At 38.4% G+C, this 72,089-nt stretch overlaps 1 protein-coding gene and 1 pseudogene across 1 annotated transcript; both read left to right on the top strand.

The window, feature by feature from the left end:
* The first annotated feature begins 3,129 nt into the window (after window positions 1–3,129).
* Window positions 3,130–5,886, top strand: LOC122890943 (annotated as a pseudogene).
* A 28,283-nt stretch (window positions 5,887–34,169) lies between these two features.
* Window positions 34,170–66,966, top strand: DBX2 (developing brain homeobox 2). The gene is made up of 4 exons (XM_044226921.1): window positions 34,170–34,587; window positions 48,624–48,719; window positions 58,647–58,834; window positions 64,633–66,966. The coding sequence occupies exons 1-4, from the start codon at window positions 34,170–34,172 to the stop codon at window positions 64,960–64,962; spliced, it is 1,032 nt and encodes a 343-aa protein (XP_044082856.1). The 3' UTR covers window positions 64,963–66,966.
* Window positions 66,967–72,089: the final 5,123 nt, after the last annotated feature.

Genomic DNA, 72,089 nt, shown 5'->3' with positions numbered 1-72,089 from the left:
TAAGTTGGGAAGAAAGTTAACAGCATTAATTAATAACAGTATTCCAAGGTCTTTTCATTGCCTTAGAAGAGAGTAAAAGCATCAACTAAGATTACTTTGATAAATAAAGTATACATATGGAAATCTCACTAAAGAATAATAAAAGAGCATATAACAAATTCCCAACATGTAAGTTGGGAAGAGAGTTAACAGCATTAATTAATAACAGTATTCCAAGGTTTTTTCATTGCCTTAGAAGAGAGTAAAAAAGCATCAACTAAGATTACTTTGATAAATAAAGTATACATATGGAAATCTCACTAAAGAATAATAAAAGAACATATAACTAATTTCCAAGCTGACTGAGGAAAAATATGAAATAGAAAAATAATTGATCTAAAAGAAGGGAAGAGGGGTACCTGGGTGGCTCAGTGGGTTAAAGCCTCTGCCTTCAGCTCAGGTCATGATCCCAGAGTCCTGGGATCGAGCCCCACATGGGGCTCTCTGCTTGGCAGGGAGCCTGCTTCCTCCTCTCTGTCTGCCTCTCCTATCTCCTGTCAAAGAAATTTAAAAATAAATTTTTTTTGAAATTGCATTTTTATAAACCATGAAGATACTAAAAAAGGTGATAAAATAAGGTTATAAGTGATTTTACACCAATATATTAAAAACTTTATTGAAACACATTCTTGGAAAAAGATATTTGGTCCAATATTGACATAAAAAGAAACAGAAAATCTCAATATTCTTACAGTTATTTTAAAAAATTTGTAATTAAATATTTTCCTACAAAGAAATCTCCAGGCTCACATGGTTTAACTATCAAGTTCTAAAATATATTTAAAGAAGAAATAATCCTCCTTTTACCAACACATCTCTCCAGAAAATTGAAAAAGACGTTTGCAAAATCGTTTTATCAATCCCACATATCTTCAATCCAAAATCTGACAAGGGCATCTGAGAAAGGAAAATTAAAGGTCAATCTTATTTAAAACATGAGGGAACATAGCAAGCCAAGTTCAACAATATCCAAAATGGTAACAGACTAATTACATCACAAACAAGTTGGGGTCCTAGGAATTCTAGGTTAGATACAATTTGCAAATAAATTATGTTACATTAACAAAATAAAGGAGAAAAATCATATGATCATTTCAATAAATGCAGACAAACTCAATCTCCATGATAATTTAAACAACACTAGTAATAAACTAGAAATTGTTTACTGATAAAAAGTTTCTAAAAATCTTATAAATATCATGCATAGTGGTACAGTGCTGAAAACTTTCTCCTGAAATAAAAAACAAGAGCAGGTTATCTGCTTTCATTGTATCTATCCCACATTGAATTGGAGAGTATATTTAGATAATTTTACGAGCAAGTAACAGAATATACAATTAGATATGGATTAAATAATGAAAATTTCCTGTCTAACATAACAGGAACTCTGATAAAAACGTCCTGGATTTTCCCAGTGGCTTAGGGATGTCATCAAGGACCCAAGTTCTTTCTGCTTTGTCCCTCTCACGTTGGCTCTTGGGCTTGTCTTTTCATAGTTCACAGATTGGCTGCCACAGAGAAACAGAACAATATTTGCCAAAAAAGAATTGCATTGCCTCCCATTCTCTATTTAAAAGGAAGGAAAACCTGTCCTAGAATATTTCTGGCAGACTTTCTTCACATCCTATTGGACAGGATTGGATCACAGGCCAATACCTAACTTCAAGGGTAGCCAGGAGAATAGTTGGTATTCTAGGCTTCTGCAGGGGTGTGAAGGCCCTGTCAAGAGAAAAAGGCAGAGGAGAATAGGTAGAGAATGTTTTTGTTTAAGGAACAATAGTTTCTGCCATAGAGAGCTTAAATAACTCACTCAAGGTCACATTTCTTTCTTTTTTTTTTTTTTTTAAGATTTTTTATTTATTTGACAGAGAGAGATCACAAGTGGGCAAAGAGGCAGGCAGAGAGAGAGAGAGGAGGAAGCAGGCTTCCTGTGGAGCAGAGAGCCCAATGTGGGACTCGATCCCAGGACCCTGAGATCATGACCCGAGCCGAAGGCAAAGGCTTAACCCACTGAGCCACCCAGGTGCCCCAAGGTCATGTTTCTTTTAAATGGTAAAGCTAGGATTTGAACCCAGGCAGCCTGACTCCAGAGACCACACTGAATGGCCATACAGTCTCGACTTGTGTATGACTTTAAAAGCAATGAATTTTAACTGTAACTTAATTCTTACCCCAGAACCTATAAAATAACCTGGGTACACTGACTCTTAGTGCCACCCTCAAAGTCTTTGTTCTACTCTATTACAGTATTCACAGGAATTAGTTGACAAGTTTTGAGAACCTTAAGTAAGCTCAAATTCATCTGTTTTCCAGAGAAAAACCTTAATTTCACATAGAATTCTTTAGAAATAATTATTTATAACATTTGGGAATTTGAAAATCAATCTATTATGTGTGTTTGAAAGAATGTGAGAACAGCTCATCAACTTTGAAAAGAAGTAATATGCATACAAATCACATAAAAGGTTTATAATAAGAAGATTAAGTATCACTAAGCAGAAAAAGAAACATGAAATACAAGGGCACATTTAAAAATAAAATGGGTACATCTTAAAATAAATCTTTTCAGCAAAGTTAAAACAGTAAAATATGCTTATGTAGGGAAAAAGTTGTAAAACTGAAATCATATTTTCACTTCACAGTACATTTAATATTATATGCATACTATTACATTATAACAGAATAATTATACCTATTTATCACCTATTGTAATAAAAGGAGATATAATTGATTTAAAATGTCCTTAAGTAGTTTTAATTATATAAACAAAAATTAGCTTTTATAAGCATGTGTGTGTGGGTGTGTGTGTTTAGAATTGGTAAACAAAGTAACTTTGTGAAATTAACCTACCCTTGGCTCTAATCATTACTATCAGATCAGAGTCTTGTGAGTTCAATATTCTATGGTTGTATTTTTATATATAAAAAAAGAGAGCATGTAATGCTATTTTTTTTCCAGCTTCCAGCCCAAACTGGACCATATTTTATTTTCACTTTTTATGTGGGTACATTTATGGTTCACAAGTCAAAAATGACCATTCACAGTCCTATGCTGTCTATCCCCAAAAGGCATTGGCCAGGCTTGTCTAGGATGAGGGAAATTGAGGTCAAGGCAGCAGGACCACCTGTATTTGGATCTTTTGTGGGTAATCTACTACCATCATGGGTATTGTGCTGGAGTCTGGAGGCCTCATAGTGAATAAAGGGGAGAATTCAATCAATTACATTTCTATTACCTTTTGACAACAGTTCTAGGTACTCTAGAAATTACGAGCCACCTCATATTTGCAGTTCAACAGCTCATAATCTATGGGGGAGAAGTAATTATACATAAATGAATAGATAACTGGCAGATTATACTAGGCAATTATAGAAGCATCTGGAGAGAAGAATCCTCACTGGGTAAGAATATGGGCAAGTTTCAGAGCACCTGGAAGACTCAGTTGGTTAAGCTTCTACCTTCAGCTCAAGTCATGATCCCAGGATCCTGGGATGGAGCCCCACGTCAGGATCCCTGCTCATCTTCCCGGTTTGTAGACATTCTCTCATTACACATGGCTGAGAGAAAAACCATCTCTCTTGAGTCTCTTTTCAGTTACACTTATGCCATTCATGAGGACAGCACTTTTAAGACCTGATTACCTCTCAAAGGCCCCTTCACCTGACACCGCCCCACATGAATTTGGGGGGAGGACACATTCAGTCCATAACACCCCTAATAGCAAGCGTGCAACTCTCTATAGAGTATCACACCTCCTATATTTTAACTGAGTTCCTCAAACACTCTGAATTTAATAATTCTTTGATTCCATGGGGGTTTTGAATTCATTGACCCATAAGTGGAGGCCTGTATCTTCCTCTCCCCTTCATCCATTTTACCTAACATCCCACACCCTCCCTTCTGGCAACATTGAGTTTATTTTCTATACTTAGAGTTCAGGTTCTGCTTTTTGTTTGTTCATTCTTAGATTCAATTTATATGTGGAGTCATATGGTATTTTTCTTTCTCAGTCTGACCTATCTCCCTTAGCAAAATATATGGGTCCATCCATATTGTCTCTAATGGCACAATCTCATCCTTTCTTATGGCTGTATACTATTCCATTGTGTATACATACATATATGTACATTTTCCTTATCTATTCATTTGCTGATGGACACTTAGGTTGCTAACATATCCTGGTTATCGTAAATAATACTGCAATAAACACAGGGGTGCATGTATCTTTTCAAATTAGTGTTGTTTTTTTCTTCTTCTTTTCTTTTTTTTTTTTTTTTTTGGTAAATACTCAGTAGTGGTCCCATTTCATCTTTTACATGTAGCTTTCCAGTTTTCCCAGCATCATTCGTGGAAAACACTGTTTTTTTTTTTCTCTATTGTATATTTTTGCTTCTTTTGTCATTAATTAACCATGTAATCATGGGTTTATTTCTAGGGTTTCTATTCTGTTTTATTAATGGTCTGTGCCCATTTTTGTGCCAATACCATACTGTTTTTATTACTAAAGCTCTGTAGTATATCTTGAAATCTGGTATTGTGATACCTCCAGCTTTGTTCTTTTTTCTCAAAATTGCTTTGCCTATGCAGGGTCTTCTGTGGTTCAATATAAATTTTAGTATTTTTTGTTCTAGTTTTGCAAAAGATGCTGTTTGTGTTTTGATAAGAATTGCAGTGACTGTAGAATGCTTTGGTTAATAAGGACATTTTGACAATAATAACTTTAATAATCCAAAAGCATGAACTATATCTCCATTTGTTTGTATCATCTTCAATTTTTTTCGTCAGTGTTTTATAGTTTTTGAAGTACAGGTCTTTTACCTCTTTGATTAACTTTACTCCTAGGTGTCTTAGCCTTTTTGGCGCAATTGTAAATGGAGCTCTCTTTTTGTCACTTGGCGTAGTGTACTGAAACGCTACTGGGGCCCGCGTATCTGCGACCCTAGCTGAGAGTTGGAGGATCTCAGTCTGGCGACTTGGAGGATCTCAGTCTGGCGACTTGGTGCGACCCCCTGAGCTCAGGCATGAGATGTCCTTCCACACAGGACTTTGATGAGAAAAGTTTTGATGGCCAAGGCTGCAGAGAAAAGTGAAGAAAGGTAAAGAGTGAGGGTCGCCCCCAGGAAACGTCATCAGAATGCACCGGAAGTGGCCCAATACTGAAGCATGTGATCCACCATGCATTTTCTCAGAAGATGGCCGGAGTTTGATGCTCCTCTTCCAGGAGCCCAACAGGCGGAGGCATCTGTGAGGGCCTTCCTGAAGCGCAGCATGCCCCTTCCTGAAGCGCAGCAAACCTGCGAGGACTAACTGCAATGCAAGACTGTGGTCTTGGAGTACTCCACTCACCAGAAGAGAAAAGAGAAGGGAAAAAAAATCCAAACACCTTTCTGCCAGGCAGAGGAGGGAGCTGCACCTTTTTGACACTGAGCCAGAGCAGCAGAGCTACGGTCTTCTCTCCCTCTAAGAGAACTCTGAAAACAGTACCACCAGGACCTGTGCAGTGGTCTCAACCCAGGCACGCAGCCACAGATGATTCAGGCCAAGCTCTTAAAGGCAGATCTTCATGGGGCTCTTGTTTCAGTCACAAAATCCAAATGCACCTCCTATGTGGGTGTTACAGGAATCCTTCTACAGGAAACAAAGCACGTTTTCAAAATCCTCACCAAAGACCGCCTGAAGGTTATCCCCAAGCTAAACTGTGCGTACACAATAAACATTGATAGCTTCATTTCCAACATTTATGAAAGCAAATTCCAGCTTCTGTCAAGTTAGTGATCTGCCAAGAAATTCAAAGCAAAGGGAATAGTTGATCTGTTAGCTCTTTGCTGTGGAGACGATTGTTTGTGACCCCAAGGACTGGGCGCAACTTAGTGCCTGTCTCTCAGCCAAGAGATGGCCAGGCTGGTTCTGGTTCTAGACCACCCCTGACCCATTAACAACAGAGTTAAGAACAATTCATCATCCAGGATGAAATGTGTGGTACTGAGCAAATAAATCAGGGAATGGAGGGATGTATATGTTTCTAGGTTATGATGGGTGTGTATTGCTCCCATGAGAGAAAAGCATTGTAGAATCAGCACAGGTGGACCTGACTGGTGACATTATTAGGTTCTTATCTCTTTTTCATCCTTTTCTGTGTCTCCTGAGTGTTCTGTTAATGAATCCGTTGTTTATGTGATAAAAAAAAAAAAACACACATGTAGGCACACACATACACACAAAAAACCCCTTCTAATTTCTGGATGTCAATTTTGTATGCTGCTACTTAATTTATTATTTCTAGAAGTTTTTTGGTGAAGTTTCAGGATTTTTTAATGTATAGTATCATGCTATCTGTAAAGAGTACCAGTTTAACTTTTTATCAGTATGTACACATGTTACTTCTTTTTCTTGTCTAACTGCTATAGCTAGAACTTCCAGTATTTTGTTGAATACAAGTGGTGGGAGTGGACATCATTGTCTTGTCCTTGACCTTAGGGGAAAAGCTCTCAGTTTTTCACTACCACAGTTAGCTGTGGACTTTTCGTGTATGACTTTATTATGTCAAAGAATGTTCCCTCTAACCCCACTTTGTTGAGAGTTTTTATCATGACTGGATGTTGAATGTTGTTAAATGGGTTTTCTGCATCTATAATGATCATATGATTCTTACAGTTTGTTTTTTTGATGTAACACATGACATTGATTTGCAAATATTGAACCATTCTTGCATCCCTGGAATAAATCCCACCTGGTTGTGGTGAATGATCTTTTTAATATTTTGTTGTATGTACTTTGCTAATATTTGAGGATTTTTGTATCTATGTTCATGAGATATTGGCCCATAGTTCTCTTTTTTGTTGTTGTGTATTTGCAGGAGGTGTTACTTTAGGTAACTACCTTTTGACCCCACCACAATGTCCCTCACTCTAGGAAAGCGGAGGATTAAGGTCCAGACTGTGGAGAATAGCTGCAGAGTGACATGGACTGTCATCCATCCAACCCCCATCAGTGAGTTACCCTGAATAAAACTCTATTTCAATGGTATGAGTGGCTTGCCTTAAAGTACCTTTTCAGTCTGGCGGATACTTTATTGTCCCTTATCCTCCTAACATTTTCCCGCTGAAAAATCTGCTAACCAGTTTATGTCTGTTCTCATAGTCTTTGCCATTCTGCCTGTTGAAAGATTAATTGTCCATTTCCCTATATAAAGCCAACTGAACTGGTTGTACATGGACCCAAGTAACCCAACTGGGCAGATGAAGATTTTCTCACCTACTCTGGGACTTACCTCCTAACAATTATCCCTTCTTTCTCCTGAAATATCACATTTTCCTTTACAATAGATTATTTTTCAGTCTATGAGCATGTTATAATAGCTTCTTTAGAAAATAAAAACCCTCACACAACCCTGTTCAGATACTATTCTATTACTCTGCTCCCCTTTATAGTAAAACTCCTCAAGAGATTTCCTTAAATGTACTGTTGCTCTCTTTTCACCTTCTATATTCTTTTGAACCCATTCAAATAAGGCTTTCATTTTCATGACTGGACTAAAATAATAATTGTTAATATTCCCATGAATCTCAATTTTGCCCAATCTAATAATCCATTTTATTTAAAAAATGTATTTACTATTTAAAAATTAAAGAAAAAAATTAAGCAGGAGAGTTTGGTCTGGAAGAGCAGTATGGTACTGGCACAAAACCAGACACATAGATCAAAGGAATAGAAACAGAGAACCCAGAAATGGACTCTCAACTCTATGGTCAACTAATATTGCATAAAGCAGGAAAGACAATCCAAAGGAAAAAAGACAGTCTCTTCAACAAATGGTGTTGGGAAAATTGGACAGCCACATGTAGAAGAAAGAAACTGGGCCATTTCCTTATACCATATATGAAAATAGACTCAAAATGGATGAAAGACCTAAATGTGAGACAAGAATCCATCAAAATCCTAGAGAACACAAGCAACAACCTCTTTCTTCTTGGCTGTAGCAACATCTGATAAAGGCAAGGGGGACAAAGACAAAAATGAACTATTGTGACTTCATCAAGATAGAAACCTTTTGCACAGCAAACAGTTAACAAAACCAAAAGACAACTGACAGAGTAGAAGATATTTGCAAATGACATAGCAGATAAAGGGCTACTATCCAAAATCTATAAAGAATTGATAAAAGTCAACAACCAAAGAACAAATAATCCTTTCAAGAAATGGGCAGAAGACATGAACACACATTTCTCCAAAGAAGACATAGAAATGAACAACAGGCACATGAAAAAATGCTCAACCTCATTTGGCATCAGGGAAAGAGAAATCAAAACATCAATGACATACCACCTCATACCAGTCAGAACGGCTAAAATTAACAAGTCAGGAAACAACACATTTGGCAAGGATGTGGAAAAAGGGGAACCCTCCTACACTACTGGTAGGAATACAAGGTGGTGTAGCCACTCTGGAAAACAGTATGGAGGTTCCTCAAAAAGTTGAAAATAGAGCTACTGTATGCCCCAGGAACTGCACTACTGGGATACAAAATAAAGTGACCCAAAGATACAAATGTAGTGACCCAAAAGGGCACCTGAACCCCAGTGTTTATAGCAGCAATGTCCACAAGAGCCAAACTATGGAAAGAGCCCAGAGGTACATTGACAGATGAATGGATAAAGAAGATGTTGTGTATACACACACACACACACACACACACACACACAAAGGATTACTACTCAGCCATCAAAAAAAAAAAAAAAAAAAGGAAATCTTGCAGTTTGCAATGATATGGATGGGACTAAATGGTATTATGTTAAGCAAGATAAACCAATCAGAAAAAGACAACTATCATATGATCTCACTTATATGTGGAATTTAAGAAACAAAACAGAACCATAGGAAAGAGAGGGAAAAAAATGAAACAAAATGAAATCAGAGGGAGATAAACCATATCTTAATCATAGGAAACAAGCAGGGTTGCTGGAGGGGAGGCGGGTAGGGGATGGGGTAACTGGGTGACAGACATTAAGGAGGGTATGTGACATAATGAGCACTGGGCATTATATAAGACTGATGAATCACTGACCTCTACCTCAGAAACCAATAATATATACTAATTAATTGAATTAAATTTAAAAAATGAAAAGAATATTTATATGAAAAAAAACAGAAGAGCCTTGATACTCAATGAGATCAATGAACAATCAGCATCTGCGTTTCCTGGAATCATATTTAAAATGTAGACTCTCGGGCCCATGCCTGACCTTGAGAAAACTCTCTGAGCCTTAGTTCATTTATCTATAAAACAGGTAATAGTCAATTCTTGATCCTCATCTTATTCAACCTTACTGCAGCAGCTGACTAGTTGATTCTCCTTCCTTGTTGAATCACTTTCTTTTCTTGGCTCTGGGATGCCACCTGCTCCTGGTTTTTCCACCATCAAGTTTTTCTTAGTCTCTTGCTAAATCCTCTCCTACTTTGTGATCTCTAAAAATGTTTGAGAGGGGGCGCCTGGGTGGCTCAGTGTGTTAAGCCGCTGCCTTTGGCTCAGGTCATGATCCCAGGGTCCTGGGATCAAGCCCCACATCGGGCTCTCTGCTCAGCGGGGAGCCTGCTTTCTCCCCTCTCTCTCTCTGCCTGCCTTTCTGTCTGCTTGTGATCTCTGTCTGTCAAATAAATAAATAAAATCTTTTAAAAAAATAAAAATAAAAATGTTTGAGTGACCATAGCATCCTTTTTGATTATTGTTCTAGCCAGTGTGAACACACAGGTTATAAATGTTTCCAAGATGTGATCCCTGGAGGTTCTTACTCATTACCTCTAGCTTCAGGCAGCTTTGTCTGCCTTTTCAAGTGTACAGATATTATATTTTGGGGGGGGTGAGCAATGACATGAGAAAAGGTTGGAAAACCCTATCCTGAAATATCTCACTTAATTGTATGCTTTTCAATACTACTTATGTTGCTGATTTCCAAATTTATATATTGAGCTTTAACTCTCCCTTGAACTCCAAACACCTGTACTGAATGCCCTAAGTAATATCCCTACCTGAATGCCTAATAGGCATCCCAAACTAATAATACCTCGAAGTGATTTCATAGCACCTCAGAGCACCTCACGGCACTCAGATAAAATTAAAAGTAGTAATCCTGCACTCCTAGTCCATCAGTAGATGTAGAAGCTAAATTCAAGGTAGTCTTCAAATATGACCATTTCTTATTGCCACTATTATCTCGATCCTAGTCCATGCCACTATTATCCCTCATTTGGATAGCTTCAGTTCTCTTTCAACTCCCTTACTTAGAGGCTAGAATTTTTATCATATAAACCAAATCATGTAATTTTCCTGTTTTGACCTTCCATTGGCTGCATTTCACACTTAGAATAAAACTGGGAGTCCTCTGATGACCTATTAAGCTATAAATGACCAGGTTCTAGGCTATTTCCCCAACATCATTTCCAATATCTCCAAACTCTTCATGTTCCATCCACACTGGCCTCTTTACTATTCTTAAAAACCAAGTGTGCACTCACCTCTAGCCTTGTACTTGCTGATCCTCAGCTTCGAACCCTCTTTTGTAGATATTTTCATGCCTCATGCCCTCGCCTCATTTAAATTTTTGCCGAAATATCACTACCTCCTTAGAAAGGTCTTTTTGAAAATCCCAGCCAAAATAAAATTACACTCTGTTCTCTCACTCTCCTTTGTTATCTTCATAGTGGTTTATCTAACTACCAATAGAACTTGTGTTTATTGTTCATTTGTTTTCTCTCTACCCTGGGGAAAGAAAGTTCTACGAGAAAAGGCAAGCACTAGTTTTGTTTACTCCTGAGTCCTTAAAACCTAGAGCAATATCAGGCATACAGATGCTCAGTAAATACTCAATTAATTCTGAATAAAGAAATGTTGGAAAGGTATATGATACATTGACATGGTGGTGCGGTTGAAGAAAAGAGAGATAAGTAAGAAATATGGCTGGGATGCTCTCACAATAATTCAGGTCAGAGATACAAATCAGTGCTAAAAAATGCCTTGGGAATTTTTTTTTGTAAGAATAATATATACACACACACATACAGAGAGAGAAGCAATGTATATATAGGTACATTGTGTATATATATGTAGACTTATATATGTATACACACACAAACACACACACAAATATGTGTGTGTGTATATATACATATATATATATATATATATATACATCTTACTTCTATCCATATATTATATATAAATATATATAATTTTTTTTTGCTGGAAGGAAAATCCAAGAAGAATCATTTTAATGGTCTCTTATGAGTATAAAATATATCTTTAAAAAGTTTAAAGTTCAATGACTCTCCTAGATCACTAATTCATTCTTCTACCTCATTTACCCTGGCTGTTAGAGTATCCAGTTTAGACTGCATCTCATTCATAGCATTTTTAAGTTCATCCTGATTAGATCTCATTTTTGTCCTTATTCTATACTGTCACTAATGCTTTTCTTAAGCCTAGCTATTGACTTCATAATTGCTACCCTGAAGTCTGTCTCTGACATCTTGCTTCTATCCATATCCAAGTCCTGGGTGTTATATGCAAGTAATTATTCATTGAACACTATGTCAAAAACTAATGATATATTATATGTTGGCCAACTGAATAGAATAAAAAAAATAAAGTCAATAGTTCACATTAAAAAAAGAAAGTTCAATAAATCATTATTAAATGGCATTCAGGGTGTTAACTGATCATTTTACTCAGCATATATTTATTGCTACCTATAATGTGGCACATGCAGAGAGTGATATAAGCTCCTTCTTTGTGAAAGAAAAAAATACAAAAGCAGAAATATTCATCTTCCTCTAAGAACCAAATCAACTTTGGGCGCCTGGGTGGCTCAGTGGGTTAAGCCACTGCCTTCGGCTCAGGTCATGATCTCAGGGTCCTGGGATCGAGTCCCGCATCGGGCGCTCTGCTCAGCAGGGAGCCTGCTTCCTCCTCTCTCTCTGCCCACCTCTCCGCCTGCTTGTGATCTCTGTCTGTCAAATAAATTAAAAAAAAAAAAAGAACCAAATCAACTTTAAGTAAAGTAAGACAATGAGAAAAAAAAGTAAGACAATGAAAATAATTACTTGAACTAAACAGTATTTGTTTAATTCAGATACCTTTTTACAAAACGTCTCTGTGTTAAGGAGGTTAAATTCGGTTAGCTAACGAAATTTGACTGGTCTGAGCTTGCTTTTTTTTTTTTTCTTTTTTTAAAGATTTTATTTATTTATTTGACAGACAGAGATCACAAGTAGGCAGAGAGAGAGGAGGAAGCAGACTGCCTACTGAGCAGACATCCCCATTAGGGGCTCGATCCCACGACCCCGGGATCACAACCTGAGCAGAAGACAGAGGCCCTAACCCACTGAGCCACCCAGGCGCCCCTGGTCTGTGCTTTTGTATAAGCAACATACTTCTTTAAGTTTCCTGCCACTGAAAATAAAGAAAAGGGGACTTATTTTATTAGATGGTATTATCATTATTACAACTTGTCTTTGACGAAATGTGTTTCTTATTTCTTTATGGATATCAAGATTTGAGAAACATGAACAGTAATAAAAAGTAGTAACAATAGCTACTGTAACAGTAATAGTTTGTTATGTTTATGACTTACTGATTCAGAAACAATAAAATTTAACATACATTACTTAAAAAATTTAAACAGTTATTTTCCTGCCTACAATTAAACTTTTTATTTTCCACATGCTGAAAGTTTTGCAATTCAATATATTTGGGACATCAATTTGATTTCCTGATACAGCTCTTTGTAGAAAATTTATATTAAATAAAAAATGTGGTTATGAGTTTCAAAACATAAAACACCACGATAAGCTTTGTTTATTTTCTTCTGAAACACAGGCAATGTACTAACTTTTAGGAATGAACAGAACAATTGACTGACTCAATCTCATGTACACAAAGCTTATTCAGGTAGAGAGGACAGCCATTAAATTAAAAAGAAATTATTTAATTATACTTAAAGAAAATTCTCAGAGTACTCTGAAAGTAAGTAATGGGAGTATAACCTTGACTGGCTATGAGACTAGGGCATTCAGAGAAAGTTTTCTGAGAAAGAGACATTCAAGCTGAGACCAAAAAGACAAGTGGACATTTTCTAAATGAGGCTTAGACAGAGAAGAGGTTTTCTGGCAGAAGGAACAATATGTGCAAAGGCTCAGAGTTGGGAAGGAACATGATACTCTTGAGGAACAGACAAAGAGCAGTAAGTTGGAGAAAGCGACTGAGATAAGACTGGCAAAATTGTCATGGGTCAGATTAACTTGGGCCTTGAAGAACACGTTAATGATCTTAGATCTTATTCTATTCTTAGAAAAGAAAAATAAAACCACTGAAGAGTTTTAAGCTTGGGATTTCTAGGACTAGACTTATATTCCATGAAAAGATTAATTTGACTCTTGGTAGAAAATAAAGTATTTCCACTTTTGGTGATATGGGAAAACCAAATACAGGCACACCTCACTTTGTTATGTTTCATTTTACTGTACTTAATAGATATTCCTTTTTTTTTTTTTTTTTTTTTACAAGTTGAAAGTTCAAGACTTCAGTGGAGGAATAACTGCAGAGGTGGTAGAAATGGCAAAGATTCTGGAATTAGAAGTGGAGCCTGAAGATGTCCCTGAAATTCCTGTAATCATGATAAAACTTTAGTGGATGAGTAATTCCTTTTTATAGATGTGTAAAGAAAGTGGTTTCTAAATTTGAAAGAACTTCACTGTGATAAAACATTATTAAACAGCATTACATGCTACAGAGATATTTTTCATGAAGGAAGAGTCAATTGACACAGCAAACTTCAAGGTTGTCTTATTTTAAGAAACTGCCACGGTCACCCCAACCTTCAGCAACCACCACTTTGATTAGTCAGCAACCACTGACACTGAGATAAGACCCTTCACCAGAAAGAAGACGATTCACTAAAAGCTCAGATGATGGTTAGCATTTTTAGCAATAAAGTGTTTTTAAATTAATATATGGACATTTTTGAGACATAATATTATTGAGCACATAATAGACACAGTATAGTGTAAACATAACTTTCATATGCACTGGGAAACCAAAAAGTCACTTGACTCACTTTATTGTAACGTTCACTTTTTTGAGTTATCTGGAACTGAAGGCACAATACATCTGAGATATGCCTATAAAATAAAAACAAAACCTACAAAATAATAAAAAAATTACGCATAAAATATGGCATTTTTCTTTTAAAATATATAGCTCAGGTTTCAGTTTGAATTCTTCAATATGCATCTTCCCAAGACCTCATCTTGACAGGGCTGGAAAAACTGGCAGAAGTAGCCACAAAGTATCTCTAGAGTGACACACATGAAAGTCAGATAACAGTGGATTTCTATAAGACACAACTGCATTAAAAATGACTTCATGGTATGCTTGGGTGGCTCAGGCGGTTAAGCGTCCCACTCTTGATTTTGGCTCAGGCCATGATCTCACAAGATCAAGCCCCACGTTGGTTAAGATTCTCTTTCTCCCTCTTCCTCTGCCACCCCCATTCTTGCATGCTCTCTAGCTCTGCCTCTAAATAAAAAATGACTTCACAACCCAAAACTGCAAAACATAACTAAACAATATAAAAGCAAATTTCATGTGATAGAAAAAATAACAGGTATAGGTCTTTATGATCTTCAGATAACAAATTATTGATGGAACTAACAAAATACGCTTAAATTGCTTAGAAATATTTTTAAAAATTAAATAAGTAAAATACGAGAAAAGATCAATATCTTATTAAAAATGGCCAGGAAAATTTGAAGAGAGAACTAGTAAAACATCTAAAATTAAACCTGAAAGTATAATAATTTAAATTAAAAATTCACTAGCTAATATTAAATAGCAAATTCAACAGCTAAAGGGAGAAATAGTGTCTGGAATATAGAGATAAATTATTTACCTAATTACCTAATCAACTGAAGTGATGAAAAGATTTAAAAAATTGCATAAGAGAAAATAGGGCCGAAAATTGGTAGAATTGTTCTAATAGGAATTTAGGAGAGCCTAGAAAATGGATGAAAGAGAAGTAATATTTAAAAAGATAATAGCTGGGCTCCTGGGTGGCTCAGTGGGTTAAGTCGCTGCCTTTGGCTCAGGTCATGATCTCAGGGTCCTAGGATCGAGGCCCACATCGGGCTCTCTGCTCAGCAGGGAGCCTGCTTCCCTCTCTCTCTCTCTGCCTGCCTCTCTGTCTACTTATAATCTCTGTCTGTCAAATAAATAAATAAGATCTTTTAAAAAAATAAAAAGATAATAGCTGACAATTTTCTAGAATTGATCAAGTATAAAAATCATCATATTCAGAAAGCACTTTAAGTTCAGAGGAAGATTTAAAAAAAAAAAAAAGGAAGAAGAATCACTAGATTTATCTTAATGAAACTGAAATAGCCAAAAAGAAAAACAACCAAGAAAGAAAAGATAGATTACCTACAAAGGAATGGCAGACTGATAGAGTTTCTAGCATCACCAACAGAATCCAAATAACATCTCCAAAAGTCCATAGAAAACCACTGTAAATCTAAAACCTATACACAGCTAAACCATCATACAAGAAATGACAGAAAACTGAAGACATTTTCAGTAAGAATCGCCACTCACTGAAAAAAGAAGGTACTTCATAAAAATGGACTATATACATAGGAAAAATACCAATGATGCTCCAGAAGGAAAAGTAACAATTTATAATTGGGTGACTATATATAAGTAATCAATCATCATATTAAGAGTATAAAACAAGATGAAACTTACCTCACAAAAACATGTAAATTAGTAGAGTGGTATTTAGAATTAAGTTGTTCGGGACAACAATAGAGATATTCATTAAATTTAGGCTAATGTTAAAACATTGAGATTCACCATTAGTGGAACAGTAATGGAGTATATTTTGTCTTTTGACCCAGTAGGCAGGAAAAAGGAATAAACAAAATGTTTTCAATTCAATAACAATCAAGAAAGTAAGAAAGAGAAAGCATAATAAAGGAAAGGAAAGTAGACAGCACAAAATAAAATGGCCAAAATTGAAAATATCAGCTATAACACTGAATATAAATGAGTTAAATTCATTCATTAGAAGACAGAGGTTTTCAGAGTAGACTTAAAATCCAGCCATACCTAAAACCCGTAAGAAATATAAAAACATGAAACTTTTTAAAGAATGTAAAAATACAGCAGGAAAGTAATAATAAAAACTATCCTGCCATAACTATATTAACTCTAGGCAAAGCAGACTTTAAAGATGAAACATTATGAGAAAGAAGATACAAATTACACATGATATATGAAATACAAAAAAAAAAGAAGTAGCTACATAGATTTTAATAAATTTCAGTAGTTGAAAATCCAAATAGATGAATAATTTCCAAGGCTAAAAGATTTATATAACAGCTTAATGAAATGAACACATATAGAACCTTGCAAATAAAAACAGAGATTACATACACATGTGCACATGCATGCACATGCACACGCACGTGTGTGTGCATACACACACACACACACTTTCTTTTGGCCAGCCAGGGAAGAACATGCCTATGGCTAACACTTCATAGTTCACTGAATTAACTATATGGTAAGGTAAAACCATCAATATCTTAGCTAAAATAAAAGGCAGCCTGGTGGATTGCTGGGAAGATGGTGGAGTAGGAGGACTCTAAGCTCAGCTTGTCCCAAGGATACAACTAGATAACATTCAGATCGATGTAAATAACACAGAAAATGACCTGAAGACTGGCAGAATAAACCTCATTATTAAAGAGAAGACCACATCAAAGATAGCAGAAATGACAGAAAAATTGTGGGGGCTAAATGGACCATGGGACTATCAGTGGGAGAGAGAGACTTTTGGATGTGGAGAAGGGAGAAGGGAGAAGGATGTGGAGAAGGACTATCACATTGGGAAGCCCACATAGGGAAGATACATCCCCATAACATTTGGCTTTGAAAACCAGAAGGGCCAAATTCCATGAGTTCCTACAACAGTGGGACTTAAGGCCTGTAATTTTAAAGATCAGCATGGTTGGATCTCAGCAGGAGGGCAAGAGGAAACTGAATCCCCACCATTAAAATGATAGAACAAATAATAGTCCCTGGCGATAGAGCACAGAAGCAGCAGTTTGAAAAAGAACTAAAGGTACAAGGAGGGATATTTATTTAATAATCTCTGAATGTGTCTTGGAGGAACAGAGATATATGGGAGACTTCTGAAACAAAGGAGCTAGTAGGTGTCATTTCGCTCTCCCATCCCTCAGTCTAAACAAATGGCCACCTGTGGCAATTAGCATAGTGCATACATTCGCCACCTAACTTGCTTATCCCCTGCTCCATCTGGCTTTGGCAGATCTGTCTCCTTTAGCCAGGCCTGCCTCAGTCTTGGTGCTGTGGGTCCCCTCCCCACAGAAGACCAGCACAAACTGTGCCAACAGTGTCTCCTGACCAGCACACTTGGTGGAACCTTGGTCTTGGCATTGGCAATGATAGATTCCCTCTCATGTTGGACCAACACACAAACCTTGCTAAAAGTATGCACCCCATCCTTGTGTTCTTTGCAGATTGGCATCCTCCAATACAGTCTTGCCCAGAGCCAATTCAAACAGGGCCACAAACCTGGCAGTATGCACGCATCCTTGACAGTCACTCCAAAGTGACTCCTATCCTGAGGAGAAGGAAAGACAACCACACACACCAATCAGACTGTGGCCCCAGCAGTGCACTGGGAACACACAGTTCATCTGATTATAGGCTATGGCCACCAATGAAAGTTTTTCAGGGGACAACACAGGGAAAGCACCTTGTAGTTTTGGGCTACCGCATCTCTGGCAAATGCCTGGTCTGACTCAGCTTAAGCCCAAGGTGGCCCCAGACTGGTCTAACACTACAAGGAAAAAGCAATGCCCAGATCAAAATAAGAGAGCCATTACAGACAACTGGACTAAAGGAAAAAGTGGATTAGCTACAAAAGCTGTGCGCAAAAACACACACAGGAGATACCCCTAAGTGTTGGCTTCTAATAGATAGAAGACACTCCATTGCAAGGCCACTACAGGACCTCTTCTTCACAAGGCCACTAGTTTCAGGAGCAGAAGTGGCTGACTTTCATAACACACACCAAGAGACAAAGAGAGTTAGACAAAATGAGGAGACAGAGGACTGTGTCCCAAATGAAAGTATAGGATAAAACCACAGCAAGAGACCTAAGTGAAACAAAGATAAGTAATATGGCTGATATAATAAAGAATTTAAGTAATGATCATAAATATACTCACTGGAGTTGAAAAAAATTGGAGGGTATCAGTGAGACCCTTAACACAGAAATAAATAAGAATCTGTCAGAGAGGAAGAATATAATAAATGAAATTAAAAGCATACCAGATGGAATAAATAGCAGACTAGAGGCAGCAGAAGAAGGCACCAGCAAACTGGAAGACAAAGTAATGGAAAGTAATCAACCTGAGCAGGAGAGAGGAAAAAAATATACAAAATGAGAACAGACTTAGGGAACCCAGCAATTCCATCAAGTATAATAACATTTGCATTACAAGGATCTTGGAAGGAGAAAAGAGGGAAAAGGGGACAGAAAATCTATTGGAAAAAATAATAGCTAAAAAATCCCCAAATCTGGGGAAGGAATAAGAAATTCAGATCCAGGAGGCACAAAGAGTCCCCAACAAAATCAACCCAAGGAGGTCCACACCAAGACACATAGTAATTAACTGGCAAAATGTACTGATAAAGATTGAATTTTAAAAGCAACAAAAGAAAACAGTTACATAAGGGGAGACCCCCATAAGATACCTAGGAATAAACCTAATCAATGAAGTAAAAGACCTGTATTCTGAAAACTAGAGAACACTTATAAAAGAAAATGAAGAACAGACAAAGAAATGGAAAAAATTTCTATGCCATTGGATTAGAAAAAAAAAAAAATACTGTTGAAGTGTCTATACTAACCAAAGCAATCTACACACTTAAAGCAATCCCTATCAAAATACCACCAGGGGCACCTGTGTGGTTCAGTGGGTTGAGCCTCTGCCTTCAGCTCAGATCATGATCCCAGGGTTCTGGGATTGAGCCCCCATTGGGCTCTCTGCTCACTGGGGAGCCTGCTTCCCCCCGCCAACATGCCTTGCTGCCTACTTGTGATCTCTATCAAATAAATAAATAAAATCTTTTTTAAAAAAAGTTGAGGGACAAATGATAGCCTGATAGTCTGCTTCCCCTCTCCCCCTCTGCTTCTCTGCCTACTTGTGACCTCTCTCTCTGTCAAATAAATAAATACAAACTTAAAAAGAAAATACCACCAGCTTTTTTCACAGAGCTAAAACAAACAATCCTACAATTTTTGTGGAACCACAAAAGACCCCGAATAGCCAAAACAATCTTGAAAAAGAAAAACAAAGCTGGAGACATCACAATTCCAGATGTCAAGCTATATTACAAAGCTGTAATCAACAAGAAAGTATGGTACTGGCATAAAAATGGACATATGATTGAATGGAATAGAACAGAAAACCCAGAAATGGACCTATAATTCTATGGACAAATAATCCTTGACAAAGCAGAAAAGAATATCCAATGGAAAAAAGATAGTCTCTTCAACAATTGGTAGTGGGAAAACAGGACAGTGCAACATACAGAAGAATGAAACTGGACTACTTTCTCAAACCATATGCAAAAATAAATTTAAAATGGATGAAAGAACTAAATGTGAAACAGGAGCCCACCAAAATTCTAGAGAAGAAAACAGGCAGCAACCTCTTTCACCTTGGGCGTAACAACTTCTTTCTACGTACCATCAAAGGCAAAGGAAACAAAAGCAAAAATGAACTATTGGGACTTCCAAGATAAAAACTTCTGCACATCAAAGGAAACAATCAAGAAAACTAAAAGGCAGCCTACAGAATGGGAGAAGATATTTGCAAATGATATATCTGATAAAGAGTTAGTATCCAAAGTCTATAAAGAACTTATCAAACTGAACACCCCAAAACCAAATAATCCAGTTAAGAAATTGGCAGAAGAAATGAATAGACATTTTTCCAAAGAAGACAACCAGATGCCCAACAGACACATGAAAAGATGCTCAACATCAGTCATCATCAGGGAAATAGAAATTAAAACCATGATGAGATACCACCTCAGACCCATCAGAATGTCTAATATTAACAACGCAGGAAGAAACAGATGTTGATGGAGATGTGAAGAAATGGGATCCCTCTTACACTGTTGGTGGGAATGCAAGCTGGTTTAGCCACTCTGGAAAACAAGATAGAGGTTCCTCAAAAAGTTAAAAACAGAGTTACCCTATGACCCAGCAACTACACTACTAGGTATTTACCCAAAGTATACAAAAACACTGATTCAAAAGAACAAAGGCACCCCAATGTTTATAGCAGCATGATTAACAATAGCCAAATTATGGAAAAAGCCCAAATGTCCATCAATTGATGAATGGACAAACACAAAATATTACACAACAAAAGAATGAAATTTTGCCATTTGCAATGATATGGATGGAGCTAGAATGTATTACTCTAAGTGAAGGAAGTCAGAGAAACACAAAATCCATAAGATTTCACTCATGTGGACTTTAAGAAAGAAAACAGAAGAACATGGGGGAAGGGAAAAAAGAGAGGGAAGCAAACCATAAGAGACTCTTACCTACAGAGAACAAACTGAGGGTTGATGGAGAGAGGGTGAGCAGGGGGTGGGCTAAATGAGTGATGGGCATTAAAGAGGGCACTAGTTTGTGGAATACTGGGTGTGGTATGTATGTGATGAATCACTAAATTCCATTCCTGAAATCAATATTACACCATACATGAACTAATTAGAATTTAAATAAAAATTTGAAACACATACCCAAAAAACCCATAAAAACAACAACAGACTCATTTCAGACCTAAGACACCTGCAGATTAAAAGTGAGGGGATGGAGATATATCTGTCTTGCAAATGGATGTGAACATAAAGCTGGAGTGGCAACATTTGTATCTGACAAAATGGACCTTATAAAAAAGACCGTAACAAGAGACAAAGAAGTATACTATATAATCACAAAGGGGAACAATCAACATGAAGATATAACAATTGTAAATATTCATGCACCCAACATGGGAGCATCCAAAAGCATAAAACAGTTAATAACAAACATAAAGGAACAAATTGGTCATACAATAATGGTCAGGGACTTTAATGCCCTACTTACATCAATAGACAGATCATCCAAACAGAAAATTGATAAGGAATCAGTGGCTTTGAATGACACATTGGACCAATGCATCTAACAGATACACTCAGAACATTCCAACCTAAAACAGAATATATTCTTTTCTAGTGAACATAGAACATTCTCCAGAATGGATCATGAGTTAAGTCACAAAACAGGTTTCAACAAATTAAAAAAAACTGAAGCCACACCATGCATCTTTTCTGAACACCACACTATGAAACTAGAAGTCAATCACAAGAAAAAAATCTGGAAAGAGCACAAATACATGGAGGTGAAATAACATGCTACTAAATAATGTATGCATCTACCAAGAAATCAAAGAGGAAAGCAAAAAATACATGGAGACAAGTGAAAATGAAAACAAACTTGTCCAAGATCTTTGGGATACAGCAGAAGTGGTTCTAAGAGGGATGTTTATAGGAATACAGGCCTACTTCAAGAAGCAAGAAAAATCTCAAACAATCTATCTTTACACCTAAAGGAGCTAGAAAAAGACCAACAAACAAAACACAAAACCTGTAGATGGAAGGAAATAATAAGGATTAGAGCAGAAATAAATGATATAGAAACTTAAAAAAGAAAAAAAAAAAGAAAGGAAAGAAAAAGAAAAAGAAAGAAAGAAGAAGAAAAAACCCCAACAGTACAGATCAATGAAACCAGGAGCTGGTTCTTCAACAAGATCAACGAAACTGATAAAACTTCAGACAGACTCCTCAAAAAGAAAAAAAAAAGAGAGAGAGAGGGAGAGAACTCAGATAACCAAAGACACCAATAAAAAGATGAGAAATAGCAACAAATACCACAGAAATACAAAGGATAATGAGAGAATATTATGAAAAATTATATGCTAGCAAATTAGTTAAGCTAGAAGAAATGGATTAATTCCTAGGAACATAAAATCTTCCAGAACCGAAGCAGGAAGAAATAGAAAATTTAAACAGACCAATTACTGGCAAGGAAAGTGAATCAGTAATTTTAAAAAAACCTCCCAACAAACAAAACTTCAGGACCAGATGGCTTAACAGGTGAATTCTACCAAACATTTAAAGAAGAGTTAATACCTATTCTTCTCTAACTATTCCAAAAAATAGAAGAGGAGGGAAAACTTCAAAATTCATTTTATGAGGCCAGCATAACCCTGATACAAAAACCAGGTAAAGACACAAAAAAGGAGAACCACCGGCCAATATCTCTGTTGAATATAGGTGCAGAAAACCTCAAGAAAATATTAGCAAACTACACACAATAATATATTAATAAGATTATTCAACATGATCACATGGGATTTATTCCTAGGATGCAAGCATGGTTCTATACTCACAAATCAATCAACACAATACATCACATAAATAGTAGAAAGATAAGAACCATATGATCACTTCAATAGACACAAAAAAAGCATCTGACAAAGTATAATATCCATTTATGATAAAAATACTCAACAAAATAGGTTTTGAGGGAGCATACTTCAACATAATAAAGGGTATATGTGAAAAACCCACAGCTACATCTTCCTTAATGGGAAAAAAAAAAACCAACTGAGAGCTTTTTCCCTTAAGGTCAGGAACAGGGCAAGGATGCCTACTCTCACCACTTTTATTCAACACAGCACTGGAAGTCCTAGCAACCACAATCAGACAACAAAAAGAAATAAAGGCATTCAAATCAGTAAAGAAGTAGTAAACTTCCACTATTTGTAGATGACATGTTACTGCATATAGAAAACCTCGAAGACTCCACCAAAAAATTGCTAGAACTTATAAATGAATTCAGTAAAGTTGCAGGATACAAAATCAAAGTACAGAAATCTGTTGCATTTACATGCACCAACAATTAAGCAGAAGGAGAAATTAAGAAAACAGTTCCATATATAATTGCACTAAAAATAAGATACCTTGGAATAAACCTAACCAAAGAGGTGAAAGATCTGTATTCTGAAAAATATAAAAGACTCTTGAAAGAAATTAAAGATGATATAAAGAAATAGTAGACATTCCATGTTCATGGATTGGAAGAACAAATATTGTCAAAATATCTAAACTATATAGTCTGTCCACACATTTAAAACAATCCCTATCAAAATACCAACAGCATTTTTCACAGAACTAGAACAAACTACCCTAAAATTTATATGGAACCACAAGAGACCCTGAATAGCCAAAGCAATCCTGAAAAAGCAAAACAAAGCTGGAGCATCATAATTTATACTACAAAAGTGTAGTCATCAAAACAGAATAGTACTGGCACAAAAACGGACACATAGATCAACGGAACAGAACAGAAAAACGAGATATAAACCCACACTATATGGTCACTTAATTTTTGATAAAGCAGGAAAGAATATACAATGGGAAAAGAACTGTATCTTCAACTAATGGTGTTGGGAAAACTGGAAAACAACACACAAAAAAACTGAACCACTTTCTTACCTCATACACAAAAATATATTCAAAATGTAATAAAGATCTAAATGTGAGATCTGAATCCATAAAAATCCTAAATGAGAATAAAGGAAATAACTTCTTCAACATCAGCTATAGCAACTTTTTTTCTAGATATGTCTCCTGAGGCAAGGGAAACAAAAGCAAAAATAAAGTACAGGGACCACAACAAAATACAAAGGTTCTGCATAGCAAAGGAGATAGTCAACAACACTAAAAGACAACCTACTGAATGGGAAAAGATATTTGCAAATAATATATTCAATAAAGAGGGTTAGTTTCTAAAACAAAGGAAGAACTTAACTCAATAACAAAAAAAAAAACACCCAATTTAAAAATAGGCAGAAGATATGATCAGACATTTTTCCAAAGAAGACATAGAGATGGCCAAAAGACACATGAAAAGATGCTGAACATCACTCATCATGAGGGAAATACAAAATCAGAACTACAATGATAGATTATCTCACACTTGTCAGAATGTCTAAAATCAACATCACCAGGAACAACAGGTTTTGGTGAGGATGTGGACAAAAGGAACACTTGTGCCCTTTTGGTAGGAATGTAAATTGATGAGGTCATTATGGAAAACAATATGAAGATTCTTCAAAAAGTTAAAAATAGAACTACATTATGATTCACAAATCACACTAATAGGTATATACCCAAAGAATACAAAAACATTAATTCAAAGGATACATGAGCCCCTTTGTTTAGTGCAGCATTATTTATGATAGCCAAATGAAGGAAGCAGCTCAAAGTGTCCATCAGTAGACGAGTGGATAAAGAAGAAGTGCTTCTATGTCTGTCTTTCTCTTTCTCTCTCTCTCTCTCACACACAGCCCCTAGAATATTACTCAGCTATTAAAACAATGAACTCTTGCCTTTTGCATCAGTATGGATGGATCTAGAGAATATAAAGCTAAGTGAAATAAATCACTTAGAGAAAGACAAAAACCATATAACTTCACTCATATCCGGAATTTAAGAAACAAAACAAAGGAAAAAAGGAGACAATCCAAAAAAACAAACTCTTAACTATAAAGAACAAACTGATGGTTACCAGAGGGGCGGAAGGTGGGGTATGGGGGAAATAGGTGAAGTGGATTAAGAGTACACCTACCATCATGAGCACTAAGTCATGTATAGAATTGTTGAATCACTATACTGTATACCTGAAACTAATAAAAGACTATATGTCAACTATACTGGAAAGAAATTTAAAAAAGAAAAAAAAAAGGCAGCCTAGCTATTTAAGATGATCATATAAAATTGTTTGGAATTGTTTACTTAATCAGGCCTAGTTCTAAAGAATCTTCTGTAACTTCTTAAATACTTCTATTTATATTTACTTGTCTCACAGGTATCTGACGTCTGCTGTCCAGAGTCTTAAATACTTCTGCGTAATCACTGACTTGACAAATGACCTAAATGTTTCCAGATAAACACAGGATAATATCACACGAACTGAGGCTCCATCTAAAAATCTGACATCTACAAATCATATTTATAAAGAGAATCAACATCTGTGATAAGATCTGGAAAATCCTTGATTATCTCTCTACAGCCCTGGTTGAATGAGAAACAAAAGGGAGAATGGAGAATTTTAAAAGTTTCTAAAATCTTTTTCTAAAGTGATTGCTCTGTAACCATGGTAACAAGTAGCCCTCAAAACTGAATAGGTTTTAATCCTGTTCAGCAGATACACAATAACTCCCCTTGTGAATACACTTTTGCATGTCATCCAAATATTATCAGCAACCTGCACCTGAAAGTCAGCTAGTCCTGGACAAACTAACTCCAAAATTGTAACATACCCAAAATGTCAAGAAATCAGCTACTGTCTTAACTCAGTAATGATGCTACCACAACTACAAACTATGTGAATCCACATATGACTTCTAAAGTCCACCAAACGATGAACTCCTGTTTCCCACCAATACACAATCATTTAGGCACCATCTTTGTTTCCTCCGTTGGCCTGGAGGATATTATAGCACCTACAGAAGCCCTTAGCAAGTTCTTCAAGCAAATCTTAAATGATAGCCAACAAAGCCTGTCCTTAACTGAACACTGCAATGTCTTTAATGACAAAAGATGTCTTCCAAAATAGAATGGCCTTGGACATGATTAATACCTTGCAATTAGGCATGTGTGCCACTGTCCAAACAGAGTATTGTCTGTTCATATCTGATGAGTCTGCTGATGCTTTATCTTTATTAAATCATATGAGGACAAAAGTGAAATACCTGAGTGATCCAACCCATAACCTAGGGGATTTAGCAATCAGTGGTTTGGATCATGGAACTCTTGGTGTGGGAAAAACAAAAACAAAAACTATTACTAGATTTTAGAATCTTTATTACGATCTGTGTTTTCTCTCATATGTGCCTCTGTTGATGTTGTGATATCTGCCTCCAGTGCAACCAAGATAGCCACCAAAAAAGTTACCTCCATGTTTGTGAAACCTGCTGACTATTCAGGCTACATCATGGAAGAGGAGGGTATATAAGACTATTAAGAGTCAGTCATGAGTTGGTGGAGTTTTAGGGGGGAGATAATTGAGCGATCATGACTGCCAGTTTGCCCAAGAACTTGACACTGGACACGGGCAATCAGAGTTTCCTCACCCCCTCCCCTGTGCTTGGCATGTACACTCTCCCCACTGCTCCCATAGTGGGAGATGTTTTCAAGGACATAGCCTTCAGAGAGCTATGTGTTGTTGAGACCATCTGGATGGTATAATATGATAGAACTAAGTCCTCTATATAAATTTTAAGATTAGTTGGTGGGTATAGAGATGTCCTGGTCTTGTGGCCACCCAAGAGAAGCCTCATATGTAAGTTCCCTTGCATAGCCAACCTACCACTGTCCAATCTGGAGTGAACTGCCTCTTTCTCTGGTCCCTCCTTGCCCTCTGGGTCCTAGGGGACAGTTTCAGATTTCACTCAGGAAGCTCCTAGGGTTATGAACCAACCGATGCTTAGGCTAAAAGAAGAAGAAAGGATAGCTGGACCAGAGGTGTTGCATTAGGGCTGGGGGAGATGTGTAGATGGACTGATGGGGAATGTGAAATGTATGCATGACCCTGAAACAAAGAGAGCGGATGTTTGAGTGATATAAGGAGGGTCACTTGAGAATTACACCACACAATTTAAGTGGTTGACTGTCAAGCAATATTTACTTCAGGAGCTTTGTAGTATTACTCTAGTTTCCAAATAAATCAAAGCCCTGAAACTCAGCAGAGAACTGGGGGACTAGGAAGAAACAAATACTCTAGGGCTTAATTTTTATTTGCCTAAAATGCTTATTACATTTTATATGAGACAAATTCTTGCCGGAGAAATGACACTTCAAAGCAAGGAGATTGACACACCTCAATTTGGTTCAGAGAACCTGAGTTCACAACCCTAAGGCACTTTCACCGGGAATTAACTTCTCTGTGTGTACTTCATACTTTGGGCAGTAAATGCAAAAAACTTAACGTTCATCTGAAGGGACGATTCTGGTATAAACCCTGGGGAACAGGACAAAACTTACAACGCGATGTGCAGCCTCCCTTCTATCCAAAGCAGTGGTAACTCAGGGCAAACCCCAAAACTGTAGGATTTCAATATGAATGAGAGGCACCTGTGGCTGTGAGGACACTGAGACAATGAGAAACAGTTGAAAAGACCTGCTGCTCAGCAGCACCCAGAGTAATTTCCTCAAAATCATTCAGTAGCCTCACATTCCACTTTGGGCCAAGCAGGACAAGTGGAAAAGTGGTTAGAAATGATCAACGAGCGAGGAATGCCAAAGAAACTGAATAGCCTGGAAAGAAACTGGGAAGTCTCCCAGTTAGAGAAGAAAGTCTGCAAAATAGGGTTTGAAGGTAGAATGCAGGGCACGGAGATGAACAATGCCCGAGGCATGGCAAAATAATACACAAAAAGCCAAGAGAGCCAGCCAGAAAAGACATGTGCAGGAAAAGGAGGACAATATGCGCATCAGTCCTGCCAGATCAAAACTGAAAACATATTTATAAATGTCTTTTAGAGGTGAGCCAGAGTTTTAGAATTTATTTTGAAGACCCAAGAGTATTTGCGGATGGAGTGGGATGGAGGGAATGGGAAAATCTTTAAGAAAGTATGTTACTGTGCGGAGTTTAACTGAGTAACAACTGTTGAAGTGGTTGTATGTGCCTCTTCACATGTTCCTGTACTTTTAAAAATACATATTTTTTTTCTAATTTAAGGATTAGGATGTAATCTGCCTAAAGTTCTGAGATGTGGGGGGTGTTAGTGGAGAGAATCTACAGTTAGCAGTTCTGGGAAATATTTGTTTCTCCCTAAGTAACCCTGCACCAGCCAGATTTTCAGTGGTTACTAAAAAGGCTACAATGAGACTCTTGAATTTTCTTTCAGTTGAGAACAGAACTAATTCCTCATAACCACATCTTCTTTTCAAAGATATCTGATTGTTGGAGTGGGTGCTTAGAGGCTGCCAGTGAGGTCAACAATAACAGAGTGCATGTTACCTGGGCTATGAGAAACTTCTCTCCTCGCCAAGCACAGAGACTCTCCTGGCCAAAGAGAGATTTCAGCTGATATCGGAGGAATTAGGGAAGCTTGTTTAGATTCCACTACAGAATTCTAATTCTTAGTGGAATTACTATAAGTATGTGTGTTTAAAATTAAAAAAAAAAAAAAAAAGATTTACTTGTTTGTTGTATTTGCTTAATACTTACTGGGTTGGAGGAGGGGCACTAAAGGGATACATATATAATAACAGAGTCAGCAAATAAACATAAAAGATCTAAAGTGAACTGAGGCTGGAGATGAGAGAACTTCAGACTAAGAGAATTACTTCAATTAAACTCTAAAATGAGGGGCACCTGGGTGGCTCAGTGGGTTAAGGCTCTGTCTTTGGCTCAGGTCATGGTCTCAGGGTCCTGGGACTGAGCCCCACATGGGGCTCTCTGCTCAGTGAGGAGCCTGCTTCCCTCTCTCCCCTGCTACCTCTCTGCCTACTTGTGATCTCTCTCTCTGTGTCAAATAAATAAATAAAATCTTAAAAAAAAACCCTCTAAAATGAGTTCAACTTCTTGGCATTCAAAACATATTAGGAAACACAATGGGTTATATAGTTCCCACAGTCCGGATAAAACCAAGCACACTGGTTCTTAGGAGAGAAAAGACTTCCTCAGACTCTAAATTCACAGATATCTTCTAGATAGATCTCATATTCTCCTACTTCTCCCCATGGTTACTGCCACAAACCCAGTACAAAGTCCCACGATTTCTTCTCTGAATTACCTGACTAGTCTCCAGTCAGCACAGTCTCCAGATCCTAAATCCTAACACAGTCTCCATACCATAGGAGTGATCCTTTAAAATACAGATATGAAATAACATCTCATTGTTTTTTTAAAATTGAGATATAACTGACATATAATACTGGAGTTTTAGATGCACAACATAATGATTTTATATGTATAGCACAATGATTACCACAGTAAGTCTAAGTTAACACCCATCACCATATATAGTAACAATTCCTTCTATTCTGGTGCCCATCTCATTGCTTTAAGGACAAAGTACAAAATCCCGAGTACTGGGATGCCTGGGTGGCTCAGTGGGTTAAAGCCTCTGCCTTCAGCTCAGGTCTTGGTCTCAGGGTCCTGGGATCGAGCCCCACATTGGGCTCTCTGCTCAGCAGGGAACCTGCTTCCTCCTCTCTCTCTGCTCACCTCTCTGCCTGCTTGTGATCTGTCAAATAAATAAAACCTTAAAAAAAAATCCTGAGTATTGTATACAAGGCACAATCTGGGCCAAGCCTACTTTTCCAGACTAGTGACAAATAGGTCTAAGCATATGCTTTCCTTGGCAGTCTCTGACCACCCTGCCTCCTACCCCCAGCTCTTTAATAACTAACTCACTCTCTATTATTTTATACGTGGTTAACCTATAGGTGTCAACCATCCGACCCTGAAGGTATTTGATTTTGCAGTGATGTTCCTTTTTTTTGAACAGATCTCAGCATAGACCAATGTGGTTCTTTAACGGATGAAAATGGCCTGAGCTTATTGGGCTTTCTCAATGATTAGGTTCTTTTTCACAAAGACATGAAGCTTCAAATAGCTAATTAAGCAAATTAAGAGATTTAGAGCCATCTCCATAAGCCCATGGCTAGGTGTGAAGGCAAATGTCAGATTGAATTCCACAACACATTCAAACATTTATGTGCAAACATATACAGAAACAGTCCTATAATATGTTTGTAAGCTCAATGATGTCCATCTCTCAGGCCTTTCAAGGTCACACCCTGTCAGAAAGAACCACTTGAGGAAATGTGACAGTTTTCTGGTCCCAGGGTACTGGTAAGATTATAGGTGGTGAGGCAACCCGTTCCCTAAGTCAGTGACTGAACACAGGACTGGGTAAGAATTAAGCCTGGGGCTCCATTCTGGAGGGTAAAGGCTTTCAAGTAAAGGTGAGAAAGCTTTCCTTTGAATCTTAAATACCACTTATTTATCAGGTGAAAAGTAACTTAAAATGTCTATTGTGCTATCTAAAACACCCTCTAACATTAATTGAAGATAAAGATAACTGTTGGGAAAGTCTCCTGCATGTGGTCTTTCATGCTCACTTGGCTGCATGAGAACAGGCCTTGGACCCAGAACACTCCCTTACCAAAAGGGAAAGAGCTCGCACCGCCTGTGCTGGGCTTATCACTGCTCTTTGCTCTATCAAACACACTTTTACCTCCAGCCCCTTTTCTCTCACCGTATAAAGTTTCATTTCTTTTCTTTCTTCCTTTCTTTCTTTCTTTGGCCCTGTAACTCCCTTTACCTTCCCCTTGTGTTTCTTCAACTTCTACTTCCCTATTCTTTTACCTTCCATACATTTTCAATCATACATGAACTGGTATCTACTACTTCCCCTTCCTGGCAAAAAGATTCTTGCCCAAATCACTAAGGATCAAATTAAATTTTTTAAAAATCTGAGGCATTTGCTGAGTCAGCATATTAAGGTGAGAATATTCTGGAAACCAACTCCTCAATCTTAATGGCCTTACCCAGTAAATATTTGTTTTTGTTTATGTCATGATCTACTTATGTAAATATTCATTTTTGTGTGCCTTCCATGTGGTGATTTGGGAACACAGGCTGCTTTCATCTTGTGGTTCTGCCATGCCCTGAGGACTTCTTCATCCTCTGGACCTCTGGATCTGGCAGCTGACTAGCAAAGGACTGTGTAGATTGTTACAGGACAGAACTGGAGGGGAAACAGATCACTTCTCCTCTTATTGCACTGGCCACACATAGTGTGCAGGGCAGGCTGGGAAATGCACTATAGCTGCTTGGCCATTTGGAAAATACACTGCTGAGCATAGAGCAGTTCTCTACCAAAGTCCTCTATTCCTCCTTTTTGAAACTTCCTTGCCTTTGACTTCCATGGCTCCATTCTATCTTCTGGTTTCATCTTCAAATCTTGACTGCTTGTTTTCAGTCTTCTTCAAGGCTCCTCTTTCTTCTCTCCATCCCCCCAATATTGGTATTCCCCAGCATTTGTTTCTTGGCTCATTTCTCTTCTCAATCCACCATTCTCTCTGGAAGTTTTCGCAAACAACCAGAACATCCATCTCCATCTTTCTGGTCATACTTCCATGTGAAACCTGCTCCTCATCTTATAAGTCCCCACCCTGATTAAGTAGGCTTCTACACACTTATCAGACCAGAAAACCTGAAGTGATCTTACATTCTCTTACTCATCTTCTATAACAGAGGTTTCTCAACCACCACACTATTGACATTTTAGGCTAGATAATTCTTTGTTGGGGGAGCTGTCCTATTCATGGTAGGATGTTGAGCAACATCCTTGGCTTCTAGGTAGATAGTGGCTAACTACCCTATCCTCTTGTAGATTTGGGGCAACCAACAGTATCTCCAGACACTGCCAAATGTCTCTTGAGTAGGGAGGGACTCACCCCCAAGTTGAGAACTGCGTCTTCCAGTCCTATAGATTCAATCCACTGTAATATTTATCCCCTCCATTCCATTTCCTTGCCATTAATTTTGTTAAATTCCACATCACTTTGTGTCTGGATTTCTCCAGTTGCCTCTTACCTGGCTGTGACAAGTTGGCTGACTTAACAGTTATTCTTGACTCAAGTTTTCATCGCCACCTTCCACTACAGAACAACAAATAACTTGTGTCTTAGCCTCCCTTGCTTGGCCAGATGACATCATTTTGCATGACAAGTAGATTTGTGAAGAGACTGACCGGTGATCTTAAAGGTTCTAAGGCTTTGGAATCACCCAGCTTAGATCGTATCTTAGCCTCATCACTCTGGGAGTTGTGTGGTTTTAGGAAGTAACTTAAGTTTTCTGTGCCCCATCAGTAACACTGGCCAACAGTACAACCTTATAATATTATTATTAATATTATTATGAAGTTAAACAAGTTAATATGTACAAATTGTTTAGTTTATACTTGGCCAAATGTAAACACTGCACAAGTGGTGGCTATGATATAGGACTGGCAGGTATGATATAATCTCTCTTTTCCTTACTAACCTCAAAGGTTACAACTTCACATCCCATCCCTGACCACTGTTCACTTTTTAAGATTCAGTTTAGGGGAACCTTACTCTGGAGGTTTTCTCACACTTTTCCTTCCAACTTCCAGTCCCTTTCTCAGACATCACTTGTTTTTCTCCCTCACTAAGCTTTGAACTTCTACAAAGCAAGGGCCAGACCTTTCTTTTCACCTTCTACACATTCTCAGGACCACCACAAATGCTCAATAAATATGAAATTCTCAGTAAAGACTTGTTGACTAAAACTGTAAGCGAATGAATATTAGTAACATACACCACCCTCTCAAATAACATCCCTTCCATTTAGCAGCAGTAGAGTGAGTGGATTTCTAGAAAGCTTTTGACATACTTAGTGTAAATGAAACACAAATCAACGAGGTGAATTTTTAAAGGAAATTTATCTCACTAGCCTGGCAACCCTGGCCAGCTTTTAAGTAAACTGAAACTATTAGGATAAAAAGGAAAACCATATGTGCAACCCCAAACCTTTCAGACATCCTTTAAATTTTTTATTTTAAGTAAATTCATCTAAATCTGCACGGGAGAGTAGCAATGGGAATTGTTAATTGACAGAGAAGTCACAGTTTTAAAATTCCATTGCTACAGTTTCTAAAATGAGGAGCTTTAAATTGCCTTGTGGTTAAAGGAACTTTTAACTACACACAGACTTTTGCCTGTCCAGTCTCTAGCAGGCTGTTAATAAATTGGAAACGGCCCAGATTTCTACGGGGGAGGGAGGAGAGAGCAGCTGTACTCCTAAGTAATTCTCATCCTGGTTTGTGTGGAGGAAGATCCAAACATGTTTGGTTAGGAAAACTTGGTGGTGCTTTCCTTCCTGGGTTTTGGATCCAACCATTTAGCCAACTCCAACTAAGATCCCTTTCTCTAGGTCAAAATTTATTAGAACATTTCTTCTGGAGTGATTCCTAAGTCAAATCTTATTAAAAAGTTACTAGAAACTACGAAATTTCTTTAAAGGTCTTCAAGAAAAACTTATTTCCTTTGCCTTAAAGGGGGTGGGCGGGGAGGGGAGGGCACATCTCATACGCAACCCACTTTTTAAACCTTCTCATCTGTAAGACCCCGATGTCTCAGTAACACTTGCGACTTTCTCTGATGACTACAGCCCTTCAAGACACCAGTGACAACTATTCGTTTCCCTTGGACTCCCCTTCATTCCTGAAGAAGTGGCATCAACACTGGAGAGCCAGGAGTCGACCAACAGGTGGTACACCGAGCGCTCTCTAGAAGGGAGTGTCGCCCGCCCTCGGGGCACTTCTCCGCGGCCGCGCGCTCTCGCACCCCGGGAGCTACGTGGGCTCTAGAGCCAAGGCCCCGGCCGTGGGGACCGGGCGAGCGCTCCCGGTTCACGTCGCCTCCACGCCCAGCTCCTCCCGCTCTGCGTCCCCTCCCTTTGCCAAAGCTCAGACTCTCCGGGCCGCCCTTATTGTTGGCTGCGTCTGTCACTTTGTGGGCCGGGTGACATGAATGGATGGGCTAGACACACCTTCCAGCCTTCTAGAGAAAAAAAAGAAAAGTCCGGATCTGCATAGGGAGCGGGAGGGACTCCTCCGGCGCCCCCAGAGCCTACGCCGCGGGCCAGAGACACGCACAGCTCCCCCCTCCCACACTCACTCCTCCCATCCTTGGGAAAAAAAAAAAAAAAAAGCCCAACCCAAATAAATAGTATCGTTCCGAGCCTGCCGGTGTCCTCGGTGCCCTCTCCTTCTTCCCGGGCTCAGCGCGCTCCAGTTCTGCGGAAGGCTGCGACCGGAGGCAGCGGCGCGGGCCCCGTGCGGGGCGCGGAGCGAGAAGCGGGCGCGCCCGCGGCCGCACTATGCTCCCCAGCGCCGTGGCAGCCCACGCCGGCGCGTACTGGGACGTGGTAGCGTCCTCCGCGCTCCTCAACTTCCCCACAGCGCCGGGCTTTGGCAACCTGGGCAAGAGTTTCCTGATCGAGAACTTGCTGCGGGCTGGGGGCGCCCCGCCGCACGGGCTGCAGCCACCCGCGCACCACGGCCCCGCGTCGGCTCTGGTCGCCGCCGCCGCCACAGCCGCCCGCGCGCAGGTCCGGCCCCTGCCGGCCAGCCCCGTTCCCCTCAAGCTGTGCCCTGCGGCGGAACAAGTCAGCGCCTCCGGCGCGCCGTACGGCACGCGTTGGGCTTTTCAAGTGCTCAGCCCCTCGGCGGACGGCCCCAGGCTGCCGGGACGGGCCCCGGCGGACCGAGACTGTACCTTCCAGCCTTCAGCCCCAGGTGAGCTAGCTCTTCCCTCCCCAGCCGCGCCCGGCGCCTCCTGCACGGCTGGACCGGGATCCGGGCGCTCCGCGGTGCGCCCTGCGTCAAGGGAGTCCCGGCCCCAGCGCGCAGGAATCCGCTCTGGCCTGGGACCTTCTAGAGCTTCTCGAGCTTTAGCGGAGATGCCACTTCGGGGGTGAAGAAGGTACCACCACTGACTGCGAACCTCCCCTCCCCCATCCCATGCCACCCCTTTCCTCTCGGCCTCCTTTCAACAAGTGGTAGGGCTACCTTGATTTTCAGGCCTTTCCGGAGAAACCCTGAACGCACCTCATTGGGTTAGCGGGAAAGGGCAGCTCCAGTCCCCAAGATCTCTGGGCTCGCTGGACCAATTTCACGGGGCTTCCCAAGTTGAGCTTTTCTGCCCGCGGTCTGCTGTCCTGGAGGCCGCGCGACAGTGGCTCCCCGGGAAGTTTTTGGCAAGGAGAAGTTCTCGAGGCCCGCTTTGGGGGCTTTTTCTTCTCAAACTGTTGGTGATGTCCAGGAACGCTCGCAAAGATCTTTGGAAGCAGAGTTGCGCAAACTTTTGACTTTCCCCATTCTTAATATTTTGGATTACTAAAGCGCAAGGAAATCGAGGCCGACTTTTTCTTTGTGGTGAGCCGAAACAACTGAATTGGCACCTGGAATAGGAGATTCACCAATAAATAGGAATTTTCTTACCCAGAGAAAGGCAGTTTTGGTTTGTTTTCATTTTCGGATAAAATCCAAGTGGGAAGAGGATGCGAACGGCTTAGTCAGATATTAGCTAAAGCGAATGGAGTGGCAGCCGAAATGGGCAGTGAGAAAAGGAAAGTCTCTTAGAAACTCAGAAGCTGAGATCCAATTGGATTAATTTTTTTTTCCGCTGCGTCCTTAGACGATCTTAACTCATTCTTTTAATCCCGATGGGTTTGTCCAGAATGACTAATAGACGCTTTTTCAGCAGATTCCATTGTCCCAGCAAACTGCCGGATCAAATTTATTGCTAATGGCTTTATAGAATTTAACATGTTTAGAACCTGTCCTGGTCTTTCAGTTTGAAATGGTTACTAACAGAATGGAACAAATATAATTATATGAGCATCGGTCTTATTCATATACTGCAAAACCTGAACTCTAGGAAGACTTTTTTCATCTTGGGAAATGAACAATATACAGTTAAAGGCAGGGTTTTTGTTCCTTGGAAATTTGGGCCACTCTGTTATTTGTGAAGTATTTGGAAAATTAGAAACGTATATAACCGAATCACCTAAGCAAGAGTTAGTAAATAATGTTGGGTCATGAAAAATAACATTTTCAAAAAGATTGGTGATTTGCATAACTTTTAGTGGTTTGGCATTGAGTTCATTGAAGTTATTTTTAAAGATTTTTAAATTGGTCCTGATCATGATTGGCTACTCAACCACTGAAATTTACTTAATTTTCACCTTTGTGCATTTTACAGATTAAATTTAAATAAACCAAACACAAATCAAGCACAGATATTTCAATAACCGGAAAAGAATTTTGTGTATCTGTTTCATTAGAAATATTGCAATTATTGGGTAAAAGTACTCCTAACTACATTTTTAAAAATTTTCAAGGATATAATCATTCTTGTACACTTATTAAAGTGTCAAAATGCAAAAATGCTTTTTAGAATAAGAGAACAAGAATTTATATTTCCCTTTTAGGTGTTCTAATATAGTTTAAGCACATATTTTCCCAATATTTTACTTAGTTCTCATTGAAGGTATGATATTCTCCTGGGTTTATTTGAACAAATAACTGTTTATTTAAAAAAAAAAGGAGTGCATTTAATTTTTGAATCTAGAGAAGTATCTTAAGAAAATTAAAGCGCTCTTTATTTGTTCCTACAAATATGCTGCTTAAAACCAGCATTTACATTCATTTATCTTTGTAATTTGACACAGAATGTAGTTTTCTGAACATTGCCCTAGTTTTATTTAAGTGACAGATTTTTGTCCTACTGAATGTTGTGGGAATTCTTTTCTACTGTAGAATTATGAAGTTATAATGAGTACTGACAAGGTTACTATCACCTGAAAATTAGCTGACTGATGACATAATGATTGATGTTCTGTAGAGAATATAGAGGAGAGAGAACTACCATTTTTGGAAAGATAACAGGATTTCTTTATATTTCTTTCTGAAATGTCAGCAAATGACTGTTTCTGATCCTTCAGACACTTACTTTGGAGTGGACCAAAAATGTTATCTTTAATCATTTCAGCATATTGACTACTCGCTTTTTTTTTTTTTCAACATTAACTCGTTGGGCGTACCAACCCAAATGTCGAATGAAAAAAGCCCAGAGTTCTATGAATTGGTGTGTTGGTGAGCTACAGAACCATAACTAAAGGACTTCTGCCCCTGCATGCAATTTCTGTTTCATTATCTTTGTTACCCATTTTTAATTATACCACATATTTCATTCATGCAGCAAATGCTTATCAACTATCTCCCATGTGTCAGGCTCGGTCCTAGGCCACTGGGACAGTCAGTGCACAAAACAGATGACTGTCTCTGCCCTTGTGGAGCTTATATTCCACATTCATACTGCTTTGTGGCTTACCAAGTATTTTCATAACTGTTAGCTGCTTTAATCTTCCTAGTAGGCCAGTTTTTTTCCTACAGTGATTTACTTCACTTACCAATCTTGTTTTTGTCAGAAGTAACAGTGAAAACTTCTGTGGACTTGTGAAAAAGAAAAAAGTTGCCCCGTATCTTCGTATTCCTCATGTTAGTATTTCATTGAATATCAGAAACTAGTGATAACCAATTACATGTTTTGCAATAATAAATCAATTGTGATTTTATGTCTGAGCCCAGAAGGAAAGAAATTGGCCTTCCCTGTTCATCTTGCTGAGGATCTACAAGGTATAGACAGTTAGACAGTAACAGGGATTTACAGGTAATAAATGAGAGGATGGCTCTCAGTGCTTCATTCCAAAAAAGTGACAAGTATTTCCGAGTAGGAAAAAGATACTCTGTAGCTATATGTTATCAAGTGGTTTATATAGAGTAGTTTAAAAACCTTAAAAATCAAAGGGCATTCCTCAAGGCTCTAGACCAGCACATTTAGTGCAATAGACAGTAGTAAATAGTTTACCTCCAGGGTTGAATCTTTGGATCTGTTACGGTTTATTAGGGGAAACCAGGAGGTTTTGCAAGTAAATTAGAATCATCAGACAGCTTTCCTCAAAAGTTCATGTATGTCATTATTTGGTGACTATTGTGCTAGATTAAAATATTCATGTTTTTGTATATAAAAGAGAACTTTGAGGGCGCCTGGGTGGCTCAGTGGGTTAAGCCGCTGCCTTCGGCTCAGGTCATGATCTCAGGGTCCTGGGATCGAGTCCCGCATCGGGCTCTCTGCTCAGCAGGGAGCCTGCTTCCCTCTCTCTCTCTGCCTGCCTCTCTGCCTACTTGTGATCTCTCTCTGTCAAATAAATAAATAAAATCTTTTTAAAAAAAAAAAAAAGAGAACTTTGAAATGTCAAAAGCTGAAAAATTTGAATTTATCTTGGTTATGTTACCAGTTTTATTCAAAAATAAGTGGAGGGGCACCTGGGTGGCGCAGTCGGTTAAGCTTCTGCCTTTGGCTCTGGTCATGATCTCGGGGTCCTGGGATGGAGCCCTGCGTTGGGCTTTCTGTTCAGCGGGGAGCCTGCATCCCCATCTCTCTCTGCCTGCCTCTCTGCCTGCTTGTGATCTCTCTCTCTGTCAGATAAATAAATGGAATCTTTGAGGAAAAAAAAATAAGTGGAGATAGGCCTTGCTTTTTAATGACATTTGTTATTTTAAACATTAAAAAATTGACATAAAGATAATTTCCTGAATGCTATTTATTATTAAATCTACTTCTTAAAGGATTAGAAAGCAATTGTTTCTTCTAGATAGGCGAGTCCTTTCTTTCTTTCTTTTTTAAATTTTGTCAAGAAAGTTTTACTATATACTATAGGAAAGGTACCAGATCCATGGCATTTTACTGACCCCTTGTTAGGATTTCTTCTTACCATTAATACTTAATGTGCACTCTAGTTTTCTTGTCCACCTCCCAATTCCTGTTACTATTTACCTGTTAATCCATAATGCTGTCTTAAATTAATTGCACTTAGTTTTGTCTATGCCTGCTTAAAGACTTTGTGATCTAATTTATTAAGCCAGAGTTTTTCACTTATTTTTGCTACCACTGTGCTTTAGATTTGTTCTGGCAAATTAAAATCACAGCATCTTAAATGTTGGTGATGCTGACCCTGAACCTGGGTGGAGAATGGAGAATCCAGAGAAGGGTAAGGATGGACCCCATTCCAGTGGTTCCTTGTTCAGACCATCACCCCAACCATCCTTTGATGGAATTTGCAGATATTCTTACTTTGCCTATTCTTACTACATGTACATATTTTTTGTATCTTCTTAACATGTCTTTGGATTTATATTAACATATTAATAACTTAATACAGTTCATGAGAATCTGCTCTGAACAAACTGTTCTATGTTCCCCAAGTTAATGAACTGCTTCAGATTCATGGAGAGATTTTTGCTGTGAAGAGAACCAACAGACTATAGACAGTCCCTTCCCTTCTAGTAGTGATTCAGTAAGCCACCCTCTTTACAGAATAATTCCTGAGTTGGAGTTACAATGGCGTAGCAATTTATGTGCATTTAATTTGCCTCTGACTGTAGTACCTATCCCAATCCCAGCCCCTAACATATGCTTCTCTACCTTCTCTACTCCACTTTAAAACAAGGAATCTCAATCTGTTAACAGGTATTGAAGCTATTGAGGTTTAATAATAAAACAGGAGTAAATGAGCAGGCAAGTAGGAATATTTTAGAGCTTTCCCCTAAACTCCTATTGACTTAAGGATCTGAGGGTTATTTAAGAGGCATGATGGTTTGAATGCCCAGAAAATTGTGTACACATTTATGCATAAGTAAACATAGGACTCGGAGAGTTCAGAGTTATGTGCAGGAAGCCAAAGGATGCCATATGTTGTGGGCGATTTAAAAGGATTGTCGACAGTGATTTTATACACATTTATTTGTCATAAATGGGCTTCAGATATTGGAACTGAAGCTGTGAATTAAACTCCATTGTATCACTTTTTGAGTGTGCCTCCTCCTTCTGTTCTTGTGCCCACCAGAAAAAAATCCCCTTTGCTTTAAGAAATCACTTTATGACCGGGCACCTGGGTGGCTCAGTGGGTTAAGAAATCACTTTATGCTTAGGTTTGCTGCTGAATAATAGAAATGAAAGCAGCATGAAAGTAAGGGAAGCAACACAAGTAATAGATGTATTCATAAAATACTTTTAGATGTTTTGCTATGCAAGTTTTTACAGAGGTGAAATGTTCTTATCTTTAACATATTTAAACAAATGTGTCTTTAGGTTTGTGGGGGCTGGTAAATATTTCATTTACACCTCACTCAGCCTGTTTTCACCACCCTATTTCTGTTGTGGTTATGGCTTATAACTTTAAAATACTGTCTTATCATATCTTTCCTTTTCTTAAAGATTTTATTTATTAGGCAGAAGGAGAGAGAGCACAGGCACAGACAGGGGGAGAAGGAGAGGGAGAAGCAAGATCCCCACTGAGCAGGGAGCCCAAAGCAGATTTCTACCCCACGACCCTGGGATCATGACCGAGCCAAAAGCAGACACTTAACCGACTGAGCCACTGGGTGCCCCTTATTATATCTTTCAGGGAACTTGATTTGTAGCTCTTAATACAATGTTTTTCTACTTAGTCTTGGATTAACAGAGGTTTTAAATTTTTTTTTTCCTAATTACAGTTTTTTTTAAATAGTGAAAGTACACAGTTTTTAAGCCAGTTAAGAAGTATAAGTTTTCATTTGAATATACCTGGAGTCTGTCAGGAATAAAAAGGCAAATTGGAAAAAGAAACAGTATGATTTTTATCTAGGAATGCTTGTTAGAATCCTTATTTAAGACTTCATTAGATCATGCTTTTCTATTTTACACTCTCTTAGTAAGAAATTGGATTTTTGCCTTAATGTATAATATGCTTACCAGACCCTTGTATATTTTATTCCAAAACATTTTATTTTACTTTCAGTAATGTTTCCACTTTTAATGAAATCTCTCCCTTTTATTCTTTTTAGCCTCCAGTCAGTACTTGATTTGGCAATGCTGAGTGATTCATCACTTTATATAAAGTCACCATAACTGATCCTATTTTTAATAGCATTATTCATTTTGTCAACCAGCTATTAGTTGGGAATATTTCAGGGGCATATTTTTGTGAGCTATGTGAACAGTAAACTGAAGGCACTAAAATTCTCTCTGAAGTCAAAGATCAAAAAGCCTCTGAAGCTTTAGACTTTTGTTTCAGAACAAAAGCATCTGGGGAAAGGAAAGAAAAAAAAAACTTCACATCTTTTTCTATATTACTGAATACTTAATTGACTTCTTGTTTATCAATATTCCAATGATGAATTGGGTTTTTCACTCTTCTTTCACGTTTAGTCACCTTGCCATAACAACCTTAATTTTATTAATTCAAAGTGGCTGTCAGAAATAAAATATGCGATATATGATACATTTTTACCAGTCCTTTTGGGAAGACTCAAAATTTCTTGTTCTTTAGAATGTTAAATTTCTGACAACTTTTAAAATTAAAATATGTGGAGGAGCCTGGTTGACTCAGTTGGTTAAGTGTCTCACTCTTGATTTTGGTTCAGGTCACAGTCCTAGGAACATGAGATGGAGCCTGCTTAGGATTCTGTCTTTTTCCCTCTGTTTGTCCCACCCCACTCTCACATGCACAGGTGTACTCTCTCTACTCTCAAAAAAAAAAAAAAAAAAAAAAAGTAAAATATGTGAAGGTGTTAAGTTATTCTTTGAAGAGATTTTGTACCTTAAAAGAATAAAAACTATGATTGGTGCCATATTTCTTAAAAAGACTATCCTAGGGCTGGATTGAGTTTAGATGTATTGAACCAATTCTATAGTTACATTGGATCTAAAACCAAAAGACAGTACTTTTCATTTTTTTTAAGATTTTTTTTTTTAATTTATTCATTTGACAGACAGAAATCACAAGTAGGCAGAAAGGCAGGCCAATAGAGAGGAGGAAGCAGGCTCCCTGCTGAGCAGAGAGCCTGATGCGGGGCTCGATTCCAGGACCCTGGGATCGTGACCTGAGCGGGAGGCAGAGGCTTTAACCCACTGAGCCACCCAGGTGCCCCAAGACAGTACTTTTTAAAGCAGGAAAAGAATCAGTCCTATTTCTTTATGTACTTTCTGTAGGTGCTTTTGCATCACACATTGAATAGTTGCAACAGAGACCTATGGCTGCAAAGCCTAAAATATTTTTTTTTAAAGATTTTATTTATTTATTTGACAGAGAGAGATCACAAGTAGGCAGAGAGAGAGAGGAGGAAGCAGGCTCCCTGCTGAGCAGAGAGCCTGACGCGGGACTCGATCCCAGGATCCTGAGATCATGACCTGAGCCGAAGGCAGCGGCCCAACCCATTGAGCCACCCAGGCGCCCCAAGCCAAAAGTATTTTTTAAAGTAAAATTTGCCAACAGTTCCTCCAAAGCAAAAATGGCAAGTTGAGTAAATTTAACAATACAGTTTTATGAGCTGATTTTAGCAGCATTTCCATAATTTTAAAGCCTAGATTCATGTCTAAGGTCTTTATATTATTGCTTATATAATCATAATTCACAGAAGCTCCTTGAGCCTCTGTTTCCTCATTTCAAAATAAGAACAGAGATTAGAGTCAGCATCTGACTTTCAAACACATACTGCAAAAGCCCCCTGACAACATATAGGGAAAGATGTGAAAGACTCCTTCCCACCATTTTCTCCACAGGCAAAATGTTGGGAAAAAAGGGGTATTACTGTGTAAAAAGCCATCTCAAAGCTTAGAAGCTTAAAGGAACAATTCGTTATTTTCTCTCACAGCCCCGTGGGTTGACTGGGCTCTGCTGGTTAGTTCTCTCTTAGAATCTCATTACAGCTAGATGGCAGCCAGAGCTGTGGTCTTCTAAAGGCCCAGCTGGGCTGGATGTCCAAAACAGCTTCACACATGGCTGAAGCTGTTCCAGCAGTCCACACTTGGACTTTCCAAGTGTCTTGAACTTCTAATAGCATAACGCTTGGGTTATGAAAGGGAGGGTTTTAAGAGCAAACACTCTAAAAACCCCAAGAGTGGCTGCAAGAATCCTTATGGCCTAGGTATTAAAGTTCTAGAATGACATTTCTTCCATAGCCTTCTGTGAAACAAGGCAGCAGGGTCATCCCAAATAAAAGGCAAGGGGGAAATCAAGATCTTACCTCTCAGGGGAAGGAGTGCCAAATAATTTATAGCCATTTAAAATCTGCTACAGGGTGAAATCAGGGTAACAATCAGATAAAACTCTGGCCAGGTTTGTCTCCTGCTGGAGTAGATCAGTGCAAGGATTAGTCACACAGGGTGATATAGCTTGGGGCTCAAGGAGCCTTCATTAGGGCTTCTAGAATTGGAGAGCTACCCATTCTATTCTGTTATGCTATTCTCTCCTGGGATGTTGACTTTATAATAAAAAGAGCAATGGTTTTCCTCAGATTTGTCAGCGCTGCTATGGAGACGCCTTGAAGGGAGAGGTAGCAGAGGTAGTGAAGTATTTGATGATTGCAATGAACTGGACCCCCACCGCTTGAGAGGAAGCAAGATCTGCTCACCTGCTGGTGCAGTGAGGCCGGAAAAGATGCTGGTGCAGTGTCCAAACAAAGGGGTGCCATCACCTATTCTTATTCCTGCAGTGGGACCCTTCCACCTAGCCTTACCTTGCTCCACCACATCGCACCCAGTACTGCCAGGAGAATTTCCCCAAAACAGAGCTTTGTCATATTGCCAAGCTACTCAGGGAAACCTTCTTTGTCCCCATCTGATGGTCAAATCAAATAGAAATACTCTGTTCTCCCAAGACCTTCATTCCATCAGCAACATTTCGGTTCTCCAACTACATTCCTTAGAGTTCAGTCTTTGGGCCTAGTGCCTGCAGTGGGGCAGGTCTTCTTAACCTGCCCCATGTGCTCCTCCTCAACATCCCCCCACACACTGCCTTTTGTTCTTGCCACCTTTCCTTGTTGGAATGCCTTCTTCTCATCCTTTGCAGTTCTAGATACCTTCCAAATCAAGGTGTGGATTAAGATGTTGTTCCTGATTAAAGCCTTCCCGGACAAAGCCTTCTTAACAATAATCTTTTCTTTTTACTTCTCTATTTCAGTGGAAGTCTTGACCATGCTGCTTCTTTTCATACGTTGTCTCCCAGTTGATCTCAAATTGCATAATAATGGCAGGAGTAAAGGCTAACATGTATAGAGTGCCTGCTGTGTCAGACATTGTTTTGTGTTCTTTTCAGTGTTTCCATCCTGGCGATGCATTGTAATGACCTGTGCAGCATTTGAAACAATGCTGTGCTAACGAGCCCACCCTTAGCCAGTGTGATTTAACCCCATTGGTGTGTGACCTGGGCATCTGTATCTTTGAAAAGCACTCCAGTTAATTCTAGTGTGTATTCAGGGTTGAGAACCAATGGTTAGGAAAATGCACCATACAAATTTTTTCAAGCCTCTCTTTCTCAGGGAATGCTTCAGATTTTACAGAACAAAATTGACTTTGGAGAACAGAAAAATTTGCATTTCATTTCTCTGACCTGCAGATATAAATCTGTAAGTAAAGAAACACTAAATAGAAATTCTTGTAGAAAAGGAAACTTTCTTTTTCATCTTTGTAATCCCAGTACATAGTACACTGTGTGGCACTCGATAGAGATGCAATAAATATTATTTGCACAGAATTAAAAGGATAGAATCAAACAAGTAGATACTCCACTTGATTTATCTTCTCATAGCTGTACCAGAACATTAGACCTTTGTTTTTCTGTGTCTGAAATACTCATTGAGGAAATAAATGTGGACTTCTGTTGTTTTCTGACGAGCAGGAAGATAAAGGATGAATTTACTTCACTTGCTTTCCCTTGTGACTGAAAGCAAATTTGCATGTGGATCACATAAATGAATTCCTTTCAGGTTGTGTGATAAAATAAATCACACCTCATTAGGTAAGAGATATTGCTTAGGTCTTACTACTCCGGGCATCTGGTTGCCATTCTTTGGAGTCTTGTTTTTGGGTCCACTCTATTCCAAATGTGTATTCGTTTCAGGTCACAAATTTAGATTTCTTTATTTCTGGTGCCCAGGTACCAGGCACTTAAAGAAGGTTATTTAAAACCATTTTAAAAAAATTATTTAATTCCCCGTTATTTCCTAGAGGTATGTTTTGACCCTTTGGTTGCCTTACTAAGACATCTTGGAACCTTTTCTCATTTCTCCTCATCTTTAAAGGGTGCTGCCAACTGGCATAGCACTGCAGTGAACTCCAAATTTATTTGAAAGTTTTATTAGTGGTCTTTAGTATTCTTTCTTTGAAACATCAACCCAAGTCAGTTTGTACCACAGTTTTGCATGGACAATAAAAAGAATGTGGTTTCACCCTTTTTAAAATACCCATTGTTCTTCTCCATCAGTAAAAGAAAAGTGAAAATAATAACAGAGAAGCAATTTAAAAATTATTGCTTGCTTTCTAGACAACAGAATTTTGGAGATAATTTCTCTGTAGTTAGGCTTGTAATTGTTCTTGGCTATGAGATGCTTGTATCACAAAACCATCTCGTTCAGTTTGGAAAGAAATCAGGCCAGTTCACCGTTAAGTTGGCTCTAAGTTCCCACCTTAATTAAATATGCAGAAGAGTTAATAGATATTTTGATTCTGTGGCTTCAGTTAAGTCCGAACATCTGATTAAGAAGTGAAAAGTCGGGGCGCCTGGGTGGCTCAGTGGGTTAAGCCGCTGCCTTTGGCTCAGGTCATGATCTCGGGATCCTGGGATCGAGTCCCGCGTCGGGCTCTCTGCTCAGCAGGGAGCCTGCTTCCTCCTCTCTCTCTCTGCCTGCCTCTCTGACTGCTTGTGATCTCTCTCTGTCAAATAAATAAATAAAAAAAAAGAAGTGAAAAGTCCATGAGGTTTTCTTGTAAGTGATTTTCGTCATTTGGATTCAGACAGTTCAGTTCCAAGAATTTTAAGTGATTTGTTTGTGACTTGCAGCAGATTCCTACAGAAACTGGAAGCTAGTTTTGTCAGTGGAATACAAAACTCTGAGTATCCTGAAACGTTGTGCTGACAGAACCTAATATCATATTGTACCTGACAGTGTGCGTTTCATTCCCCCCTCCACCCCCACACGAAAGGCCATTTGTTTTTCTTTTATGGAAAGCTTGGGAGATGAGTCCCTTTTCTGGGTTCCAGCTCTTAGGAATAATTGGCAGTCTTTGCATGAAATCCTTATCTTTCCTGGCTAATGATTAAATATGCTAACATATTTATGTTTCTCTTGTCCTTTTTAAAAAATTTGCTGAAAATAGTTCTCATCACATTGCAGACACATGCTTGAATGGTAGAGGTTCTGAGGCTGAATGGTAATGAATGAATGAGATAGCGTGTGTTAAATTCATAGCTAGTCCAGTGCCCGGTGTATAATAGACACTCCTTAAATATTATTGTCATAAATATTCAGTAAACTCGTGATGAATTGTTCCCAATATGATCAGTGATAAAATGACTGTATTTAGATTGCACTGATGGGCTTTGAAATGCATATCATCCAGGATGAAATTGCCTTGTTTTCTGCCTTTTTTAGAGCATTTTCAGAGTAGTTCTTAATGGCTTACAAAAGTTTTAACAGGTCTGTTAACTTGTGCTTTGTTTTTATCACAAATAAGTTTCTTTGTTCATTGCTTTAAAAAGCATGAGGTTTATAAAAATTTTAAAGTGTAATATATATTTCTAAATGCATTTCTTTGTTTATTTTATTATTATTGTTTTTTGCATTTCATTGTTTAAATCTTATTTCCTCATACCATTCGACACCCTTGCAATCACATGGTCAGCTGGATTAACATTTGACTTATGTCAATTTGTAGGCACATGTTAAAAAAAAAATGGAGCACTTAATTGGAATTTCACAGCAATTTTCACATAAGCCAGTTTAAACAAGGTGTATTTATGTATGGGAATCAGGAGTGAACTAATCTGTGTAAATATATGTATGTCAAAGAGTTGATTTAAAATGGTGAAGAAATTCTACACAATGGAACCTGAAGCCTGGTCATGTAACGTGTAGTTCTGTAGACACAAGAGTTTATTACGGTAGATAACATGTCATTTTGATTACAGCTTTCCTCCATTAAGATAAGGTAAAATATAGTAATAAACTATTCAGTGCAAACATTTTATGGTTAAACTTAACACTAAGATCATATATTTCAAAGCTTCATTTATCACAAATGAATTTAATTGATCACATGTCTCAAATGAACCATTCATTTTTTTTCTCCCAATTTATTTATTTTCAGAAAAACAGTATTCATTATTTTTTCACCACACCCAGTTTTTTAAAAATCTTTTAGCTTTCTATTTTTAGGGCCATAGGGTTAGTCTGAGAAACATTTTGGCTAGAATGGTAAAATTTGTACATTTTGCATGATTATTGTAATAATATCACTAGTGTACTTATTTTCTACACTTTATTAAGTACAAATATTTTTTTCATGTGTGTTTTTCCAGCTATTGTTATAAATGTTTCCTTGTATGCATGTAAATACAGCATTGCATTTTGTGCCAAACAGCGCAATTGCCATTACTTAATTATCTGTGGAATGTTTCTTTTGGGGATGAAATAAGTTAACAGAAATGCTTGAGAATAAACATAATGTGACAAAGCTTATACATAAAAATATATTTTTATTTTTCAATGTACTTATAGTCCAAGAATAATGAAAAATGTAACTCTGCCCAAATAATGCCATTTTCTTGTAATATAAGATGTTAAATTAAGAAGAAATGGCTTATCATTTCTTCGATGGTTTTATAGTCAATATTAGAATGACTTATGATAACAGTGAAATTAAAAAAAATGTTTTATAGGTTGCCTGGGTGGCTCATTCAGTGGAGCGTGCAATTCTCGGTCTCAGGGTCGTGAGTTCAAACCCCACATTGGGGATAGAGCCTATTTAAAAAAAATCAGAAAAAAAGTTTTATAGTACTTTGGAACACCAAAATGGATTTCGTTTTCATACTTTGCTTAATTGCTGTATTTTCAAAATGCCATTTTTTATAAGATTTTATTTTTACATAATCTCTCTACTCAGTGTGGGGCTCAAACTTACAACTCCAAGATCAGGAGCCGTACACGCCACTGACTGAGACTGCTGTGTATGTTTGGAAATATTATTCAGACAAACATTTTATTATTTGAAAACTTGGATATTAAAAAACTGAGAACATTAATATTGGCAACTTTCCATTATATTATGATTTATGGTTAATTTGCAATTTGAAGGCATTAAGAACCTAAATTCTTGTTGGGCAATACACTTATTTTGACATACCTTCAAAAATATTTGCAAAAATAAATACATGCTTATCAATTGGTTAAAATACAAGTCTGAAATTACTGTGTTCTTGAAAAACCTATGTTTTCATATCAAAATAATATTCACTAAATATGACTAAGAAAAAAGTTGCCATTGAATATGTAGCGAGAGTGATAAAAATATTTATTTTCAAGTGGACAGTAGAGATAAAGGACATTCTATCACCACAGATCATTCTCTTGGATAGTGTTGCTCTGGGGTATTTTAAATAAAAGAATACATGCTACATATAATTATGACAACACAGAAAATTAACTTTTAAGTTTGGTTTTGATCCATTGATTATTTCCAACGCATCTTCCAAATCTTGATTAAACTCTTTGGCAATCTCTTTGGGTGATAAAGGCTACTTTAGAATGACTTTAATTTCAGTAAAAGTTATAACTAGCTAAGTAAAGGCTGAGGAAATGAAATGTTTTACTCATTGGCTTTGGGGAAACTGGAATTTTGAATATTGTCTAAAAGAAATGGCTCATCCATGAGATCAATGCTTTCTCCACAGCGTCTTCCAAGCCTTTTTTCCTGAGTGCCCCTCCATTCTACTCGGCATGCTGCGGTGGGTCCTGTCGGCGCCCTGCATCCCCCACTGCTTTTGCAAGTAAGTTTTTATGCTTCATCAGCAATGCCTCAGTTATTCTGTAAACCAAAGCAGCAGGATTTAATGTGCTCTGGAAAACTAATTGGTAATGCAATGGCAAGGAGCTAAATCCTCACTAAAAAAATCACAGCGATCCTATTCAGGAGGTTTCCAGAGATTTATCAGACCTCAGCACACTGAGCAATTGTGAGCAGTTTCTAATGGCATTGAAACCCAGGGCTGACACACCAAGGAAAGTGACTTGTTTTCCATTCGATATAAAAGATCTCAGAGGGACCAGTTTGGCTCTTTCTGAAACATGTAGCAATACTCATTTAGAGAAGAAAAAAGAAAGGAAGGAAGGCTAAGAAATTGTGCTGTGTGAAATTTCCATTCAGCTTAAAATGTGACACAGAAAGTCACTGGGTGTCCGTAGAAAATAGTTAAAATTGTCCGGGTTGTAAAAGGAAACAAATACCTCCTCTTTATGATCTTGAAGAAAAGTAGCCAGAGTTGTAGGAAATATTTTCAAGAGAACTCTTCCTTGAACATTACAAAATTTAAACATTGTCCAGAGGTGAAGTGAGAATGACAACTTTGAAAAACTTTCAGAGCACACATGCACACACACACTCACATAACCAAAGAAAACAATGTCAAACAAAAAAGAAATAAAGTTCACCTTGATCTTGAGATTTCTAGGTAAAATAAGAATTTGTAACCAGAGAATCTGAGCTTATGAAAAAGGAGTCCAGTAAAGGGGCACATTTATTTCAGGTGCCCAAGAGGAAACATTTATTCAGGCTAACCCCTCTGTCAGGTGAAAAGTGAAATCGGAGTTGAGTCAGGCTGAAGTAGAGAGCTCTATCACGGTTGAATTCAGGTCCCTGCTGCCTCTCAGTTAATGTGTTTTATGAATGTTTCAGGAGAGCAGTTGCTCAACAGAATGATTCCTGACAAGTGAGGCAGCAAATGCTGGCCGTTTAATGAGCTGCAGGCCTCTGAGCATCTCTTTAGGGGGCCGATACTTTCCCACAGAGCATTTTACATGGCAGGGACCCAGCCACAATGGGTGACAGACCCGTGACCAATCATCACTTTCACTTGACTCATCCACACGCGACCTCACCACGATTTTTCACTGTGCAGATGAACTTTAGGAGCCATTTCACATGGAAAAGGCTCGGGCAAGGGTCAGTTGCCCTTTTGTATGGTCATAAAGCGAGGCTCTGTGTGTCCATCTTTTCTCCTGTCTCACATTCCCAGTGAATTTCTGGACACCATTTAAAGCACTTGACTGAAAAATAAAGCAGTGAATGAAACTGACTTTTATAGACTCATTCTAGCTCATCTTCCCATATAACCCTGTCCACCTGAAAAGGGATTTAGTGGATGAGCTGAGTGTATACAGGACTTGCTGAATACATAGGGTCCATTATCAACTCTGGGGATTGTTTATTAACCAGGACTGATACACCACTATTTTGGAAGTGACCTATTAATTGTCCATTTAACTAGAATGTATTGATTCACATAGAAAAATAGAAACCGTGACTAAACCTTTTACTCGCTCCTTCAAGGTGGTCTCCTATGAGGGCAGCTGAAAAGTGTTGTGCAAATTAAGGACACATTTGTCACCATAGATTAGAGTATCAGGGAAAGGCTGTTGGAGTGGAGACTTAAGTCCAAGAGACCTGACACTGTGGTGTCGTGGCATGTCTGGAATTAAATCTGTGGTGTCGCAGCCCCACGGTAGAGATTGAAAGAGATCCCATACCCTGTTTTGGTTACTCTACCTTGACAGAATACTGGACTTCCGTTTTAAAGAACCTCTAGCAGTGTAGGTTAGATAAGTGGAAATGGACAAAAAAATCCCATGTAACAGGTAGACAATAATAAATTCATGTGTGTATACATGTATAGGTTTATTCATTTTATAGCAGTGTTTTTGTAAGAGTGTCCAAGCCCTAAATGTACGCTATTGCCTGGGCCAGTTTGATCCATAGAGCACATAAAAGTAATTCTAAAAAGCATTTCCTGGAGAACATCACCTTGTCAGTTGCTTGAAAAATTACTTTAAGAAAGACTTGTTTTCCTCCATCTCCCTCTGGGTTCTTCCCACTTTGTGCCTTTGGCATAAACGTTGTAAATTGTGGTGTCTCTCCCTAGAGGCTTATAAAGTCCCATGTTTATCTTTCTTAATTCAGTAAAACATACAAGGGGTAAATCAGCACAGCTCAGATCAAGCATAGAGAATGCTGTACTTGGTCTGTCTCCATTTCTGAAGTTGGCATTTTAAAACTCGTTAGAGATGCCACAAGTGTTTTTAATGAACTTTGGTGTCTCATTAGTTATAAATCTGAAATGAATTTTTTATTTTTTATTTATAATGTTCATCGTATTTACAGAAAATGATAATGAAATGGTAGATTTATGCTGTCAATAAAGAGTTTTACATAAATAATCATGATACCAAGGAACGTTAATAAGGCTGACATCTGCATAGTACTCTTTATTATTGAAGGCATATACTAGATTTTCTTTTCTTCCTCTTTGTTTAATAATAAGAACAATTTTTACGCCCAAGCATTAACATTTTTTTTCCATGCATAGGAGAAGGAAAATGAACTGTCCAAGTAATCTAGTATTAAATTTCAGCCAAAATGTGCTGACATGTGTGGACAGCCAAAATCAAGGTTTATACTAAACATTTTAATGAGCAATAAAGTCTGAAAAGCATAGGATCAGATCAACAGGTTCATAGCTAGTAAGTAAAATATCATTTTGACTCTTTTAACATGATTCATTTGTATAAAATTGATTTCATTTTTCTTGTTAACCTTTTAGATTTATGATTAACTTGTTGTTGCAATGTGGAAACAATCATTCCTCTAGTGCCCTTCTCACATATAATAAATGGTTTAATAGGCTCTTTAAGCACAGCCCTGACAGTGGGAAAAAATTAAAAGGCAGTGGTAAAAGTTCTCCCCTCCCCCAAAGCAGTGGAAGGAAAATCTTTGATATTACAGCCATGAGGTTCTTTTCAAAATCACACATTTCTCAGCCAAGATGAAATAGAAAGTCATGGAAATTATGCGGAGAATGACCTTTAAAAAAAAAAACAACAGACCTGAAAAGGTACAGGAGTCTTAATTATGTAGAATGGCTAATTGAATTAATCAGATAATTATTTCATTTTGTCTTTGAGTACCCAACTTGAATGTAATCCTTCAAAAATGTTATGCATTAAAAGACAAAGTTTAAATTTAGAGTAACGTTGTGAAAATATGAGCAGGGAAATATTCTTCTGGGACAAACTGCTCTGCCTTTTCCTTGGGAGATTTTGAACTTATATTCTACACTGTAAGATCATGTTCCTCTTTTCTCTTCCTTGCTAAAACTTAGAGGAACATAATACACTCTCCAAATTTGCATTTAGGATTTTTGTTGAAGGCAGCAGGGAAGGGCTGTTATTTTTATTGTTGATAGGTTGGTCTGGTGAATGTCACTATCAAAGATAGGCAATGCTCTGGTGAGGATTCTTGGCACTGGACCTGGCTTGTGTTCTCTTTCACTGTTCTCAGCTGGAGTGCTGGGTGCCCAGAGAGAATTGACAAGACCGACGGCAGTCCTTCTGTAAGGATTTATCATTAGCACTCTAAGATCTTCAGAGGGATGCAGCATTTTGTTCTACTAGAGAAAGAAGTGAGATTATTTTGTTGAAAATATAATCAGGTTTGTGCAGTAAGTTGAATACAGGTTTTGACTTCTCAATAGTGAAGGGAGGGGTGTTCCAGAGATAAATGACACTCAGTCAACCAGGAAGAATGTTTAAAGGAGTCAGAGACTCAAAGACAATAGATTTTCCAAGTTGATGGCTCTATTCAACAGTTTCTGCAGAGGCAGTGAACATATTTGAGTAACTTTCCGGGAATGGAGTTCCCTTTCTCCCCAGATGTGTCCTTAAGTAATAGAAGATGGAGGATGGAAAGCAGAGCTACTTAGTGATATAGGATGCCTGTTCCTGATCTTGTCTACAGCCCTTGCCTAAACATAATGTGACATCTAATGGGGCAGCTGATAAAGTCCTGATTTGAGATTCCCCCCAAAAAGTGCATGAGTGTATAACAGAGTGACAGAATTGGCTGAACAGAACAAAGAAGGAAAGGGTTGTACTCTTAGCTCACTATGTGTCTACAGAATGATATGGGGATGTTGGATTATGCTTTTAGAACTACAATACTCAGAGCAAGGGAGATAAGAGTCCTACTAGTCTCTGTAATGGTCAGACAACCTACACCTGCTCAGTTCTGGAGCCCCACTTTAAAAGGCACAGTGAGCCCATTTGCCTATAAAGGTCAGGTCAGGAATAGTCCGCAGCTAAAATGGTGAAAAGTCTCTATGCCTGGTCATGAATTTTCTAAAGTGAGTGAGTATGTTTGGCCTGGAGAAGAGAAATAATAGGGAGAACCTGAGCGTCATCTTCAAATTAGATATACTGCATTCAGTATAGATTTAAAGGAGAGACATGGAGCCAACAAGTGGAGTTTAATGGAAATTGAATTTGGGATTAATATTAGGGAAAGATTTTTAGCAAATTAATATGGTTATAATGTATGATACTGAAATACTATAGCATTCCCAAATACTATATTATATAGAGAATGGAAGGTAGACTTCTAGTTTAAATGGGGCAAGCCAGGGAAGTTCTATATCTTTCTCTCCATGCCTCAAATCCGCAGGAATGATATAAAATACACACACACACACACACACACACACACACACACTACATCCTCACACATGAAAATATGAAGGGGTCCATTAATTTATCTTGTGTTCTATTCCTCTGTGGATCCCCACCTCTCTCCACCCAACAGTGTCATTTACACACAGCGCGGCTCCAGCCGGAGCATCCGTCGCCAGCCCCATTTCATGCAGGGGCTCCCTGGAGGATGGTGCATGGGGCCATCTCAGCCCTCAGGGAATCATGCTTTTGAAACTTTTCTATCCTCTGTCTCTCTGCCACTTTAATGGGATTCTTCCCACCTCCCGACCTCTTTGCCTACTTACAACTCTGACAGTCTTTGGTATAATTATAAAGAGGATTGGTGGACTTCACTCTTCCTTTTTATGTGACTTTAAAGGCACAACTTAACTTTTTGGACCCTTAGTTTTTTCCTAGGGAAAGTGGAGGAGATAGTACCTCGCTCTGGGGGTTGTTGTAAGGAAGACATGCCATGCTGCAGGGAGTGGCCACAAACCATAACACCTGCTGAGCCCCATTAAAAAAATATATATATATAATATATATGAATATATGTATATATATGTGTGTGTGTATGGAGGCCACGGGACAGAATCATCATCATCATCATCATCGTCGTCATTGTCATCATCATCATCACCATCATGCTCCCAAAATGGTAGGGTCCATAGCACCTTGAATTGGTGGTCCTGGCCTTTAAAGCCTCTTTTCTACATGTCTTAAATTCTGTATCTGTTTATGTTTATTTTTATATTACTCACTAGTTTATTTTTTGTCACTGGAAGTTTCTATACAAGTCAGACATGTGTCATGAGTTTAGGCGTAGTCAGAGGTGTTTGTGGCTGATAACGTTGTAATAGTTTCTGAGAGAATTTTGAGTCACCAACAAGTTCTTGAAGTCCTTGTGTTTGTTTTGTAGGCATAGATGTGAGCACATATTAGATTTAGAAGGTATGGAAGTGGTGTAGTTTCCTCAGTACACTTTATTTTTTTTAGATTTATTTATTTATTTATTTATTTATTTAGAGAGGGAGGGAGGGAGGAAGAGAGAGAAAGTACACAAGCAGGTAGAGGGGCAAGAGGAGAGGGAGAGAATTCTCAAGCAGACTCCCTGCCAACCTGGAGCCCAGTGTGGGTCTCAATCCCAGGATCCTGAGATCATGACCTGAGCCTAAAATCAGGTTGGAGGACACTTTATGGACTGAACCACCCAGGTGCCCCCTCATTGTGCTTTATGGTTAGATCCAAAGACAGCCCATAAAAGACCGTGGGGGAGAGATGGAGAGGAGCTTCCATAGTAAAAGTAGCATCTTCCCAACTTTTCACAGGAATCTAAGGCTCGTCACATTGGGAAAAACCAGCATGACGTGCATATTGAGAGCAGTGCTAAGAGGAACAGTAACTAGAAAAGAATATGGTAGTCTTTATCTTTGCCATATTCATTTGCTTGTCATTGCTCATATCCATGCTCATTTTCAGGCACTGAAACCTGAGGGTCCCGGACTGAAGAATTAACCCTTTGGCCATCATAACCATTTTAGTCTCTCTTTCAAGACTGAGGTCTACTTTGGGTCCATGATTTTCAAAATGTTAGTATTTATCACATTAGTGAGAGTAATTTGTTTGTAGATTGTCCTCAATGGGAAACTTCTTTCTCTTTACTTAAAAATAGCTCCATAGGAAAACTTATGAGTTTCTTTAAAAGTTTTAGGGATATTTAGGGGTACCTGAATATATATCTATGGTGGCTCGGTCAGTTAAGTGTCTACCTTCATTTCAAGTCATGATCACAGGGTCTTGGGATTGAGACCCACTTTAGGCTCCTTGCTCAGTGGAGGGCCTGCTTCTCCCTCTCCCTCTGCCTGCTGCTCTCCCTGCTTGTGTACTCTCTCTCTCTGTCAAATAAATAAATAAAATATTAAAAAAAAAAGTTTTAGGGTTCCTTTAATGTGTTACCTCATTGTTTTATTTAAACTTGTAGGTCTTACTGAAGAAGGGGCTAGGATGGGTAGAATCATGGTCCCTACCTATAAAATCGCTACCTAGAAAACGATGTATGTAGAGTTTTAAAAATGAGGCCTGTAGACTCACAGATTTGCTGTGCATTTCTATAAGATATAAAAGGTTTTATTAACTAGGGAAATACTGGCCTTTCAACAATGCAGAGCTGGTCAGGTCCTCCTCAAAAGGCTTTTCTATTGGGCAAGTCATGACCTGAGCTCATTTCAGTCACCCCTGGCCCTAATGTACCTTTCCAGCTTATCTTCTGTGTTCTTGGCACTCATACCCTGCAATCTGGAAATACCAAGGTTCCAGGTCCACCGTGTTTCACCCATGTCCTCACTCCACTCATGGGTGCCCAAATTTGAACCCCTCTTCTCTCCCTGCCTTTGACTAGATTGCCTGTAAGAGGAATTGCTATTTTCTTCTGTCTTTTCTTCTCTCTCAGAACTTACTCTGCTATCCTCCAAGTCTAAGTGGCTTCCTGTCTGGTTCTTCAATACTTTCTCTGCCATGGTCTGCAGTTACTTATCTCACTGCGTTGTGGCTGGCTGTTTAATTTCTTGGACCTTTCCTTATCAACTGTGAGCACCTGAAGGATGGATTGGCTTCATCTTCACTTGTCTCTCAGCAACATCTCAATCACCCCACCAGATTATTCTCAAAAAGGTTGCTACAGTGTTCGCTTGTTTTCCTTAGAAAGTAGAACCAGACTTAGAATGCAGAATAGAGATGAATTATTTGTCCATAACTCTATAGTAGCCTACTTTATGTTTATTTTTGCCTTTTCAGTCTCTTTTCTCGGCATTTTTACTTAGTTATAAACATAGTATGTGTCTTATTTATTATACACAGTATAGCATATTTTCTTTGCTGCTGCCTGGTCTTCATAGTTCTCATCTTTAATGGTTCTTTAAAATTTCACCAGGGGGATATGGCATCATGTAATTATAAATTTCTTTACCTTTTGGTATTTAGGTTTCTTTCCCCAATATTTAACACATATGGCTATAATAATGATAGATTATATACATTTGTGAATGAAAAATGCCAGAATCAAAATATCAAGTGATAGGGCTTGCTGGAATTTGAGGACACAATTATCAGGAACAGGAGATGCCTTGTAGTCCATACTCACACACTGGTCCAGGACAGTGTAGAAGCCTGTAGTCACAGACAGGAGCTTTGACTGTGCTTATAAATGTTTCTCCCCTTCCGTTTTGACATGTGACATCTGAGTAGAAAAACAGTGTGGCACAGAGGAAGGAACCAAAAATTTAGATTTAGAAGGTCCTGCTACCAGCTGAGCTCTGTGTTCTTGGTGTGGCTTTGGACCTTAACAGCCCTGAATACTTCTTCATCTGTACGGAGTATGTCTGTGACATGGTTCTTACAAGAATCAAATGAAATCCAACAAGCAGAACTAGATAGATTCATGGGATCCTTCCTGTGGGCCAGGCACTGTGAAATTTTCTTGTATTATGTCATCAAATCCTTAGAGCATAAGCTGAAAAAGGCTAATTAAACTGGCTTTAAGTCATACAGGTAAATGCCATAATCCAAACCGAGTTCTTCCCTATTACACATTTCAAACTCCTTTGTCCTAGCCTTCCTGGAGAGGGATCACCCCAACAGATGAATTTCGGAACCCATGTAGAAAGCCCAATACCATAGTCTCTACACCAAGGAAAGTTCAAAGAAGCAGCACATTTAGAAAAAGGATGGATTGAGCTATTTAGAATATTTTTATTAGTAACCAATATTTCATAAAACTATTTAAATCTTTGATAAAGAGGTAGTGAATCTGGTTGTCAAAATGTGACCTTCAAGGTATGGCTTTGGCATGTGACAGGCAAAAAAAAAAGAAAAATGATGCTGTGGATGGAGAATTAACCACGATCTCATGCAATGAATGGAAAGAGCATCAACAAAAATAGACGTTTGTAAAGAATTTGGCTTGATTACATCCGACGGCGTTTCCAAGGAGATGCAATTGTTACAGAGCTGGAAGGAAAGAGAGAGAGGCCAGATCTTCTCGTGATGTGAGGATGAAATAGAATGAGGTGTAAACCAGGACGCTGGGATCATGACCTGAGCCGAAGGCAGCGGCCTAACCCACTGAGCCACCCAGGTGCCCCCCTTGCTCCATCCTTAAAGCAAGAAGGGTAATATCAGAGAAAGTAAATCTTTCTCTGTGACTTCATTTTCCCACTCTCTTTTCCACTCATAAGGACCCTTGTGATTACATTGCCCACCTGGGTACTCCGGGATGCTCTTCTAGTCTCCGGGTTAGCTTGTTAGCAGTTGTAATTCCATTTGCAACCTTAATTCCCCCTTGTCATGTCATGTAATATATTTCTAGGTTCTGGGGAACACATTCACATAGGCATCTTTGGGAAGGCCATTATCATTCCTACCACAACTGGGAAGCTGAATGAATGAAGGATGATAAATGAATCTCTGAGAGGGCTGGAACTGGTTGCGCTAGCCACAGAAGGTAGAAAAAGGAGTAGATATCTCTGACTTGAAGGACTTGATGAACACCTGGATTGAGGAATAGTGGTGGTTGGGGATCTTCTAAACCTCCCTTCTCAGACTGAATATCTTGGACTCCTACAAGCTTTATCTGAAATCCCAGATGACGACCAGATGCTTGTTTTGCATGCCCAATGCAGCCTCCTTGGAATACATCCTCACACTTGTGACGTTAGTTCAATAAATGCCTTCCACTAAATCTTACAGGTAATGTGTACAATAAAACACATTTGTCTTGTTTCTCACTGTGTATCATTGAGCAGAGCACCTGGCAAACTTTGTTGAGAGAAAAAGAAATGAATAAGTAAATGAAGAATTAGGCAAAAATAGAGTGTTTAAACCACCTACTATTTGTTCTGCATTTGAACTTTTTGACGTGGGACCATGGACTTTCTAACATGGCACCCAAATTGTGAGGGCAAGCATATGTACTTTTCTATCATTGGTGAGCAAAGAGTATTTCTTGAATTCTCAGTGGAGTCCATGACCAAGACCATGGAAGAAGCACTGCTCTAAGTATGCAGAGTTCAGAGATGAGAGGATTTGGCCATGGTACAGAGAAGAAGGATACTAGCCTGGGAAAGGCAGACTGACTTCTCCTCACTAGAGCTAACTGGGCTTTTGTAACTGTCTCCCCCTTCTAGGAGAAGAGAGTGTGCTGCCTCTCCTGACACAGGACTCTAACTCCAAAGCTCGGAGGGGTATTTTAAGAAGAGCTGTTTTTTCTGAGGATCAGAGAAAGGCTCTGGAGAAAATGTTTCAGAAGCAGAAATATATCAGCAAAACAGACCGAAAGAAACTCGCCCTCAGCTTGGGACTAAAGGAATCACAGGTACCAATGAGCAGGAAAATGTCTACTGCTCCTGATTTCTGAAGTATGAATGTATGATTTCTGAAGTATGAAATTCATACATTTGGCAAACGTCTCTTGTACTAGGTATGGTGCTGGACCCTCAAGTATTACTGAAGTATTTTCACAGTTGTAGAGTGGGTGGAAATACATATCAGAATTCCTATTTGAAAATAGACCCATTTGCTGAGAGGTCTAGGTTTTTGCATGATTAATTCTTCCCAAATGAAGAGAACCTCTAAGGATGTCATATTTACATCATTAATTGTTTGCTCTGGTTTCAGAGAAGTAGACTACATAATCTATAAAAGCAGGAACCAATTTTCCTGTCTTTTTTTTCATTCCCAGTCCAAAATCCAGTCATAAATGTGTGTGACTCATAAATACTTCCAGATAGATTTCATTACCCTGCAATCTGGGCTTATGTCAAGTACAGTAAAGTAGTCTCATATTTGCAACACCTACAAACCTTTCTTACGTATTAAGGTACTACTATTTTAAAACTAATCATTTTATAGTAAGCACGATAATCATCCTCATTTTCTAGATGAGAAGGTATAAAGAAATAAATACAGGTCTACTGTCATGTAGTGAAGCTGCTCTGGAGCTGGGCTCTCACCCCAGCAACCTGGTTCTGGAGTTTGTGTTCTACTTAACCTGGAGCTATCACGTATTTTTGTGCAGGCTGTGCACTGCACAAGGGCACAAGGGCTAAGAGGCATGGCAGCAACTGAAATGTAGCAGGTGCTCAGCCTGCCAAAATGACTCTCCTGGTGCAAGACTATATCCATCTGGATTTTTTGAGTTAGCATAAAGGCTCTGAAGGGCTAGCAGAAGCTCTGTATAACTACCATGCTCTACTATTCTTCACTCAATACCAATGACCTAGTTTCTAACTCTGGATTTTATTAAACCAGTTATTTTTGGATGAAACTCTCCTTAACCTTGCTTCCTTCCCCTAGGGAAGTGATCTCTCCCTACCCCCCAGCTTTTTCTAGTTGTAGGAAGCAGTACGTGGAGTAGTAGAGGGTAATTGGCCTACATCAGCCAGCCTGTGCTTTCCTCATTGTGTGATACTAAGGAGTCCCTAACCTTAACCGACTGCTCTATGCCTCAGTTTCTCACATAAAAAACAGGGACAAGGGCGCCTGGGTGGCTCAGTGGGTGAAGCTGCTGCCTTCAGCTCAGGTCATGATCTCGGGGTCCTGGGATCGAGTCCCGCATCGGGCTCTCTGCTCAGCAGGGAGCCTGCTTCCTCCTCTCTCTTTGTCTGCCTCTCTGCCTACTTGTAATCTCTCTCTGTCAAATAAATAAATAAAATCTTTAAAAAAAATGGACAAATATCAGAGTTCTATCTAAGTTGCAGAGCAATTTTGCATTTATGATAGATAATCAGTAGCTATATCTTGATGGTCTGTTGTGTGCAAGACACTGTGCTAATAAGTAGGCAGTAAGAGGGAGTGTTGATTAAGTACTGACTAAGATACACTCTGTGCACCCAGGAATTTGTATGAGCGACTGGGGAAATGAAGCAGAAGCTCAAGACAATGCATTGCATAGGAGACATTGCCTCTTAAGTTAGATATGCTGCCAAATAAAGGAGCTAGATCAGGGGTCCTCAAAGTTATGTATCTCTCCGGAGATTTATGTTAATCTCCACGACTGGTCCTTATGCTCCTCTGGAGTCTAGGGAAGAAAGTGTCTCTCTCATCCTTAGAGGAATCGTTGGGCCTGACTAGGAGGCACAGAAGCTCAGTAGGACTGGTCTTCATCTCACTGGTATGGATTAAAAACAAACAACAAAAAAACAAAGACACTCTGAGTTAGAGTTGAGAAAATGTGAGGCTTTGGGAGTTTGCAGGAGGTCCTTCGTTGAGTTAGAACTTGAAGTAGGTGTTAAAAGATATAGGTCACCATACAATACATCATTAGTTTTTGATGCAGTGTTCCAAGATTTATTGTTTACATATAATATCCAGTGTATGGTGACTAACACAACACAATAAAAATTAAAAGCAAATAAACAAAAAACCCCACCACCAACAACAAAAACAAAAGTAAAAATTTTAGGATACTAATAGAAAAAAAGAGAAAGAGAAAAGGTGGCTAGGTTTGATCTGATAGTGCTGAGGCAGTGTGAACGTCTTTGAACTTCCTGAAAGTAGATTATTGGAATGAGAATGTAGCCAGTGTACTGGAGATCATTTATGAGGGGATGACCATAATCTGTCCATTCCAAGAAAACAAACTATTTTTCAATTTGTATCTTATCTTCCTGTTCGTGTTCACAGGTGCTAGTTTTACATAGTTGATTGTATTGTTTTTAAAATTCAAGTGCCTTGAATGAATGAATACTTTCCATGTTATTAAATTTGGTAAACATCTTGGAAGTAATTTCACATTTTCTTATTTGCGTAGACATCTCATTATATAATTAACACAGGGTATTTATTGTGGTAAATTCAAACAAAGGAGAAATTGGCAAAACTAAAAATGAAAATTCATCTCCTCCCCTTGCAACCCAAGTCCTTAGTTATTACTGTCATTTATAAATGGCTCTTGTCTGACTTTATTTGATGTACCGTGTATTATCTTTAAAGTAAATGCATATGTGTGTTGTAAATGCACAAACACAAAGTAACACAAGCACTTGCACCGTGCCTACCCTGTGTCCTTAAATTTGACGTCATTTATCCTCACAATTACCCTGCGAGATAGCCACTTTGATTATTCCTACTTTATAATAGGGACCTAGAATTGAGACCCAGAGTTGTGCATATATGTTTTTAAATAAAAACGGGATCCTATTTTACATATATCTTGACTTTCCGAGGGAGACTGCAAATCACCTTTGTAACCAACACACAGATCAAGCAGTAGAACCTTCTTGCCAGGGCCAGTAGCCCCCTGCATAGTACTCCCTTCCAGTGACTGCCCTCTCCTTCCAAGACCACCTACTCTTCTGACTTCTAACCACATAGATCAGGTTTGCCTATTTGTGTCGTTTGTATAAGTAGAATCGTTCAGTACAAGTTCTTTGGTATACGTGGCTTCCTTTCCTTAACATTATGTCTGTGAGATTCATTCATGTGACTGGATACAGCAGTTGCTCTTTTGTGTTCATTGCTGTGTAACATACCCCAGTTTCTCCACTCTGATGGTGGGTGTTTGGATTGCTCCCAACTTTTGGCTATTATTCATATTATTTGTAGCAATTATTTCAGCCGTTATCAAAATGTTTGGAATATTGTGATTAGTAACATTCTCCTGTTACAACCATTGCAAACTCTTCAAGTTTGAAGGTTGTTTTTTTTTTTTTTTTTTTTTTAAATTGTGGTAAAATAGGGCGCCTGGGTGGCTCAGTGGGTTAAGCCGCTGCCTTCGGCTCAGGTCATGATCTCAGGGTCCTGGGATCGAGTCCCGCATCGGGCTCTCTGCTCAGCAGGGGCCTGCTTCCCTTCCCCTCTCTCTGCCTGCCTCTCTGCCTACTGTGGTCTCTCTCTGTCAAATAAATGAATAAAATCTCAAAAAAAAAATAATTGTGGTAAAATAGATGTAACATAAAATTTACCATTTAAACCTTTTTTAAGGGTAAAATTTAGTAGCGGTAAGTACATTCACATTGTTGAGCAATCATGGCTACCATCCATCTGCAGAACTTCTTTCATCTTGTAAAACTGAAACTCTGTATCCATTGGACAGTGACTCCCCATTCCTCCTCCCTCCAGGCCCTAACAACCACCACCTTGTGTCTCTATGATTTCACTGTTCTAGGTACCTCAAATGAGTGGAATCATTTGTATTTGTCCTTTTGTAATTGGGTTATTTCACCTAGCATAATATCTTCAAGATTCATCCATGTGGTGACATGCGTCAGAATCACCTTCCTTTTTAATGCTGAATAATATTCCATTTTATGTATACCATATTTTGTTTATGCATTCAGCCATCAGTGGACACTTTGATTGCTTCTACCTTTCAGCTGTTGTGAATAATGCTATGAACATGGATATATAAATATCTCTTCAAGTCTCTGCCTTTAATTCTTTTAGGTAGTTTGTGGCTATGTTTCATGTTTGTGGTGTCTTTATTTATCCAGAAATTTCTCATTTTTATGTTGTCAGCTCTATTTTTTCTTTTGTGGTCTAGTGTTTTATGTCAGTGCTTAAAAAAAAAAATTCATCTCTCCAAGACTGTAATGACAATCTCATATAGCTTTTTCTAGAACTTTTATAGATTTGTTTTTGTGTTTAGCTGTTTAATCCTTTTGGAATTTGTTTTTGTATTTGTTGAGAGGTAGAACTTTTCATTTATGGTTTTCCCCAAATATGTACATTTGTTTCAATACTATTGATTATGAAGAAACTTTCTTCATGGTTTTTTTTTTTTTCATTGAGCTATCACTCAGAAAAAATTCTAGATCTACAGAAAAGCTAAGGAAAGAAGAAAATAATGAATGTGATAGAAGGACAAGAATCACCAATGGGCACAAATATAATGTCTTAGTGAAAACCCACTAGAAATACTTGGCAGGCTTTCTAGAAGTAAATGCCCACTGCAAATAATAAATGAGTTCATGAATAGAACCAAATGCTCTGGTATGTACACATTAGTACTGTTTTCTTATGAAAAGCCTTAACCACAGGATTGTAACTGAGATGGCAGTCTTTTGGACTTACTCGCCTGGGGTCAGGTTCTTTGCAGCCGTTTTGAAATTGCCCGTCAAGTTGAAAGAATGAAGAAATTGTTTTCCAATCTGGAAAGATTATCTCAGATAGAGATTTTTCCTTCATTGGGAGAAACATTTCGTTGGTAACACTTTGTAATTATTTTTTAGGGTAAAAACTTCCTGGTTTTTTGTTTTAAAAATAGAAATCCACTAAATTGTTCACATAAAGATGCAGTGTAATTCTTAGGAAAACCATGTGATTGGCTTTTAAAATATCAAGAAACCAGTTGTGGAGTTTTCTCATCAGGCCTGATTGACTACACAGTAGATAGAGGGGAGAGTTAGTAGTAAAGACAGAATCCAGTTGGGTGCGGCAGAAGTATGGCTCAAATAGAAACCCCCATCATAAGCCCTTTCGGGTTAAATATGACCGATTGTTATTTATTGAGCCTAATTCTTCAAGTTTGATAAATCGTAGGAGTAATCAGACTTGGAAACTGTACGAAGCTTGGAATTTATCAAAGCGTTATAAAATGTTTAGCTTCCCAGAAGTTCCTAATGAAATCTGAATGTTATAAGAGCCTGGGCACTGGAGTGGGACAGTCATGGATTCTACTTTAAGTGCTTCCATTTTACTAGCTGTGTGACATTGAACTGATTTATCACTCTGAACCTCAATTTTCATACATGTGAGATGAGGACTTGTTGCAGTCATTGCAAGGATCAAATTATGTAATCCACACAGCATGCATGGCCTGACACACCTGGCATAAAGTAAACACTATTATTAACCGATAGCCTTTCCTTTGTATAAATAATTTAGCATGGGTTAAATGATGTTTTAAATTGTTGAGGGTGAAATCGGTTTTGAAAGATGTCAGACTTGCAGGATGTAACCCATTTATCACAGTCGTTTTGTTTCATCAGTCTGGGGAAATTATACGAAAGTAATTGTTCAGATATTTTTGAAGGAACCCAGTGAAAAGCCATAAGGACTTTGCTAGGCTGGCTCTCACAGTAAAGTTGTCTCATAAAAAGCATTACAGTTTGCAATTCTGAAGTGAAGTAATGTGGAGTAAGTGATCATTTTCTCCAATTATTTTGTCAATAGGTGAAAATTTGGTTTCAGAACAGAAGAATGAAGTGGCGGAATTCCAAAGAGAAGGAAGTGCTTTCCAACAGGTGTGTCCAAGAAGTAGGCCTTCCAGAGGATCCCCTCTCACGGTCTGCTCTGGGGTTCCCTTCTCCATGTCCTTCGCTCTGGGAAGTCTCCCAGCAGCACTCGAGTCCAAGATGGAGGGAGAATTCGCCAGAACCTTCAGAAAGACTCATCCAGGAGAGTTCAGGGGCAGTGCCCCCGGAAGCAAAGTCACTGCAGAGTGCCTTATATTTGTGTTCCGAAGAAGCTGGAGACAAGAGTGTCCTTGCTGGGGTGGTCTGAATCGAAGCCTTCCTCTATGTTAATTTAAAAGGATGCTTAACTAATAACATTTGGACTCTAAAGCCAGCTAGTTTGTGCCTCATCGGTGCCTAAAACATACTACCTTTGGAGTGATGCATGAACTAATGCTTTAGGAAACCCTCTCCAGTGTTCTCTTGTTGGGCTCCCACACTCAGGCTTAATGTGTAAGTAGAATAGAATCTCCCAGAAGGTACAAAGGAACTGAAAAGAATGAGAATTATAGTTAGCTCAGTCCCTAGTCTGAGTATGTGTGTATATATGTGTTTGTCTTTACATGTGTATATATATATAAATGTTCATTGAAATACATTAGTAGGAGCTAGTTCCTCTTTAAATACTGTACCAAGCAAATTCATGTCCTTTTATATGAGGAAAAAACAATTATTGACTGGATGTTAATAATTTTTTGAAAATAACGTAATATTTGGATTTTGGTCCAACATGTTTTTTGTTTTTTTGTTTTTTAATTCCCTATTTTCTGGTTTCTTTCAGTGTCCAGCTATAAGTGAAACTTAACAACTCAGCTCAGCTACCCTAATCGAATGAGCCACTATTAGATATATACACTGAAAGTATATACTTAAAAGTAATCCAACAAGAAAATTAGAAGAATTTCTGAATGAAACTATTAGAACCCTAAATTTTCCAAGTCTCTGAACTTCATCAGGACATCATTGAGGGAGGTACCCATTTAACTAACAATTATCTTTTGATCTCTTCTCTGTGAGGATGGGCCTTAATCAAGGTTTGCAAAATGAAATGCCTTTAAGGGCCTATCAGTAAAGAAAGGGCATGGTCCACCTAAAAATATTTGAGTTTAGTAATTTACGAAATATTGTGTTGGGCAAAAGAAACCTCTGTGCCAAGCTGTTTGTGACCTCTGGCCAAGACTTAAAGAAATGTCACAGTTCCTAAAATGTTCCCAACTGGACTTCAAAATACAATACTGATGGAACTGGTAGTGGATTTCTGTTTGCACTTCTAGTTATAGACTCAATTTTCCACTTAGGTGGTACACACTATATATATTAGGTTATTTTTATGTATTAACAAGAACCACACAGATGTTTTGTGTGTTTTGTTGTTCCTGAAATAGTCATATTATAAAATTGCATTTCTGGTAACGATTTGCTTAGTTAATCTAGAAATTTTTATTCAAGGTCCAAGAAAAAATTATGTTTCACTTTGGAGGAAATGAGGCAGAAAAAGGAAATGATGTGGTTTTGAACTAGGTTATTATTAATCTGTGGACAAGAAACGTTATTAGAAGTTCATGATGTGGAATTTTGTTAGTGAGAAAGCTGCGTAAAGGGAGTGGCTTCTAATTTGCTTACATTCCTAGTTATAGACTTTGAAACTTTAGGGTTTAGAGAAGGTAATATCTAAAAAGACAATGGTTTTAGTCAGCATCAAGAAATGATTTTGTTTGAACATGATTAGAATTGGGGTATGCTAGCCTGTGTCTTTATCACAAGATACTTTACTTAAAAGTCCTCTCAGAAGAAGCTTGTCCTAGTGTCTCTGTGGGAAAGAGGAGCAGGGATCTGCAGACCACAATTTAAAATTTAAAACCTATCTTTAAATGATTTGTAGTATTGTTGTTGTTGTTGTTTTCCTCTTGGTAGGATGTTAACCTCACCTACATTTATTGGATGTGCCAGAGAATGTGCTAAGCCTTTAGGGTGAATTAATTCATGGTGGTCCTCATGAAAGTAGCCCTAGGAGGTAGGTGCTATTATTGTCAGGATTGCTTTTTCCCAGGTGAGGGTTTAAGGCTATGAGTTAGGGTGGTGGCCCAAGGTCATGAGGTTAATAAATGGAATTTGGACCCTGGCCATCAAGTTTCAAATCTTGAAATCCTACCAGCCATCTTGGGGTATGTGTGTGCATACCACTGTAGAATGTATTCACCAGCTATGGGATGCGTTGTAAGACATACGTTTCGGAGATTGCAGTAAGATTTATTAAAGAAATTCAGAAGCATATTGTACTTTATGATCTCTTACTTGGGGAATGGTTTTATTTCTAGTGTTCTCTTCTCTATTAACTTTGAAATTTGGGGAACGTAAAGAATTGCAAAAGCCTTCAACTATGAAGCCTCTATAGAAAATAGTCCCATAGGAGTGTTTCAGTGAAATGAAACTATATTTTTTTATCACTCACTGCTAAAAATTTAAAGTGCTTATCTATGGTTAATGTTTCTTGAGAATAACTTGAAGTTAAATGAGAGCAACCTGCTTCACGGCACCTGATAAGCCAGGTTTTATGTGGGCTAATTGGTGCTCAAATGATCTTCCCCCAGACTTTCACCCCAAGCTCTGAGACTCAGCAGGGGCTTTTTTTTTTTTCTTTTTCTGTAAGGTTGGCCTGATATTTAAATATGCAAATAAATATTTTAATTGCTTTCTACTCTGGAATGCTTTAAGCCTCAGCAAAGTACAGTTTATATGACTATGTTAGGGATACTTAGGACACACGCAGAGACGCATACACTTGGTGCTCATACGTAAACCTGCTGTGCCTTCACTTTGCCTTCACTCACCTGAATTACTTGAGAGAACTGCTGAGCGTGGTATTCTAATGGACAGTTCTCTCTCTCTTTTTTTTTTTTTTGAGATCAATGAGGTAGAAACCAGAGATACAGTAGAACGTATCAATGAAACTAGAAGCTGGTTTTTTGAAAGAATCAATAAGATCAATAAACCATTGGCCACACTAATCCAAAAGAAAAGAGAGAAAGCCCAAATTCATAAAATTATGAATGAAAAGGGAGAGATCACAACTAACACGAAGGAAGTAGAAACGATCATCAGAAGTTATTATCAACAGTTATATGCCAATAAGCTTAGCAACCTAGATGAAATGGATGCATTCCAGGAAGAAATCGACAACCTGAATAGATCGATATCTAGTAACGAGATTGAAGCAGTGATCAAAAACCTCTCAAAAAACAAGAGCCCAGGACCTGACGGATTCCCTGGGGAATTCTACCAAACTTTCAAAGAAGAAATAACACCTATTCTCCTGAAGCTGTTTCAAAAAATTGAAGCAGAAGGAAAACTTCCTGACTCTTTCTATGAAGCCAGCATTACCCTGATCCCCAAACCAGGCAAAGACTCTGCCAAAAAGGAGAATTTCAGATCAATATCACTGATGAATATGGATGCTAAGATTCTCAACAAGATCCTGGCCAACAGGATCCAACAGCACATTAAAAAGATTATCCACCATGATCAGGTGGGATTCATCCCTGGGCTTCAAGGATGGTTCAACATTCGCAAATCAATCAGTGTGATACAACAAATTAATATGAGAAGAGAGAAGAACCACATAGTCCTCTCAATTGAGGCAGAAAAAGCATTTGACAAAATCCAGCATCCATTCCTGATTAAAATGCTTCAAAGTATAGGGATAGAGGGAACATTCCTGAACCTCATGAAATCTATCTATGAAAGACCCACAGCAAATATCATCCTCAATGGGAAAAAGCTTCCAGCCTTCCCGTTGAGATCAGGAACAAGAGAAGGATGCCCATGTTCACCACTCTTGTTCAACATAGTATTAGAAGTCCTAGCAACAGCAAACAGACAACAAAGAGAAATAAAAGGTATCCAAATTGGCAATGAAGAAGTCAAACTCTCTCTATTCACAGATGACATGATTCTTTATATGGAAAACCCAAAAGACTCCACCCCCAAACTACTAGAACTCATACAGCAATTCAGCAACGTGGCAGGATACAAAGTCAATGTGCAGAAATTGGTGGCTTTCTTATACACTAACAATGAAAACACAGAAAGGGAAATTAGAGAATAGATTCCATTTACTATAGCACCAAGAACATTAAGATACCTGGGAATAAACTTAACCAAAGAGGTAAAGGATCTATACTTGAGGAACTACAGAACACTCATGAAAGAAATTGAAGAAGACACAAAAAGATGGAAGACCATTCCATGCTCTTGGATCGGAAGAATAAACATTGTTAAAATGTCTATACTGCCTAGAGCAATCTATACTTTTAATGCCATTCCGATCAAAATTCCACCGGTATTCTTCAAAGAGCTGGAGCAAATAATCCAAAAATTTCTATGGAATCAGAAGAGACCCCAAATTGCGAAGGAAATGTTGAAAAACAAAAATAAAACTGGGGGCATCACGTTACCGGATTTCAAGCTTTATTACAAAGCTGTGATCACCAAGACAGCATGGTACTGGCATAAAAACAGACACATAGACCAGTGGAAGAGAGTAGAGAGCCCAGATATGGACCCTCAACTCTATGGTCAATTAATCTTCGACAAAACAGGAAAAAATATACAGTGGAAAAAAGACAGTCTCTTCAATAAATGGTGCTGGGAAAACTGGACAGCTATACGTAGAAGAATGAAACTCGACCATTCTCTTACACCGTACACAAAGATAAACTCAAAATGGATAAAAGACTTCAATGTGAGACAGGAATCCATCAGAATCCTAGAGGAGAACATAGGCAGTAATCTCTTTGATATCAGCCACAGCAACTTCTTTCAAGATATGTCTCCAAAGGCAAAGGAAACAAAAGCGAAAATAAACTTTTGGGACTTCATCAAAATCAAAAGCTTCTGCACAGCAAAGGAAGCAGTCAAAAAAACAAAGAGGCAACCCACGGAATGGGAGAAGATATTTGGACAGTTCTCTCATAATTTGTAGTCTGCCAACTCTCCACCCACTCCACCTCTTTCCACCTCCAAGACGTACACATTTATTTTCCCCTGTTCTCTCAATGCAGATTCCTTTTCTCCATGTGGTCATATATTCGTGTATTTGTTGTCTGCTCTCCAGGAAAATCTGCTCTGGTAAGCACCAAAACCAGAGAAGCCTGGAGGCGAAGGTATTTTAAAATTTTTAGAAGACATTTTCCCATGGATTTTAGGCAGGTGAGAAGGAAAAAAAATGGTTAGCACCATCCTCTAGCTTGTACAAAGGTAAATATTTTATAAAGCTAAATATAAAGGGTTGGAAGTATATAGTGGGTTAGGAATGGTCGCTGGGTCTGGAGACAGTGAAGGCCACGGTCATTGAAGTTGAAAGGCAAGTCTGTTTTCTTAGTGATGAAGTGGGTTGACTGGGGAACCCAACTGCTTGCTCCAATGATTCTCAAACTTCATAAATCCATACATATGAATATTCCGTACCTTCCAACCAGTTTTGGGTATGTGCTCAGATTTTTGCAATATACCTCATACATTCTCTTCACCAGCTACACCTCCCACTCTACACCTTGAGAATCATTACACATGTTTTTCTCTTTTCAGATATAAATTCATAATTAAATATGCTCATTCAGGCCACCCATGTCCTTTCTGGCCCCTCTCTTTCTGCATTCTGATTCTTTTTTTTTTTAAGCTACACACTCCTCAGCATGGTCCATGACCTAACTGCTAATGACCAGTGATTTCTTCAAGCTCTGTTGGCCTCTTATACAGCAAAACTCATTCCACTGTGTTCATAAGCTTGTTAAACACTGCCTCTGCAGTCATCTGAAATCCACAAAAATATTTTTTTCTTTTTGGATTTCAACACTTACTGGGTACTTGGTGTGAGGCACAGTCCTAGGCTCTGTATAAAGAAATGTGAGGAAGAACGTGGTCCTTGCCCTTAAGAAACTTACCATCAGTCTTTTTGCCAAACAACTTTTAATATATTCCATGTGTCAGTAACTGGATCCGGTAAATCTGGAGCAAAAAAGAAACTTCTAAGGTCCTCTAAAACCACTATCTCTCCATGTGCAGTTTGTGGGGCAGGGTGAGGGGGAGTGGGGCAAAGTTTATTAAGTGCCCCACTATTCAGAAAAATACAAGTTTTGTTGGTTTTCTATCCCTCCTCCATTCAGGCCACATTGGTCCCAAAAGGACTCAGAGCCTAAGGGAAGGAGTCATTATTTTTTTATTGATAGTGCATCCTACCCTCTACTTTTGTATTTCTACCTTCTCAGCCTCAGATCAATCTGAGCTGGTGGTTGGGAACAGGGAAGGAAAAGCAAATAACACAAGTGATGGAGAAACTAGGATGATAAGTATTCTCGAATATATAAGGAAAATTTTGCATAATTAATTTATATCATTTATAAACCGTCTCTAAAATAAGTAACTTTAAGAATGTTGTACAAGCCCCACAAAGATGGTTATCTTCAGCCATTAGTTGAGTTCCATTACAGTGTTATTTTTGGTTGTAAGAGTTACACATGCTCATTTTGAAGAAATACCCTTGAAAATTCAGTTAACAAAAATTTGTGTGTAACTCCACCATTTGGAGATAGCCAATTTTGCTCTTTTTTTAAAAAACTTTCACTTTGAATGTATGTGCATATAAAGGTGTGTATGACTAAACAAATTTGGTCATGTTATGTATACAGTCTATCCTGCTTTTTTTAACTCAACTTTTTACAGAGAACATTTCCCCATGCCATTTAATAAATGCTGAAACTATTTATGATGGCTAATAATTTTCCATTGCTAACTCTTTCACTTCTTGAGGTGGACCAGGGGATGGGGCTGGGGGATATCAGGTCATGAAAGAATGATCATGGAGCTCTTGTACCAAATGGAGAACCTCTTCCAAAAAGCCACCTTGAACTTTGTCAAAACATATCCATCCAGTCAAGGTCCACAGGAGTGTACACACTTGTATTTCAAAACCTTGTCAGCAGCAATGATACCAATGTAGGGAGATATTCTACCTCTCTTTAATTGTGGTTATAGTCACTCTGATATCTCATTTTAGCAATGTTTTATTGCCCACAGTGTGGGTAGAAGTCAAGCAAACTTTTGGTATCTGGCATCTGTCACCATTTTGAAGGCTGAGATGATAAGGCTGCTTTGTCTAATTAGTCCAGAATTCCACAGTTCCCACAACTCTGTGGACGTTCTCTCAAAGTTGCTTAACCGAAACTATGAGGAGAAACTTTCGGGATCAGAACATTCTGAGTTTAAAAGGTAGCCTTCAGTATTATTTAAACCCAAAGCATTCAGAATCATCAACTATTTGACACTAACCAGAAGTCAAAAAATTGGGATTATCATTCTGAATAAAATAAAGTGTTATAATTAATTCATAATGTATAT

The sequence above is a fragment of the Neovison vison genome, chromosome 12, assembly GCF_020171115.1.
Source record: "Neovison vison isolate M4711 chromosome 12, ASM_NN_V1, whole genome shotgun sequence".
NCBI lineage: Eukaryota > Metazoa > Chordata > Mammalia > Carnivora > Mustelidae > Neogale > Neogale vison.
The sequence above is the reverse complement of the archived record's forward strand: the minus strand, read 5'-3'. Positions and strand labels throughout refer to the sequence as shown.

Excerpts from the sequence above, each read along its gene's own strand:
- DBX2 (XM_044226921.1), top strand. The coding sequence starts at position 34,170 with ATGCTCCCCAGCGCCGTGGCAGCCCACGCCGGCGCGTACTGGGACGTG. Across the intron at positions 34,588-48,623 it reads CTTCCAGCCTTCAGCCCCAG|CGTCTTCCAAGCCTTTTTTC; the intron begins GTGAGCTAGCTC and ends CTTTCTCCACAG. Across the intron at positions 58,835-64,632 it reads TGGGACTAAAGGAATCACAG|GTGAAAATTTGGTTTCAGAA; the intron begins GTACCAATGAGC and ends TTTTGTCAATAG.